At 39.6% G+C, this 72,089-nt stretch overlaps 2 protein-coding genes across 10 annotated transcripts in view; one reads left to right on the top strand and one right to left on the bottom strand.

The window, feature by feature from the left end:
- Positions 1-31,154: 31,154 nt before the first annotated feature.
- On the bottom strand, positions 31,155-50,576 carry ZNF286A (zinc finger protein 286A). 3 transcript variants are annotated; one of them, XM_026005546.2, is made up of 6 exons: positions 50,335-50,576; positions 49,294-49,382; positions 45,279-45,393; positions 44,013-44,105; positions 34,223-35,477; positions 31,155-33,309 (listed from the first exon to the last, which is right to left on the bottom strand). In XM_026005546.2, the coding sequence occupies exons 1-5, from the start codon at positions 50,369-50,371 to the stop codon at positions 34,246-34,248; spliced, it is 1,566 nt and encodes a 521-aa protein (XP_025861331.1). In that variant the 5' UTR covers positions 50,372-50,576; the 3' UTR covers positions 31,155-33,309; positions 34,223-34,245. The 3 variants fall into 3 exon arrangements, with proteins under 3 accessions (XP_025861331.1, XP_025861332.1, XP_072586512.1); XM_026005547.2 differs by having other exon boundaries at positions 31,155-35,477; XM_072730411.1 differs by lacking the exon at positions 45,279-45,393.
- Positions 50,577-67,008: 16,432 nt separating this feature from the next.
- The window catches only part of LOC112924919 (uncharacterized), an 11,952-nt gene continuing 6,871 nt past the window's right edge, over positions 67,009-72,089 (top strand). Inside the window, exons 1-4 of one of the 7 annotated variants that reach the window (XM_072730405.1) lie at positions 67,011-67,133; positions 68,088-68,327; positions 68,415-68,508; positions 70,421-70,512. In XM_072730405.1, coding sequence (XP_072586506.1) covers positions 70,477-70,512 — 36 coding nt within the window. In that variant the 5' untranslated portion in view covers positions 67,011-67,133; positions 68,088-68,327; positions 68,415-68,508; positions 70,421-70,476. Of the gene's footprint in view, positions 68,328-68,401; positions 68,509-70,420; positions 70,513-72,089 lie in introns of all 7 variants that reach the window. The other 6 variants (XM_026005539.2, XM_026005541.2, XM_026005545.2 and 3 more) reach the window with 6 other exon arrangements.

Here is a 72,089-nt window from a genome sequence, read left to right as displayed (position 1 = left end):
GCCTGGTGGCTCAGTGGTTGAGAATCTGCCTTTGGCTCAGGGCGTGATCCCAGATTTCCAGGATCGAGTCCCATATCAGGCTCCTTGCATGGGGCCTGCCTCTCTCTCTCTCCGTGTCTCCCATGAATAAATAAAATCTTAAAAAAAAATAAAGTGATTATTAGGGTGGTTGGGTTACAGGGAATGCTTTTTTTCTATCTTCCTTAGAATCTAGCAATATAATTATATTGATTTTAGAAGATAAAATTAATTTTTAAAAATTTTGCACATTTTCTTTCTATACATATGTTAGATTATCTACTAGTTTTTATTTTTCAAATTAATGTAATTCTTTAAGAGATTGATGAGCCAAAGGCTTTTATTTTAATTCTCAATTTTGAAGTTGAATACTTACTTCCACAGTTCACTCTGCTACATTTGTTGTACTAAAAAATTGATTTCCAAAACGTTTTTGGTATTCAGTGAAAACTTAAAGAATGATATTAGGAAAAAAATTCCATGTCAATTATGGTTAATCTCTTAACTCTAAAATTTCTGGTAAGCCATAAAACTGGATATATAATTAATTTCCCATCTTTGTTATAGTTGTTAAGTTTTGCTCTCCAGAATTTTTAAAAAAGATTTTATTTATGAGAGATACAGAGAGAGAAGCAGAGACATAGGCAGAGGGAGAGGCAGGCTCCCTATATGGGACTCGATCCCAGGACCCCAGGATCATGACCTGAGCCAAAGGCTGATGCTCAACCACTGAGCCACCCAGGTGCCCCATCTCCAGAATTTTTTTTGATGAATAGGAGTTGTAAATAATTCCTGAAGATTTACCTTTCCATGGTAATTAAATGTACAGAATATATGTTAGCATGTATTCTCTGGGAACTGACATCGTATGACATCTTGCATTCCTTACATTCATACTCTTTGCTATGTTTGCTGATGTATGGTAAGGCTTGAGCTACATCTGAAAGCTTTTTCACATTCATTTATAAGATTTTCCTCTAGTATGTACTCTATAATGTAAAGTCAGAATTACTCCTGAAGGTGTTCCCACATTCCTTTCATGCATATGGCTTCTCACTGGTATAAACTCTCCAACAAACGTAAGCTGTAATACACTGGTAAAACTTTCCTGATATTCCTTCTCTTCACTGTGTGTTCTCAAATGCATAGCAAGGTAAGAACCTCTTCTGAAGGCCTTTCCACATTCATCACATTTGTGGGGTTTCTCTTGTTTGAATTCTCTGATATTCTATAACATATATCATCTGGCTGGATGCACTTCCCATAGTCATTATATATAAGTGGTTTCTCCTGCATTTGTATTCTTTGATGGGCATTGAGGCCTGAATTATCAGCGAAGACTATCACATTTATTACATTTGTAAGGTTTCTCATTGGTATGAGATAATTTATGCAGACTGAGCTGAGGCATGTTAGTGAGAGATTTCCTACATTCATTATATTTATGGTTTTTCTTCATTATGGGTCTTCTAATGTACAATTACTCCTGAAAGATTTCCCACAATAGGTGCATTTACATGGTTTCAATCCAGTGTGAACTTTTGCATGTTCTGTGAGACTTACCATTTGAGTGAATGCTTTCTTACATTCAGTACATTGGTATGTATGGTTTCTCCCAGTACAAATTCTGTGGTGAAAAATTAGGTATGATTTTAGCCTGAATGATTCCTTGCATTCATTTTAGCCTTATGGTTTCTCTTCTGTATGAATTTGATTATGAATAATAAGAGATGAGGAATACAAGAAAGCGTTTCCACATCCACTGCATTTATATGGTTTTTCTCTAGTATGAATTCTTTGACGTACAGTAAGTCTTGATTTATTTCTAAAGGCTCTCCCACATTCATTACATTTATATGGCTTCTCCTTTGTATGGATTCTCTGATGTTCTATTAGGTTTTCTGTACAACAAAATGACTTACCATATTCATTACATTCATAGAGTTTCTCTCCAGTGTGCACTCTAACATGCAGAGCAAGGCTTGAGTTACTCCTGAAGACTTTCCCACATTGTTACATCTATTGGGTTTCTCTCCAGTATGAATTCTCTGATGTATTGTAAAATCTGGGATACTCCTGAATGCTTTCCCACATTCACTACATTTATAATGGCCTTTCTTCAGAATGGGTCCACATGCACAGTAAGGTATGAATTATTACTAAAAGTTTTTGCACAATCACTACTTTTGTAGGGCTTCTCTCCAGTGTGAATTCTTTGATCCTTGGTAAGTTCTGAGGTTTGACTGAAGGCTTTAACACATTCATGAGGTATATAAGGTTTCTCTCCATTATCAATTCTCAGATGTTGGGTAAGGTGTACACATCAGCTGAAGGCTTTTCCGCAGTGTACTGATAAGGGTTGTTTTCAGCATGAATTTGCTGATATGCAATTAAAGTTGAAGAAACAGTGAAGGTTTCCCCACATTCATTACATTTATAGGGTTTTCTTATATTGATTAAGGTATGCTGGTTGACTGACAACTTTCCCACTTTTATCACATTCATATGGTTTCTCTTTAGTATGCATTCTCTGGTGTTGAGTAAGTGATAACTTAAAACTAATTCCCCATGTATTATATTTTTAAGATTCCTCTTTACCATTAATTATCTTATCTATTTTAAGTCTAGGCCTGTTCCATATCTCTGCTACCTTTAGTAGTCTTGAAAATTGTCTTGCCCAAGTAGATTCCTGATTGAATAATTAGCTTAGAGTTTTCTTTACAACTTTGTCCACATAGATCGCTTTTGTGATGACTGTCTTCTGTAAGAATTCTCTGTTCTTAAGAGAGAATAGACTTCAACAAGAAGTAACTTTCTCCAGTGAGAGTATTTTTTTCCATGGGTGATTATTCTTCCATTTAAATTTTCTCAACTATTTTTTAAAATTTTATTTATTTATTTATTCATTAGAGACACAGAGAGAGACAGAGACAAAGGCAGAGGGAGAAGCAGGCTCCATACAGGGAGCCCAATGGGGGACTCGACCCCCGACCCCAAGATCACACCCTGGGCAGAAGGCAGATGCTCACCCGCTGAGCCACCCAGCATCCCTAAATTTTCTCAACTATTTTGTCTCAATAATCTGTTATATCTTTTCTGCGATTCTCTTAAAATAGAGTCCCATGGGTCATTTTTAATGAATCTTCCTATTATGGTCCCCTAGCAAGTTTCTTCTTCACAAGTATCTGTTGTAGGAACAAGTTGCTTAGTTTGGGGGTTGATCTTCCAGCCTGAAAGAGATGGAAAAAGCAGATTATTTCCAATGCAAAGGGGAAAGTTAACTGCTGTAGTGTAAACATGATCATGAAAATGAAAAGGATCAGCTTTCTACTACACAGTTATTATTAAAATGACTTCCAATCATCTGTTTAAAGCATAGAAACATCACAATGAATTTTTATTTTATTAGCTTTTCTCCCACATCCACCTACACATGGAATATAATATAGCCACAAAATATTTTTAAAAGACCTAAGTATTATACTTGATATTTTAAGGTTTAAAAAATAAGATGAAAGCAATATATGAAGGTATATAAAATATAATTCCGTTTCTTTAAAACAATGACCATTGTCCCCACATGCAGATATTTATGTACATATATATGTGTGTATTTGACTACAGGAAAAATTTGTCATCATGAAGGGCTACATATGAGTCATAAAGAAAATGACAGAAGAGAGAAAAACAAAAAAGATGGAAGAGCTACACATGGGTTAAAAAAAAAAAGATGGGAAAGACTAGCATTTCTCTCATCCCCTAACAGGAGAGATCATTAAAAGGATTCATTCGTTCACCAAATATTTGTTTATTGAGTGCCTACTATATGCCAGACAGTATCTAAGTGTTAGGGATAGGACAATGAACAAAATGAATAAAGATCTTGCTCTCATGAGCTTACATTTTAGAGAAGGGAGTTCAAAAGCAAATGTACAAACAAGAATATATCTAGTATGGCAGAAGGTGATAAGCACTATGGAGAAAAATAAAGAAGAAGAAGAGAATATGGAGTGGTGGGGAGGCTTAAGAGTTGGCAATTTTAAACGAAATCATCAGGGGAGGCCTGAGAAGGTAACCTTGAAGCAGAGACCCAGAGGAAGTGAGGGAGCCAACAAGAATATATTGGTGGGAAAGAGTGCTACAGGCAGAAGGAACAAAATGCCTGGAAATATGTGCCTGCTTGGCACTTAATATGAGTAGCAGTAGAGATAGAAAAAGTTTGAAGAAAAATGAGCATTCTGAGAAAGCAGTCTGAGGGAAGGGCTTGTGCAAAAGCAGTAAATGAAGGCAGTGAAGACAAAGCAGCAGCAGAAGAAGCTGAAAGTATAAGTTAATGACATATTATGGGAAAGAAATGGTTGAAAGAACAGGGGCTAGGGGTATAAACCAACTTACACCTTCCAAATGAGTATTTGGTGAAGCACCTCTTACTCCACAGTCTGGCATAGTTAAGTCTGGATGCTATGAAGGCCCCCATTTCTAGTAGGAGAAGAACTGACCAGTGGCTCGGGATGTAGAAACTTCAAGGCAAGTATGAGAAAATTTGGAGAGTGAGGCACTTGAGATAAAAGATACAGAGGATGCCTGGGCGGCTCAGGGGTTTAGCGCCGCCTGCGGCCCAGGGCATGATCCTAGAGACCTGGGACTGAGTCGGGCTCCCTCCATGGTGCCCGCCTCTCCCTCTGCCTGTGTCTCTGCCTCTCTCGCTCTCTCTGTGTCTCTCATGAATAAATAAATATAATCTTTTTTTTTTTTTAAAGATACAAGTGAATAGAGAAAACTAATACGTATTACAGTAGAAGGGCCTTTAAAATTAGGCAAGGACAATTCCTGGGCAAGGAAACAATATGATGTGATGTGTGCCAGACTGGAGTAAGGCAGCACCACAACCAGTGAGACCCATAAAGAGCTGATGCAATAAGGTAGGCAAGAAAAAAAAAAAAAAAAAAAAAAAGGAAAGCCTAATCCAAGAAACATGGTTAAGGAAAATACAAAGAGGTTAATGAACAGAGTAAATTCAGGCAAGAATGGAATGAGGTAAAAGCTGCCATTGGGGGGGGGGGGGCACCTCGTGGCTCAGTGGCTGAGCGTCTGCCTTTGCCTCAGGTCGTCATCCTGGGATCCTGGGATAGAGCCCCACATCTGGCTCCAGCCTGCAGCTGGCTCCTTGCTCAGTGGGGAGCCTGCTTCCTCCTGTTCCTCTGCCTGCTGCTTCCCCTGCTTGTGTTCTCTGTGTCAAAAAAAAGTAGATAAAATCTTTTAAAAAAAAAAGAGTGCCATGGTTTCCTCTAGCTTTGAGGAGTGAAACAAAAGTGTTACCTCTGACAAAAGGAGAAACTGAGGTTGGAGCCATGTGTCTCCTGCTTTCTTTCTCTGGGGAGGAAGGAGAACAAATGAAAGGAAGAGGATATGTTTAATAAAACCATGTTTAAATATTTTGAGTTTGAAGGAATAGTGAGAAATGAAATGGAGGTGCTTAATAGAGTGTCACTGTGGCAAAGAGAAAAGAACTGGACTCTGGTGTCCTCAACACAGAAAGGCCAATTAAAACTCACTGAATAGATGAGCTCAGTAAGTGTCTTTAGGAAGGCAGTGTGATGTGGCTGTTACAAGTATGAACTCTAGGTCCAAATTATCTGTGTTTAAATCTCATCTCTGGCTTTATCTGGCAAGTTAAATCTTTTGTGGCACATTTTTTTTTTTGTCAATAAAATGACATGCCGTAAGAGAGTTGTTATGAGAGTTAAAATAGTTAATAGTATATAAAATGCTATCTGGGGGAGCCTGGGTGGCTCAGTGGGTTAAGCATACTACTCTTGATTTCATCTTCAGTCATGATCTCAGTGTCATGAGATTGAATGCCTGTGGACCTTCTTAAGATTCTTTCCCTCCCTATCCCTTTGCCTCTCCCCTCCCTACCATGCACATGCTCTCTTTCTCTCTCTCTCTCAAAAAAAAAATGCTATCTGAATATTTATTAATACTATTATTAGGACAGAGTGAGTGGCCAGTGGGCTTGGGAGCCACATGTAAGAAAGGGCTGGGAAGAGGAAAAAATAGAAAGGAAAAACACTTAAAAGGAGGAAATGAGCAAGACTAGTAAAGTGTTTCAAGAATGCATATATAACGTAAATATCCAACAACTGGAGAACTAAATTATAGTATGTATGAAATTGTAATGACTTAAAAAAATAGAAAAATATTTAGTCACTCACGAAATTGTGTTATATAAAGTGAAAAAGACCTACAAATTTCAAAAATGAAAGGTGTGCTCCCATACTTTATATCACCTTTTATTAAATAGAAATGTATTCCTATATCTCTGTATATAAGATATGTATCATCCATGCTTTTGTGCATAGAAAAAAAGGTACAGAAATATATACACTATATTATCAAAGTAGTTATTGCTGAGCTGAGGATTTTTCAATGAGTTAAAAATTTATTTGTGGGGGGCAGCCCCCGTGGCGCAGCGGTTTAGTGCCACCTGCAACCTGGGGTGTGATCCTGGAGACCTGGGATCAGTCCCACGTCGGGCTCCCTGTATGGAGCCTGCTTCTCCCTCTGCCTGTGTCTCTGCCTCTCTCTCTGTGTGTCTCTCATGAATAAATAAATAAAATCTTTAAAAAAATTTATTGGGGATCCCTGGGTGGCTCAACAGTTTAGTGCCTGCCTTTGGCCCAGGGCGTCCCAGGATCAAGTCCCACGTCAGGCTCCCGGCATGGAGCCTGCTTCTCCCTCTGCCTGTGTCTCTGCCTCTCTCTCTATGTCTATCATAAATAAATAAGTAAGTAAGTAAATAAATAAATATTTTTTAAAAATTTATTTGTGGGGACACCTGGGTGGCTCAGTGGTTGAGCATATGCCTTTGGCCCAGGGAGTGATCGATCCTGGAATCCAGGATGGAGTCCCACTTTGGGCTCCCTGTATGGAGCCTGCTTCTCTCTCTGCCTATGTCTCTGCCTCACTCTGTGTCTCTCATGAATAAATAAAATCTTTAAAAAAATTATTTGCATTTGTATAATCAGATAAAAGTAATTAAAAAGAGAAGGGAAAATGAAACACAGTAGTCAAAGTTGGTAAAAACTTGAAGGAGTAAAGCTCAATGGCTTTTGGTTGAAAAGTCATGACTTAAGACAGAGGAGTTTTAGAACAGTTGCAAGGAAAAATTAAAATACACACCAGGACGATGAATAGGAGCTCAACATCCAGAAATGTAGATACAAATTATAAGCTTATGAAGCTTGACACTAAAAAGTTTTTTTTTTAATTTATTTTTATTTATTTATGATAGACATAGAGAGATAGAGAGAGAGAGAGAGAGAGAGAGAGAGGCAGAGACACAGGCAGAGACACAGGCAGAGGGAGAAGCAGGCTCCATGCCGGGAGCCCGACGCGGGACCCAATCCCGGGACTCCAGGATCGCGCCCTGGGCCAAAGGCAGGCGTGAAACCGCTGAGCCACCCAGGGATCCCCCAAAAGTTTTTATTTTTTAAAAAGATTTTTTTATGTGAGATAGAGCATGCACTAGCAGGCAGAGGACAGAGGGTTAGCAGAAAGTAGACTCTGCTAAGCAGGGAGTCTGACATGGGGCTCAATCCCAGGACTCTAGGATCATGACTTGAGCTAAAGGTAGATATTTAACTGATTGAGCCATTGTCTGATGTCAGTAAAATCAGACATTTAACTGATTTAGGCACCCCCAAAAGAAAAATTCAAAAAATAACTAGAAAAGTCACATCAAATAGAAAAAGATTTTTTAAAAACCCCACCAAATTTATATGCATGCATGAATACAGAAAGGAAAGTATACCCAGAATAGGATCAGACTGAGGTTTCTGCTAGGAATCAAAGACCCAGAAAAAGCAGCATGGGATGAAATGAGATACAGACAAGTAAAGAATATTGAAGATCAAAAGATGGATCCTTTCCCTGTGAAACAGCTATGACAAGAGTTAACTTAAATTTTTTTTCAAAAAATAAAAAAAATAATAAAAATAAAAAAAAATTTTCTCCAAAAGACGATTTTTTAAACACTAAGTGAGGGTGTCACTTGCAATGAACCTTAACATCCTGGTTCTCATCTTTTTACCTGGATAGAGGCTTCTTGAAATCCGTCTCACCACCATCCAAGGTTCTTTTCCTACCTCCAACTAGAAAATCATGTCTGGTTTGGAAACTGCAAGGCTTGTTCAGGAAAAAAGGAAATGGGACGTGACCATGTTGGTAACAAAAAGGCATTCCAGAATTCAGTGAGGTCATCAATCTTTTGGAAGGTGTGGCCAGTATAAGGAGTTCCATTTCATTACAAAAGTATCTGGGGAGTACTATGCTCCCTAGGATGCTGAAATACACTGTGTCACAGAATGAATATAGGTCAACTCCCCCTACTCCCCAAAAGGGCAGAATGGAAATATCTTACAAGAGATTTTAGTAGAGATAGTCCTAAGTCTTGAGATTATTCTCAGGTATGACTTTCAAGGTAAGCCATTGAAAATCTAAATTTTTCACTCTATGAAAAACAGAGTTTTTACTTGGAAATGGGGGATAGAATTAGTCCATAAAGGATCCATAAGAAATCACAAAGCCCTGGACCCTAAGCTCCATTTGGTCCAGGAGAAAGATGAAGAGTCACAGAAAAGAAACTATTCTTACCCAGAGAGACTAGGTTTCTGATTCCTAGGTATAGATTCCCTTGTGTAGGGTCCATTAACTTCTATCCTTCCCAATGGCCACATTCCTGAATGCCATTGATTTCCTAAACATCAAGTATATTATAACAATACAATACTATCCATTACATAGCTTATTAGGAAGAAAAATACATATAGTATCAATAGGGAGATTCATGCAAACAGAAAATCCTTCATTTGGAAGGGAGCATGCAGGTCATTTAGTCCCATTTCTAAGAAGATATTTGAATATCCTCAGCAAGTAGTCACCTAATCTCCACCTAAACTGCTCCAAGGAGTAAAACTTGTTATTTTTAAAGACAGCCTACATCATTCTCAGAAGCTTTTCATGATTAGCATAAATGTTTATAATCTAAATAAAAATCTCCCTTCAAGTAACATTTAGTCACTGGCTTATGATTTGAAATTGAAAAGTGTAAGTTTCTTCCTTCACTAGTTTAAAATTTTGTTAAATATATAAGACACAGAAGAATGTCTATAAAAAACCACTATAAATTGAACAGTGTATGCCTACCTAGCTTAAAAAAATAAAACATTATCAGTACATTGAAAATCACCCATGTGTCCTCCCTGGATTTTATCCTTCCAGAAGTAAAACCTGTCCTAAATGTTTTGTTAAATATTTCCTCGCTTTTTCGTTATAGTTTTATAGTTTAACCAAATGTATATGTATCTCTAAACAGTACACCAGTTAATTTTTCTTCTACTTTAATATTATATAAATCAATTGTATAGATCAAACTTAAATGACCATCAATTTAATATACACTACTATGTGCATAAGACGTTATATATAAATCTAATGGTAACCACAAATCAAAAAGTGGTGATACGCAAAAAAATAAAAAGAAAGGAATCTATTTCACAAATGAAAGCCAGCAAACCATGAGAGAAGGAACAGAGAACTGCAGAAAAAAACTAACAAGTAATAAAATGTACATATCTATCAGTAAATACTTTGAATGTAAATGAACTAAATGCTCCAATCAAAAGACACAGGATGACAGAGTGGATTAAAAAAAACAGACCTAGCTACATGCTACCTACAAGAGATTCTTTGCAGGCTTAATGCCACATGCAGATTGAAAGCAAAGGGATGGAAAAGGATTTATCGTGCAAATGAATGTGAAAAGAAAGCCACAGTAGCAATATTTATATTGGACAAAATAGACTTTAAAACAAAAACTTTCATAAAAGACAAACAGAAAAAAAAAAAAAAAAAAAGACAAACAGGGCAGCCTGGGTGGCTCACTGGTTTAGCACTGCCTTTGGCCCAGGGCATGATCCTGGAGACCTGGGATCGACCTCTATGTCAGATTCCCTGCATGGAGCTTGTTTCTCCCTCTGCCTGTGTCTTTTCCTCTCTCTCTCTCTCTGTGTGTGTGTGTCTTTCATGAATAAATAAATAATAAAATCTTAAAAAAAAACAAAAAAACAAAAAAACAAAATCAAAAGGAAACAACAGCTTTGAATGACAGAGCAGAATATATATTCTTTTCAAGTTTACATGGAACATTCTCCAGAATAGATCATGTTAGGTCACAAGACATGTCTCAACAAGTAAAAAAAGACTGAAGTCATACCATGAATGTTTTCCGACCATAATGCTGTGAAACTAGAAATAAACCACAAGAAAAAAATCTAGGAAGAACATAAACATATGGAGGTTAAATAACATGGTACTGCACAATAAAGGGCCAACCAAGAAATCAAAGAGTAAATAATAAAAAAATACACAGACACAAATGAAAATGAAAAGACAATGGTCCAAAATCTTTAAGATGCAGCAAAAACTGTGCTAAGACAGAAATTAATAGCAATACAGGCCTACATTAAGAAGCAAGAAGCAGGGGTGCCTGGGTGGCTCAATGGTTCAGAGCCTGCCTTTGGCTCAGGTCATGATCCCAGGATCGAGTCCTGCACCAGGTTCTGTACAGGGTGCCTGCTTCTCCCTCTGCTTATGTCTCTCTGTGTCTCTCATGAATAAATAAATAAAATCTTTTAAAAAATAAAAAAGAAGCAAGAAGCATCTCACATAAACAACCTAGCATTATAGATTAAAGGAATTAGAAACAGAAGAACAAACAAAACCCAAAACCAGTAGAAAGAAGGAAATAAATAAAGATTAGAACAGAAAGACATAAAATAGTAACTAAAAGAACAATAGAATGGATTTTTGAAACCAGGAGCTGGTTCTTTGAAAAGATCAACAAAATTGAAACATGTTTAGCCAGACTCATCAAAAAAGGGGGAGAGGTACTCAAACAAAATCAGAAATGAAAGATGAGAAATAACCAAAACAGAAATATAAATGGTTATAAGAGCATATTATGAAAAACTATATGCCAGCAAATTTGATACCCTAGAAGAGAGAAATTCCTAAAAACATATAACCTTCTAAAATGAATCAGGAATAGAAAATTTGAACTATCAGCAATGAAATTGAATCAGTAATTTTAAAACTCCCAACAACCAAAAGACCAGGACCAATGGCTTCACAGGTGAATTGTACCAAACATTTACAGATGAGTTAATACTCATTGTTCCCAAAGTATTTCAAAAAAGAGAAGAGGAAGGAAAACTTCCAAATCCATATTTTGAGGCCAGCATTACCCTGATACTAAAACCAGAAAAGACATTGCAAAAAGAACTTCATGCTGATATCTCTGATGCAAAAATCCTCAACAGAATATTAGTAAACTAAATCCAATAATACATTAAAAAAATCATTCACCATGATCAACTGGGATTTAAGGATGCAAAGGTGGTTCAGTATTCACAGATCAATCAGTGGAATGCATCACATCAGCAAGAGAAAGGATAAAAACCACATGATCATTTCGATAAATGCAGAAAAAGCATTTAACCAAGTACAAACAACCATTTATGATGAAATCCCTCAAAAAGTAGGTTTGGAGGGAACATACTTCAACATAACAAAGCCATGTATAAAATACCCACAGCTAACATCATCTCATTGGTGAAAAATAGAGCATTTCCCCTAAGATCAGGAATAAGACAAGGATGTCCACTCTCATCACTTTTATTCAATATGGTCCTAGAAGCCCTAGTCACAGAAATCAGACAAGAAGAAATAAAAGGTATCCAAATTGGTAAAGAAGAAGTAAAACTTTCACTATTTGTAGATGGCATACTATATATAGAAAACCCTAAAGATTCCACCAAAAAATTACTAGAACTGATAAATGAGTTTAGTAAAATTGTAGGATACAAAATCTATATACAGAAATCCATTGTACTTTTATGCACCAATAATGAAGTAGCAGAAAGAGAAATTAAGAAAATCCCATTTTCAATTATACCACACACACAAAAAAAATCTAGGGATAAACTTAACCAAGGAGGTTAAAGACCTGTACTCCGAAAACTATGAAACATTGATTGAGGAAATTAAAGATCACACAAACAGGGCAGCCAGGTGGCTCAGCGGTTTAGCACCGCCTTCCGTCCAGGGTGTGATCCCAGGGACCCAGAATCGAGTCCCATGTTGGGCTCCTTGCATGGAGCCTGCTTCTCCTTCTGCCTGTGTCTCTGCCTCTCTCAATCTGTGTCTTTCATGAATAAATAAATAAAATCTTAAAAAAAATAAAGATCACACAAAGAAATGGAAGGATATTTCATGCTCATGGAGAGGGAGAACAAATATTGTTAAAATGTCCATACTATCCCCATAGCAATCTACAGACTCATGCAATCCCTACCAAAATACCAACAGCATTTTTCACAGAACTATAACAAATCATCCTAAAATCTGTATGGAACCACAAAAGATCCTGAATGGCAATCTCAAAAAAGAACAAAACTGGAAGTGTCACAATCCCAGATTTCAAGATATACTACAAAACTGTAGTGATCAAAACAGTTGGCACAAAAATAGACATATAGAACAATGGAACAGAGTAGGAAGCCCAGGAATAAACCCACAAAAATATGGCCAATTCATCTTTGACAAAGGAGGCAAGAATATGCAATGGGAAAAAGAGCCTTCACCAAATAGTGTTGGGGAAACTGGATAGCTAGTGCAAAAGAATGAAACTGGACCTCTTTCTTTCACCATATACAAAAACAAACTAAAAAAGGATTAAAGACTTAAGTGTGAGACCTGAAATCAAAAATCCTATAAGACAGCATAGGCAATAATTTCTCTGACATCAGCCATAGTAACATTTTTAAAAATAGATCTCCTAAGGCAAGGGAAACAAAACCAAAACTAAACTGTTGAGACTACATCAAAATAAAAAGCTTTGGGATCCCTGGGTGGCACAGCGGTTTAGCGCCTGCCTTTGGCCCAGGGCTTGATCCTGGAGTCCTGGGATCGAGTCCCACGTCGGGCTCCCTGCATGGAGCCTGCTTCTCCCTCTGCCTGTGTCTCTGCCTCTCTCTGTGTGTCTCTCATGAATAAATAAATAAAATCTTTGAAAAAAAAAATAAAAAGCTTCTGCACAGCAAAGGAAATAATCAACAAAACCAAAAGACAATCTACTGAATGGGAGAAGATACTTGCAAATGATGTGTCTAATAAGGAGTTAGTATCCAAAATATATAAAGAACTGATAACAACACCCAAAAAAACCACTTAACCCTACTAAAAATGGGCAGAAGACATGAGCAGACATTTCTCCAAAAAAGACATTCAAATGGCCAATAGACACATGAAAAAATGCTCAACATCACTAATCATTAGAGAAATGCAAATCAAAACCACAATGAGGTATTACCTCAAACCTGTCAAAATGGCTAAAATCAAAATCATCACAAGAAACAACAAGGGTTGGTGAGGATGTGGAGAAAAAGGAACTCTCTTGCACTGCTGGTAGGAATGCAAACTCGTGTGGCCACTGCGGAAAACATTATGGAAGTTCCTCAAAAAATTAAAAACAATTACCATATGATCCAGTAATTCCACTACTAGGTATTTACTGAAAAAAATGAAAACACTAATTTGAAAAGATATATACAACCTTAGGTTTATTGTAGCATTACTTACAATAGCCAAATTATGGAGGCAACCCAAGTGTCCCATCAACAGATGAATGGATAAATATGTGGTACATATATACAATGGAATATTATTCAGCCATACAAGAATGAAATCTTGTTATTAGTAACAGGCTGTATCTAGAGACCATTATGCTAAGTGAAATAAGTCAGTTGGCGAAAGACGAATACCATATAATTCCACTCATCTGAGGAATTTAGGAAACAAAACAAAGAAAAAAAAGACAAAAACACCAGACTCTAAATTAGAGAGAACATACTGGTGGTTACCAGAGGAGAGGTGGGTGGGTCAAACAGGTGAAGGGAATTAGGAGGACCTTTATCTTGATGAGCACTTAGTAATGAATAGACTTGTTGAGTCACTATATTGTACACCTGAAACTAACATAGTACAGTATGTTAATTATACTGGAATTTAAAAAACTAAAAAATATAGCTACTTTATAGCTCTGCCTGAATAGGCCTAGATGTAGTGGCAGCCCAATAGCAATGACTACTCCTGGGACCCAGGAAAGCAGTAGGACATATATATAAAATTAGTGATTTATAATATCAATAACCATTCTCAAAATGAACTTTTAGAAAGATCCAATTTCTACAGGTACAAAGACTATACTAAAACATAGCAAAAATCTTAAGATATATAGGTAGAAAGCTACAATACTTTTTAAAAAGGACATTAAAACTTGAGCTCTCTTTCCTTTTCTCTGCCATCATGGTGAGTATGGTTGACTGTTCCTTGTCATGTTTTCTCACATGGCTTTTAGGATCAAGTGATTCCCAGCCAAGGAATAAAAGCAGGATCATCCCATTCCACAGTGGATTCAGATGAAAACTGGTGATAAAATCAGATACAATTCCAAGAAGAGGCACTAGAGAAGAACCAACTTGGGTCTAAAAGAATGGCACATAAGAAGGCACACATATTTATGTTGCATGAAGGTCATGTGCTCCTGTACTATCACTGTAAACATCCTTACTTAGACTTGTTTTTATCAGGGAAAAGATTTTTCTGTTACTAAGCTTCTACACCAGTAGGTTGGTTCAGTAAAAAATATGAGACCTTTTAATTGGAAAAAAAAAAAAAAGGACATTAAAACTTGAAAAATGGAAACCCATAACATGTTTCCAAATGTGCAGACTTAATGTATATCAATCATCTCCAAATTAATCTATAGATTAAAATAATATAAATCCAATATGATTCCAATTATAATGGCATATTTTCTAAAACTTGATAAGTTGATTATAAAGTTCTAGTGTCTATGGCCATACCACCCTGAACGCGCCCGATCTCGTATGATCTGGGAAGCTAAGCAGGGTTGGGCCTGGTTGGGCCTCGTATGATCTGGGAAGCTAAGCAGGGTTGGGCCAGGGTTAGTACTTGGATGGGGGTTACCTAAAGTTCTAGTAAAGCCAGTGTGCTAGAATAGTCAAACATTCAAAAAAGAAAAATAGGGGATCCCCGGGTGGCGCAGCGGTTTGGCGCCTGCCTTTGGCCCAGGGCGTGATCCTGGAGACCCGGGATCGAATCCCACGTCGGGCTCCGGGTGCATGGAGCCTGCTTCTCCCTCTGCCTGTGTCTCTGCCTCTCTCTCTCTCTCTCTGTATGACTATCATAAATAAAAAAAAAAAAAAAAAAAAGAAAAATATCAGAAACCTATGTACCTGGTACTGTTTCTTTATTCTTTATTCTGTTTGACTCATTTATTTATACATTTGTGCACTAGGATCATACTGTCCTGATTAATAGAGATTTAAAGCACTAGCAGGTATCTAGTAGAATATGTTTCTGGTATCTTATCAATTTGGTTTATAATAAGGGCAGCATTTTAGATAACTGAGGAAAACATAACTCTTTGAGAAAATATTGCACAGGCATTTGGCTACTCGCTTGGAAAAATAGATCTTTACCTCATTGATCCCCAAAAATAAATTCCACAATGTGATACTTTTTCTTATCAATATATGCCTGGCAAAAATGATAAAGCTTGACAGCACTTAATGTTGATATTTACACGTGCTGAAAATTGGTATATTTTCATTCTTAATCACTTTCAATGAGGATCTTCCAAAAGGAAATTTTGAAGAATCTATCAAAATCTTTAATGTGAAAAATCTTATGATCTATATCACATTAACACAAGTTTGCAAAATATTTGTGGAAGAATTTTTGCTGTAGCATGATGTGTAAAAGCAAGGAAGTCTGCCATCAAAAGGGGAATAGATGAATAAATTATGGTACAAACATGATGCAATATACAATCATTTAAAAGAAGGGTGATTTAAAAAAAAAGGGTGATCTAGTCACATTCACACAACATAGTTTATTGAATGACTATTTTAAGCCCACTGTTGAAGACCTACTGCTCAGAAAAAAAGATATCTTTCAAAATATTACTGCTCACTGACAATGCATCTGGTCACCCGAGAGTTCTGATGGAGATGTACAGTGAGATTTATGTTGTTCCAGGCCTGCTAACACAACATCCATTCTGCAGCCCATGGATCAAGGAGTAATTTCACCTTTTATAAGATTATAGCTGCTATAGATAGTTATTGCTCTGATGAATCTGGGCAAAGTAAATTGGAAACCTTCTGGAAAAGATTCACCATTTTAGATTCCATTAAGAACATTCATCATTTATGGGAAGAGGTCAAAATATCAACAAGAACAGGAGTTTGGAAGAAGTTGATTCCAACCCATATGGATGACTTTGAGGGACTCCAGACTTCAGTGGGGGAAGTAACTTAAGATGTGGTAGAAACAGCAAGAGAACTAGAATTAGAGGTAGAGCCTAAACATGTGAGTGAATTGTTGCAATCTCATGATAAAATTTTATTTTATTTTATTTTATTTTATTTTATTTTATTTTATTTTGAGAAAGAGAGTGAGCAAGAGTGAGCAAGAGGGGGGCAGAGGGAAAGAGAATCTTAAGCAGGCTCTACACTCAGTGTGGAAGCCAACTCAGGGCTCGATCTCACAACCCTGAGATCATGATAAAACTTTAACAGTTGAGAAGTGGCTTTGCTTCCTATGGATAAACAAAGAAAGTGGTTTCCTGAGGTGGAATCTATCCTGATGAAGATGCTGTGAAAATTGTTGAGAGGACACCAAAAGATTTAGAATATTACATGAACTTAGCTGGTAAAGCAGTGGCAGGGTGGAGACGATTGATTCCACTTTTTTTTTTTTTAAAGATTTTATTTATTTATTTATTTTATTTTATTTAAGATTTATTTATTTATGATAGACATAGAGAGAGAGAGAGAGAGAGAGAGAGAGGCAGAGACACAGGAGGAGGGAGAAGCAGGCTCCATGCCGGAGGCCCGACGTGGGACTTGATCCCAGGACTCCAGGATCGTGCCCTGGACCAAAGGCAGGCGCTAAACTGCTGAGCCACCCAGGGATCCCCCATTTATTTGATAGAGAGAGAGCACAAGGAGGGAGCAGCAGAGGGAGAGCATGAACCAGGCCCCTCACTGAGAAGGGAGCCTGTTGCAGAGCTTGATCCCAGGACTGAGCTGAAGGCAGATGGTGAGTGAGCCACCTAGGTGCCCCATTCCACTTCTGATAGAAGTTCTACAGTGGGTAAAATGCTATCAAATAGTATTATATGTCAAAATGAAATTGTGAAAGGAAGAGTCAACCCATATCGTCAACTTCATTGTTGTCTTATTTTAAGAAATTGCCTCAGCCACCCCAATCTTCAGCAATCTCCACCCTGACTTGTCAGCAGCCATCACCACTGAGGCAAGACCCTCCACCAGCAAAATGATAGGGACTTGCTGACAGCTCAGATGATGGCTATTTGCATTGCTTTTTTAGACATAATGCTATTGCACACTTAATAGACTATAGTGTAAGCATAAATTTATATGTATTCAAAAACCAAAAAATTCATTGGATTCACTTAATTGGAACATTCATTTTATTGAAGTTGTCTGAAACTTAGCATCCCATATCTCCAAGATATGCCTATAATGTCTTTAATTCTATGGTATATGATATTACCATTGCTACTCTTAATTTTTTTTGTCTGTTTGGTTGATAGTGGTATCTATAGCTACCATTTTATATTTTAGGGGAAGTAAGGAAAAGAGCTATTTTTAACTATTCTAACTCATAATAGGAAATAAAACCATAAATGTCTGAAAATACATTCAATAATGAAAATTAAAACAAGATATCATCACCTGGTAAAATTACAAAGTCTGGTAACCTCAGATTTATTCTTTTTTTTACTTTTTTAGAAAGGGAGTAGGTAGCTATTTATTTTGTGAATTGGTTATAGTCTACAAGAAATTTGGCAATATTTATTAAAACCAAACATAAGTATATCTATTTATTTATTTATTTATTTATTTATTTATTTATTTATTTTTTAGTATATCCTTTTAATTTGCATTTCTACCTCTGTAGAAACATTATCCTGTGTTCACTGTACTAGGCTAGGCTAGTTTGTTTGTACTAGGCTAAAAATGGAAACATACTAAATATATGTCAATAGGAGAAGGAATAAATAAAAGTATGGTGTAGTCATATAGTGAAACACCATACTGTACCTAAAGAAATGTTAAAATTAAATGTGTCAACATGGGTGATTCTCAAAAATATATTAAAAATAAAAAACAAGTTAAGAGACTCCTGTCTGGCTCAGTCAGTGACACAAGCGACTCTTGATCTTGGAGCCTACTTAAAAAAATTTTTTTAATTTGTTTTTTGAAAATAAAAAAGTTGCAAATTAGACACAGTATAATACTGTTTTATAAAAATATATCTATATGCAATATGCAATATTATGTGTTTTTTGGAGTAAGTATATGTAAAAGTATTTTTTATACTTTGTTATAGAAAATTTTAATGATATACAAGAGTTGAGTGAATAATCAAATGAACCTCCATGTACCAATAACAATAACATCAATAACATTTTGCCAATTTTGTTTTATTTATCCTTTTCCCATTATTTTTTTTTTTAATTTTTTTAAAATTTATTTATGATAGTCACAGAGAGAGAGAGAGAGGCAGAGACACAGGCAGAGGGAGAAGCAGGCTCCATGCACCGGGAGCCCGATGTGGGACTCGATCCCGGGTCTCCAGGATCGCGCCCTGGGCCAAAGGCAGGCGCCAAACCGCTGCGCCACCCAGGGATCCCCCTTTTCCCATTATTTTTATAAGACATTGTATCACTTGTAAATACTTGAGAATGAATCTTTAAATTATAAAGATGTAAAAACTTCAATGTAATTACCATGCCATTATCACATCTAACAAAATCAACAATTCCTAATATAATTCTCTTAATTAGTATTTTAATATCTCTTCCGGATTATCTCAAAGCTATCTTTTACAGTTGGTTATTTAAATCCAAAGCAGGTTCACACAGAGTTTCATTTTTTTATGTCTCTTAAGCCTCATTTATTATGCAATCATCTCTTCTTTTTTTCCCTCCTCGACAATCATTTGTTGGAGAGAGTGTCATTTTACTGTAGAATATCCCACATTATGGGACACCTGGGTGACTCAACAGTTGAGCGTGGGCCTTCAGCTCAGGGTGTGATCTCAGGATCCGGGATGGAGTCCCGCATTGGGCTCCCTGCAGGGAGCCTGCTTCTCCCTCTGCCTGTGTCTCTGCCTCTCTGCCTCTCATGATTAAATAAATAAATCTTAAAAAAAAAAAAAAAAAAAAAAAAAAGAATATCTCACATTCTGATATGGCTGATTTTGCTTTTTCCTACTGTTTACATTGTGCTGTTATCCTCCAGGATTTCCTGTAAACTGGTAATTGAATCTAGAGAGGCCTAATTATATTTAGGATCAAGTTTTTAGACAGAATTCTTCTTAGATGATGCTGTGTATTTCCTACTGCATATCATAAGGCTAATTTCTAGTTGTCTTTTCTCGGTGCTAAGATTTATCAGTAGGTTCAGGCTGTAAAACTATTTTGGAAAATTCTAAAAATATATACTCTAGTGACAACAGTAGTTCCACAGAGGAAGATAAGGAAATTATTTTAAGGGTGGTTATCAAAGAAGTCTTTAGATTTACCTGTGAAGCCTGTGGTTTTGTTTCAATTGAAAACTGATTTATATTTTATTTTTATCTTGTATAAAATACAATGATTAAAGAAAAGTGGGCAAAAAAATACAAAATTTCACAACAGGAAATGCAATGCTCAATAAACATGAAAAGGTAGTATCAGCAATCATCAGTGAAATAAAAATCAATTTCATTAACCAATTTCATTCATTAATTTAAGAAAGTGATATAATAAAAAGTTCTAACAATACCAGATGTGACAGGATGTGGGGAAGTGAGGGGGTACCTGGGTGCTCAGTGGTTGAACATCTGCCTTTGGTTCAGATTGTGATCCCCAGCAGGATCCTGGGATCAAGTCCCGCATGGAGCTGCCCACAGGGAGCCTGCTACTCCCTCTGCCTATGTCTCTGCCTTTCTCTGTGTCTCTCATGAATAAAATCTTAAAAAAAGAAAAGAAAAAATATTGCTGGTGAGTCTAGACAAATAATAAAGAAAAAGAAAACATATAAGGGTATAACAACTGTAAAGACAATTTGGTGGTAAATATGTTTAAAGATTTATGCTTTTGACTCAGTGATTCAGTCAGTGACTTGAATGTGTGTGCTGATGCCCGGTAAAGGGATTTGGGCAACTAACTTCCTTCAGTTTTGGGGTTTTGGTTAACTTATTTTAAACAGGGCAAATCATTCTGTTTCTCTTTCTCCCTCTAACAGGAAGAGTCCTCTGCCAATCACCAGCTAAATGACCAGCTACTTCCTGCTCCTGTGTCAGACTCTTTTCCCAGGATATTTTAGGGTGTTGTAACTTTATAAGTCTTGATCTCACAAAGCAAGATGACCAAGATCACGTGATGCATAAACCTGAATTGCTATCTAAAATACATTGTGTCATCTTCATGGCCACAGCCCAATGCAGCAACACCCAATATATGCAATCATAAATATGCCCAGGAACAGAGATTTAAAGGCGATTGTCTGGGGACATGTTGGTGGCTCACCGGTTGAGCCTCTGCCTTCCACTGAGGTCGTGATCCGGAGGACCTGGAATCGAGTCCCACATCGGACTCCTCAGAGGGAGCCTGCTTCTCCTTCTGCCTATGTCTCTCTCTCATGAATAAAAACTTAAAAAAAAAAAAAAAAACCTAAACTAAAAGGGATTATCTGAAGCCTGACTCTGCATTAAAATGAGCTTATAGAAAAGTGACTCGAGGGGCAGCCCGGGGCGGGGCTCAGCGGTTTAGCGCCGCTTCAGCTCATAGTGTGATCCTGGAGACCAGGGATCCAGTCCCACGTCGGGCTCCCTGCATGGAGCCTGCTTCTCCCTCTGCCTGTGTCTCTGCCTCTCTCTCTTTGTGTCTCTCATGAATAAATAAAATGAAGGAAGGAAGGAAGGAAGGAAGGAAGGAAGGAAGGAAGGAAATGAAAGAAAGAAAGAATGAAAGAAAGAAAGAAGAAAGGTGACTTGATTCGCGCCAGAGAGAATACCACCTGTTAGGTAGCACATGTCTGGACATGGGACACTCGAAGGGCAACCACTCGCACCACCCTCTGCACTTTTAGAGGACCCCACGAGATTCCCCTATCAGCCTCCTCCTCCTTCTGGGTCTAGGGGGGCCCCGGGTACCTGGGGGTGAACGTCCATACACACAGGGGCCGACCCGCAAGGCCTTCTGGGGACTAGGCTCCCACCCCGGCCTTGAAGTCGCCGAGCTCCCGGTGCTCCCGACCGTAGTCACCTATACTTCCGCTCTAGTGCCTCGGCTCCGCTCGTCAGTGGGGCAAGAGGCTTGTCCAGCCCCAGGAGAGGCAGGGTGGCGGGAAACGGCAACCCGGCTCCCAGGGAACCAACGGGATCCACAGAACTTGGCGCCACGTTCGTCACAATGGCGGTGGCGAGGGTGGCTGAGGGTGCCCAGTGCGCGTGCGCAGTACCGCACTCCCGCCTGAGCGCGAGGCTTCGTTCTACTTCCGGTGTCGGTGAGGCCCTTGTGGCCCTCTGGGCTCCCAGGCCGCGTGTGGCGTGGGATGTCCCTGAAGGTGGCAGGCGCCGAGGAAACCAACACAGACTTCAAGAGCCTTTGTAACGTACGTAAAGCCTTTGATTCCTGGCAGTGGTGGCACATGGTGGCCAGACCTTAGCTCGTCCTTCCTGCAGATTCTGGAGTGAAAGCCCTGTCTGCATCCCATGCTCTAAAATGGGACTTCCTTTCTTGGCTGTTGGGCCACGTATTCCTGCTGGCGCTGCCGCAGTTCTGTTCTCAATACTTAGAAAAGTATTTTCCAGCCCCTTGGTTAAGTTGGGGACATTCAGGTTCTTTGAAGCTGCTCCCCTTAAGCAGGAGAAGACTGTTTTCCAGCCTGGGGGCTGCAGGTTCTCCATCTGCCTCCCTCGTAGCTCGTGTCCTCTTTTGGATCCACTCCTCCTGGTGTTCTCTTTTGCTCTGTTCCTTGCATATCATCAGTAGTCATTAACATGTAGACAACTGCTGTATTGCTATCTATAGTTCAAACTAGAGTTCTAGACCCATCATAATGATTTTTTAAAAGATTTTATTTATTCATGAGAGACACAGAGAGAGGCAGAGACACAGGCAGAGGGAGAAGCAGGCTCCCTGTGGGGCAAGCCCGGTGCAGTACTGGATCCCAGAAGTGATCCTGGGATCACGCCCTGAGCAGAAGGCAGACGCTCATCCACTGCCACCCAGGCTTCCCTACACATCATAATGATTAACATGTGTAGAATTTATTATGCACTGCACAGTTATAAATAGTTTGCACACACTAATTCATTGAATTTTCACAATGACCTATCAAGTATTTATGTTATTATCCCATTTTTCAGATGAAGTAGTACAGAGAGATTACCTAACCTGCCCAGGGCCCATCTAAACACCTCAAACTGAACCTGTCCCAAATTGAACTTACTGTCTTCTTTTGTCACACACGCTACCCCATTTTATTCATTTCAGGCAATGCTACTGGCCTCTGTGGGGTTGGAGGAAACTTTTTTTTTCTTTTAAGATTTTATTTTTTTATTCATGATAGAGAGAGGGAGAGACAGACACAGGCAGAGGGAGAAGCAGGCTCCATGCAGGGAGCCGGACGTGGGGACTCGATCCCAGGTTTCCAGGATCATGCCCTGGGCTTGAAGGCAGCACTAAACTGCTGAGCCACCCGGGCTGCCCCAGGAAACTTGTTTTTATATGGATGTACCTACTAGATGATTGTGAATAATATGCTGCATTCTGAGATAGCCTACAGTTGCTTCTAGGCTAGGGTTCTGGAGTCCCAGAAAAGTTTTCCACATTTATTAAATTTTTATCCATTTTCTTCACTGTTTTCTTTATAAATCAACTATTTTCTTACTTTATACATAGAAAAAAATCTATGTCATCTGTGCAGTTTCTGTATTAGGGTTCTCCAGAGAAGCAGAGCCAACAGGATGTGAAATAGCTCCAGTGAGAATGCAGAGAAATGGGCACCTAGATGGCTCAGTCAGTAGAGCATGTGACTCTTGATCTCCAGGTTGTGAGTTTGAGCCCCATGATGGGTGTAGAAATTATTTAAAAATCTATTTTAAAAAAAGGAATAGAGAGAGAGAAGGAAGTCCATTCATTGATTATTTAAAAAATTGGCTCATACAACTATGGAAGCTGAAAAGTCCCAAGATCTATAATTGGCAAGCTAGAGTCCCAGTCTGGGTCTGAATGCTTAAGAACCAGGAGAGCCAATGGTTTAAGTTCCCATCTGAAAATTGGCAGGCTTGAGACCTGGGAGAGCTGATATTTCTGTCCAAGTTTGAAGGCCAGAAAAGACCAATGTTCCGGCTCAACAGTCAGGCAGGAGTTCCCAACTACTCAGCCTTTTTATTCAGTTCACATCTTCAATGGATAGAATGGAGCCCATCTACTTTAGAGAGGGCAGTCTCCTTTACTCACTCTAGATTCAAGTCTCCTTTACTCACTCTGCAGATTCAAGTATTCATCTCATCCAGAAATATCCTCTCAGACACACCCAGAATAATGTTTGACCAAAAGTCTGGACACCCCATGGCCCAGAAAGTTGACACATAAAATTAACTGTCACATTTTCTCTATAGTGCAAATGTTCTTATATAAAATAAAATGTTAGTTATGGTCTGTGGTTCTTTAACATTAATTAAAATAAAACTATCTTTCTGGAGTAATTTTTCATATGGATGATTAAATCAGAATTCTTTGTGATCTTCATTTCATGTGCGTTTATATGTGGACTCTTTCCTGAAAGCTCTGTAGTAAAATAAACTTTGATCTGAAGCTGCTTTTCCTGTTTGAATTATTTTGTAAAAAAAAAGTCAACTTGACATCAGACGATACCCCTTGTTATCTAGCTACCTTTTTGACAAGTCTTCATGTTCCTAGGACTTTTCCACAGTGAACTTTTGACAGCATTATATAAATCTTCCATTATACCCCTAGGTTTTTTTTCTGCTTTAGAAAATTCCTCAGATCATATCTCTTGGGCAGGTGATGGGGGATGAATCTATTCTCTGATGTGTGGGAGAAGACAGAAACTCTGCTTTGTTTTTATGTGACTTCATATAACTCAAGAAAATGTCTCCTATCCACCAAAAAGGAGAACAGTCCTATGAGACCTGCACAGGTAAGCTTCTGACTTGTGATTAATGTTGGTGAAATGAAGCTGAAATCTATCTGTGTATCTATATCTGTAAATGAGACACACTGACCTTTATCTTACTGTATGTTTTTCAAATATTTCTCTACAATTGGAAGGGATTAATAAATTAGGTTATAAACACTTAAGGTAAAGGAGTTCTGATTAATTTAAAGAGAGTAGTAGGAGTTTTAAAAATTAATATAAGGAAACTCTAGGACTCTAATAAGAGACTAACTTCTAATTCCCTGAATGTAGCCTTTTTGGGAAAACAAAAATAAAACTTCTCATAGAAACACTAGTATAGAGAGATTTTTACATAAGAACCCAAGTGCCCATAATCAGGGTGGTTCTGTAAACAAATAAGACTGGCTTGTTGATTTTGGTTTAAAAAGAGCCAGATGTTTCTTCCTAAGTTTTATTAATTTAGAATATACTGTAGGCATGCATTCTCTATTTTGTAAGATTTAGCATGTTTCTGATCACCAATCCCATATATATGGGATTTTTCCATATATATCCAAGAAATTCTCAGACACCAGGTGGGTGTTCTCTTATTTAACTTAATTCTGATGCAATTACCTGGAGATAGCCTCAGATTCCAGAGGCTAAGGGCTCAGTCCTATTAGACTGCCCCCCGCTCCAGTTGCCAGTCATAAATCCAGGTTGTCACCTGTGCTTCAGACTAACTCACCATAGATTGGAGGTTCCATGGACCCACCCTTGGGTTCAACTAATTTGCTAGAGCAGCTCACAGAACTCAGAAACATTTCACTTATTAGGTCACCAGTTTATTATAGAAGGATATAACTCAAGTACTGCCAAATGGAAGAGATGTAGAGGGCAAGGGGTAGGGAAGGAGCATAGAGCCTCCCTTCTTCCCCTGCAGGCACACCACTTTCCCCAAAACTCCACATTGTCACCAACCTGGGTTTGAGTTTTTATGGAGGCTTTGCTAACATAGGCTTGATTGCTTAGATTTTTGGCCATTGATGACTGATTCAATGGCCAGTTGTCTCTAGCCATTGTCCCCTTCCCCCAAGGTCAGGGAGGTGGGGCTGACAGTTTCAAGTCCCTAACCACACGGATATTTCTCCTAGCATCTAGCCCCCATCCTTAGGTAATGTCCAAAAGTCATCTCATTAACACCACAGAAGATCACCAGTCTTATCACTTAGGAAATGTCAAGGGTTTTAGGAACTCTGCCAGAAATGAGGACAAAGTTTAAATATATATATTTCTTATCATAAATCATAATGTAATACTTGGGTTTGCCTTCTCATAGAGGGCTTAGTTGATCTAAACTTCTAGTTTTCCTTATCTGCTCAGTTACATTACTTCCACATGTTTAAGATTATGAAAAATTCAACATTGGTGTTCAATTCCATATACTTTGAACATCAAATTGGAACTTTAATTTAAAAGTCCACTTAAAGGTTATCTGACACTTTGGGGGAATATAACTTTGTTTAACTTACTATTTAATATTCAGTAGGGCCAAACTCTGGAGCCTTTTTTTTTTTTTTTTTTTGTTAAAAACAAAAAAACTGTGATAAATCGCAAATGATTTATGTTTGGTAGAAAAGATAGCTCCAAAGTTTGTGGTTTTATCGCCCTGTAGGACATTAGCCAGGTTTGTATCTAGTTTAGCAAGCTTATCCCAACATGTTTTCCCTCATTGACTATATATACACAATCTCTGGTAACCATCTTTGAATCAGCCTTATTAACCTGGTAGTTCCCATTAATGAGGTCAATAAATTTTTGATCCCTTCCTTCCATATCCATACTTTCCAGAATTAACTCCAGATTAACTTACAAGACCCTTCAAGATCTGAGATCATTACATCCTCAGTTATCAGTGTTGCTTTTATTCTCTAAGCTCTAGGCATAATTAGCTAAACCATACATAGTTCCTGAAATACATCACCCTCCACCTCAGACATGGCTTTCTCTGTCTACAGTATCACCCCTTCCCACCTATCTTCTTCACCATGTAATTCCCTTTTCTTGGGACACAGCTATGATGACATCTTCCTGGTGTTTTGGATGCTAACCTCTCTGACCAAGAAAGGCTGGGTTGGGTGTCCTTTTACTTCTATGGTCTCTTATTCACCTGTATAACAGCTCTTATCACACCGTATTGTGATTGCTTATTGACTTGGCTAAGTCTCTTAAGAGCAGAGTCTGCATCTGACTCAATTTTATCCCTTGGTACCTAGCACATACCTAACACATAGTGCCCAGCACATAGTGTAGTCACTCAGAAGTACTTGCTGAATAATCATGGGTGTAGATATTGAGAGGAATTGCAAAAAATAGGAGGCCAAAAGGCTCAATGAGTATGGAGAAGTGAGCAGGGAGTCAGGAGGTGATGGTGCAAAGAGGGGGAAGAAGTGGTATAGTCAGAGGCTTGGAGAAGGTGTTTATATATGAGGGGTGATGAGGAAGGCCTAAAAAATGCAGGGTTGCCATACCACCTTCTAGTTCTACAACGTGTGGAGAGCAGGAGAGCAAGTTTCCTTTTCTGCAAAGAGCTGCAAAGGAGATGATTATTCCTGGTCCTCACTTGAGGTTGGATAGGGACACATGACATGCTTGGGGGAATAAAATTGTGAGTGGAAATGAAGTGCATCAGTGCAAGACCCTTTACATTCCTCCTCTCCTTCTAGCATGGCAAAAGCAGTGTTTGAGATGGTGGCCACTTCATCAGATTATGATGAGGAGAAGGTTCTTGCCAGCCCAAAATAAATAGGTCACACAGGCAATCAAGAATTGATATTGTAGGGAGAAGGCCAAAACAGATAACGATATAGTCATGGTTTGCTAAACTCACAATCCAATTACATGATGGAGAAAATATAGGAGAGCTTTCTCTTATCTCAATTCAGGTGGACCATATCACATACAACCTTCCTCTTCTTAGCACTCCTACTACTTTAGGATATCTGGGAGTAGCTGTAGTCAGGCTCCCCCACCATCAAGTAAACCTCAGGATATTTCCCTCTCCAGGGTGCCTGGGTGGCTTAGGGGCTGAGCGTCTGCCTTTGCCTCAGGTTGTGATCCTGGGGTCCTGGGATCGAGTTCCACATCAGGCTCCAGGGAGCCTGCTTCTCCTTCTGCCTATGTCTCTGTGTCTCTAAATAAAATCTTAAAAAAAATGATTTCCCTCTCCATCAATTATGACCATCACATATGACTGAATGGGACTCATGCTAAGTTGTTACACATACATGGCTCTAAATGTAAAAGGAGATATAATTAAAGACTTAGAAACCAGGGTGCTAAAATCCACTTAAATCTGCCCTTTTCCATGTGGGCATTAAAAATCTATCTTGGTGTTTATGTCCACATGCACATGAGGTCCTTTGAAGTAAGATCCCTGGAAATTAAAAGCTAAGTTTGTCAACCCTTCTGAGTTGCCATTAATCTGAGGGAAACCTCAATTCCTGAAGAAGGACAAACAAGTCGGGTAATCCATGTTTAAACTACTTATTTTCTTGATCTTCCTCCTTGCAGGGCTATAGAAGGCAGAAAGCCCTCATCATTATTATTATTTTTAAATATTTTATGTATGTATGTATTTATTTATTTATTTATTTATTTATTTATTTATTTATTTATTTATTCATGAGAGACACACACAGAGAGAGACAGAAACACAGGCAGAGGAAGAAGCAGGCTCCATGCAGGGAGTCTGATGTGGGACCGGATCCTGGGACTCCAGGATCACGCCCTGGGCCTAAGGCAGACACTAAACCGCTGAGCCACCCAGAGATCCTCAGCCCTCATTCTGTACTCTATTAGTAAGTTAAATCTCTGTTCTGCACTGAGGAGGCCTAGATCCTGAGATAGCTGGGGGTTTTTTTGTTTGTTTTTTCTGCTCAGTACACTTTGCCTTCTCCCCCTCTGGTAACAATTCTTGTGGGAAACCCCTAGCCATAGTGATTAGTTCGATGGGTATGTGATCCAAGCCATTCAATCAGAATCTACCCTGCAACTTTTAATGGAACCGCAGACAATAAATAGTCTTTTGAATCAATTAGCTGTCAGGGTAACTCAAGTCAAAAGCTGCAGTGGCCATCTCTGCCATTCTGCCTGTCTAGGAATAAAACCAATCTGGAGAAAAAGAGCTAAGATAGCCAGAACCAGATCTGATGACACCTTTGAACACCTGAATGCAGTCATATCTGAAGCCATGTCTAACTCTTAAACTCTCTAAAATTATGGTAGCCCTTTGGTTTAAGCTTGCTTTTTTTTTTTAAAGATTTTAAAAAATTTATTCATTTATGAAAGAGAGAGAGAGAGAGAGACGCAGGCAGAGAAACAGGCAGAGGGAGAAGCAGGCTCTATGCCAGGAGCCTGATGTGGGACTCGATCTCGGGTCTCCAGGATCACGCCCTGGGCCAAAGGCAGGTGCCAAACCGCTGAGCCACCCTGGGATCCCCTAAGCTTGCTTTAAATGGGTTTGTTTTCACAAATTAAAGTCCTTGATAATCCAGGAAGTTTAAATCACTACAATATAAGATGCGTGGGTCGTAAGAGTGGGAATTGAGTCAACTTTACATAAAATAGCCATGTTTTTGCTATGGCAAAAGGAACACTTAAGATGGGGCTGCTCTGTATCACCTTGGGAATATAACTATTAAGCAAAGACTCCCTGCCAACCCGTGATGGCACAAGTTACCACTCAGAATTGGCATTCTGATGAGAGGTACATGCTTATTATATATAATTATTATCTTAATAATATGACTCTGCAACATGTTTATAGCTTACAAAGCATTTTCACATATGCAACCCTCACTGAAATCCTATGAAGTCAATGTTGTGTTTTCTTAGATTTAGGCCTTTTTCTAACAGTGTGTCACTCATCTTTGGAAAACAATTCTTTTGGGGAGACAGATTGGGAGCAGTAGACTGTATAGACTTATTCATGCTAAAGTTTGCTATTCAATTGCAGTTGACATGTTTGTTTTCCCCTCTCAGCATCTTTGGATTTCTTTTAAGGGAGCAGCCCTTCCTCATTGCAATGTGAGTTGTTTGAGTGGGATGGGCTTCACCTGCCCCTACTCAGGGTTTTACAGGGACTCAGGCATGGTCAATGACAGGATCCCAATTCAAAGCAGTGAAAGGTTCAGTGATTGATCAGCATGATTTCAAGCAAAGCTGAGAAATAGCCTTGAGGATTTTGCTGGACTACTTAGAAATATTCTCCTTGGGATTGTAAATGCTTAGAACCACACTAACTTGGAAATGCTATACGAATATAGCCCATATAGAAAAAAATAGAACAGAAATGGAGATAAACAGCCCTTGATCAAGCAATGCTGGGGTCTCTGGTTTCACTCCTTTGATTCCTCAGACAAGTGAACTTTTTTGACACTATGGTAATGTTTATGGGTGAATGGGGCAGGGAGTAGGGAAGAGAGTGAATTATGCACGTTTTATGTATAGTCAACTCAATCTAAGGGCAGATTTTCTGGTTTATGGACTAACAAGTTAAAAAATAACAAGTTACATTGTAAAAAAATATAAAGAACAATTCAATGACAACATCTGATTTTTTTTTTTGAGGGCATCAATTAGAACTACAAGGTAATCCACAGATAACATATTATATATATTACCATAATGGCACACCCTTCCGCATTGCCAAAAAAAGCTAGGGTGAGGGACAGCTTGTGGTTCTGGATTCCAAGACTGCCCCATTGGGACTTAAAAAGAATTAGGTAAGGAAAGAGAGAAAGTGTGGATAAAGAGCTTCCAACTTGAGTCTTGTTGTGATAAAAAGTGAAAACTCATCTAGGAAAATAAAGTTGTTAGAAACTTTTAACGGACAATTGAACTAGTCAATTGTTTACCAATTTGAATACTGTTTCGTGTTCTTATACAGCATACTATTTTAATACTTTGGGTGATGTAACATTTTCCTCCCAAAAGCCAGATGTAATTTAAAATTTACACTAAATCAGCCGACCTGATCTTATCTAGTTGCAATTGTACTTTTTAGTTACCCCTGCTAAATAAGTGGTGCTTTTTTCCCCCATTACCCCCTCTTAAATGAGTGATGCCTTCATTTGACCTGAAGACTCAACACCATTTGGTAGAAACAACCTTCTTCTACTCTTTAACTTTCTTTTTTTTTTTAATTTTTAATTTTTATTTTTTTTATGATAGTCACAGAGAGAGAGAGAGAGAGAGAGAGAGAGAGAGAGAGAGAGAGGCAGAGACACAGGCAGAGGGAGAAGCAGGCTCCATGCACCGGGAGCCTGACGTGGGATTCGATCCCGGGTCTCCAGGATCGCGCCCTAGGCCAAAGGCAGGCGCCAAACAGCTGCGCCACCCAGGGATCCCCCTACTCTTTAACTTTCTTACAGAGACATGGGCTGTGGAGGAAATTCCCAAACCCATGTCTTCAGAAGTTGTGAAGCCCAGATGAACAACTAGAAATGTGATTGGTTCTCTGAATGATATGGAAATAGTTTATAGTTGGTTTATCTTTGCCTCTTAAGATATACTTGAATTTGGAGAACCTGGGTGGCTCAGTGGTTGAGCATCTGCCTTTGGCTCAGGTTGTGATCCTGGGGTCCTGGCATCAAGTCCCATATCAGGCTCCCCTCTGCCTAAGTATCTGCCTCTGTCTCTCATAAATAAATGAATAAAATCTTTAAAAAATGTTTAAATTAGGAAACTTTAGAAGTCGTTTACAAAATTTCTGACAATAAATATATAAACAACATCTTTATTGACAGTGGACCAATAAGAGCAGTCAAATTTAGTTTGTAGGTAACCAAAAACATTTGAAAAGCAGAACATTAAAACTTCCAAGATTCATGTTGGAGTACAGCCATACTGAACATCAAACACAAACAAAACAAATAATGAAATGTAAAGGGCCAGAGTTCCCAGTGAAACTAACTTAGACCAAGTCTCATAACACTACTTAAACTGCAATTAGATTAGTAACTTGAGTCTCTGAAACTATCAGATAGTTCCTGGTTAAGTGGTACTAAGAAGGGAGAAAAACAGATTCCCCAAGGTCTCAAGGAGGCTGTGTATGGAGCAGCACCAGAGAGAAGCAAGAGCAGAAGCCCCTTTTCTATGATGCGCTAGACAGTTGGATGCTGACAGTTCTTGAACGGTAAACAAAAGCTGTAGAAGATACATTCATTCTTAAGTAATTTCTATTTGATTGATACTTAGCCACTTATTGCAGACTGAGTTTGTATCTTCCCAAATTTATCTTGAAATCGAATCCCCAGAGTGATGGTATTAGGAGGCAGGGCCTTTAGAGGCTGAATGGGTCATGAGAGCAGAATTCTCAGGAATAGGGTTAGTTGCCCTTATAAAAGAGGCCCTAGAGCCCCCTTACCCTTTCACTATGCAAAGACATAAGATGGCAGCAGTCCCTGAACCAGGGAGCAGGCCCTCAGCAGACACTGAATCTGCTGAGGCCTTGATCTTGGACTCGTTGGTCTCCAGAACTGTGAAAATGTTGTTTATAAGCCACTCAGTCACTCACTCTGAGTTATTTTGTCGTAGCACCCCAAATGGATTGATATTTCATTAAAGTACACATATATGCATATATATATACATATACATATACATATACATATACATATACATATAGAGGCTATCTATATAACTTACTGTGTGTGAGGTCTTTCATATGCATTGTCTTATTTAATCCTCACAACCTTATGAGAAAGGGATGATTTATTCCCATCTTATAGATAAAGACCCTGAGACTTAGAGACGGCAAGTAGTTAGATCACATAAATGCTAAGTGGGGTTGGCAAAATTCAAACTAGGCTTTGAAAAGGCCAAGTGGATCTTATTTTGCAAGTCAAATTTTGGCGCCCAAATGATGAATTTATTTTCACTCAAGTGTTTGGCATATAGAGAAACATCAAGCATTCTAGGCTTTTGGGGACATACAATCTTTGCTGCATCTACTGGACACGGCCATTGTACCACAAACAGATGTAAATGAATGAGTTTGGTCAAGACCTAACTAAACATTATTTAGAGAAACAGTCAGAAGCCTGGACTTGGTTGTGGGTGGTGGCCAGTCTGTCAGTTCCTATCTTTGAGCATGAATATGGAGTATTAAAGTGATGAGAACGAGTGCCTTTCCCTTGTTCCTGTCAGCCTGACCTCTTAGACCCTGAGCCTACCTACCCACCTTCACCTTCAACATGTTTTTTGTTCCTTCCAAAACCTCTTCCCAGTCCTTTCAGCCCCATTTCCTATCATTTTCTTTTAATCCATTTATTCTTAATGATCTTGCCCTCTACTGCCACTTCTTTAAACTCTATTCCTCTACTTCTCCTCAATAATACAACTAAAGTTTACACAAGGAATTATGAGAAATAACAGGGAAAATGGAGAGAAGGCAAGAGTATGGACTGATTGCTGAATGTTCATAAAGGATAGAATTTAGGAGAAAAATTAGAGCTCTATAACTATTTTCCTTCTAACTTTTCTACACTCTTCATAAAATAGAATAACAATAAAAATGACATTTGTATAGTGTTTTGTTAAATATTTATTTGAACGTTTGCTTTCATGTTTCCAATACCACCACTGATTTTTTGGTCACCCATGTAACTTATGTCAACTTATCATTGAGGTTTCATGCCTTTTCTACCTTCTTTAGGGCTCTGGGAAAGACCAACAAACATATAGAGAGAACAATAACAACAGAAAATGTGGTTAGACATGAAAGCCAGAGAAATGGCATGGCAACCTCTTCTTCATGGAGGGAAGCTGCTTATCCTCCAGTGAGTCACTGTCCTGTGAACTATTCTCCATATTTGACATGAAGGTTTGTCCTTGTGTCTCACAGTTGCTTCAGTTCTCCTTCTTGACTGGGACCCTAAATATAACAACACATTGAACTTATCAACTTTTCAGACCCTCAACATCCTAGGGACTTTCTCTCAAATTGACAAAGCATAGTTTACAGAAAGCAGGATAATGTAAAGAAATGAAATCTCCCTAATACTTTGATTATGGAAAAAACCAAAGATTCCTTCAATGCCAAGGATAAGAAAAGAGGCATTTAATTGAAAACTACAGTTAAGACTTTGACCCACTCTCAACTTCAGGGCAATTCCAAGGAAGCAGAAAATGAAACTCTACATAGCAGAGGGCTAACAATTATCTAAACTTATGACCAACATAATCCATGGGAACATAACTTAGAACCTGCAATACATTCTATTTATGTTAATCAAATTAGACAGGAGCCTTTGGGGAAGCAGGGAACCCAAAGCATATTTCAACTCTTAACCTTTACATTTTATAGCTAATGTAAAAGAAAAAAAAACCTCTGGAAAAATGACACTTCCTGTCCATCTGGAGCTCTACTTTGGATCCAAAGAGGAACAACTCTGTCTTCCTGATGATAAAGATAGGCGTCCTCTGCCTAACTTCACAAATAAGATTTTTCTTACAGAATGAAAAGTTGTAACAGGGCTTTCATGTGACAGAGAGAGGAATAAAATTTCACAAATATAATACTGCTGCCCATTCCCAAGGATTTGTTGAATTTCCATGAAAGGGAACTTGGTAGTGATGGTGGGTGAGGGATGGGGAGCAAAATTTGAGATCCCTCACCAGCTTTCATAATAATCAAATCAGTGGATATAAGGAGCATTCTGTCTATGGCTCAAAACTATGTGCTATGCAAATAAAAGTAGACACATACAGAATTGGTCCTTGAGCAGCATTTTACGGGTATTCCATAAAAAATTCAGGTATTTAACACAGTGATAAAGTCAACTTACATTTCTTCACATTCAGTAATTTTTCAGAGTTGCTCTTCAGTATGAATTCTTTGATGTCTGATGAGGGATGAACTGCACTTAAAGCTTTTCCCACATTCATCACATCTATACGGCTTCTCTCCAGTATGAGTTCTCTGGTGTTGAATAAGAGCTGATGAATGAATGAAGGCTTTTCCACATTCATTACATTTGTATGGTTTCTTTCCAATATGAATTCTTTGATGTTTAGCAAAATTTGAGCTCCGGCTGAAGGTTTTCCCACATTCATTACACTCATAGGGTTTCTCTCCAGTATGAATTCTCTGATGCTGAACAAGATGTGTGCTCTGACTAAAGGTTTTTCCACATTCACTACATTCATATGGCTTTTCTCCAGTATGAACTCTCTGATGTTTAGTAAGGGATGAACAATGGCTGAAGGCCTTCCCGCATTCCTGACATTTATAGGGTTTCTCTCCAGTATGAGTTCTTTGATGTTTAATGAGAGCTGACGAATGAATGAAAGCTTTATCACATTCATTACATTCATAAGGCTTCACTCCAGTATGAATCAACTGATGCTGCACAAGATGTGTACTTCGATTAAAACCTTTTCCACATTCATTGCATTCATAAGGTCTCTCTCCAATGTGAATTCGCTGATGTATTGCAAGGGATGAGCTTTCTGTGAAGGCTTTCTTGCATTCACTGCACTCAAAGAGAATTCTAGTGTGAGTTCTCTGATGTTTAGTTAAATTAGCTCTGTGGCTAAAAGATTTCCCACATTCACTGCAGCTATAGGGCTTCTCTCCAGTATGGACTCTCTGGTGTCGAATAAGCACTGAATGGTAAGTGAAGAGTTCACCACAATCATTACATTTATGAGGTTTTTTCTCTTTACAGGTTCTTTGCTTTTTCATTAAGTTTGATTTCTGTTTCAACCTTTTTTCAAGTGTATGAAAGGCATAGGGTCCTTTGGGAGATCTGTCTTGAGTGAGAAGAACAGATTTCTGACTGAAGTTTTTCCAATATATATCACGCTCATGATCTCTTTCTTCAGGGAGTGAATTTACATGGGTGAACATTTCCCTCAAGTGTCTTTCCTGATTCCCTTGCTGACTCTCTAACCAATTTTCACATTCAAGAGTTGTTTCCAAGTTGGAGTCATAGACACTATTTCTTGTCAGTCTGTCTATTATTGCAGTCTGGCATGATTCTTCTTTAGAAGTATCTGGCACTGATGTTGAATCTTTGCCCTCAGGTTTAGATTCCAGGTCTGAAAGAAATTGGACATGCAAATTTCCTTCGCTTTCAGCGGTCAACAAATGACTGTTCTGTAATAGCTACTGAAGATATAAAGCATGCTTTTATGGATTAAGTGGATTTGACTTTGTAAGATGATTTTCAAAGGGAAGCAAATGGAAGGAAAAAAATGTACAATATATGTGGAAAAAATGAGTGGACCTCATTCAGGATAGTCAAGAGAGGAAAGAAGACCAGATGTAATACACAAGGAGAGATGCAGATGAAGCAATAGATCACTGGATGAGCAGGAAATGAACACTAGATCAGAAGAGGGTAGAAACAAATTGAATACTTACTGCTGTATTAAATATTTGGTTATCACTTTAGTGTAGAGGACAGTTATGATTTCTAGGTTTCCAGTCATCCAGTCCTACTCATGTCCAAGTATGCATTCCACTTCCAGTTTAATCTTCCCTAACAATGTTTTTATAATACATCTCTAATAAAAAATCTTCTATGATCTCCCGAGGATACAATGGCAAATATATGAAATTATATAACACTGAGATAGCTAAAGTCTGGTAGTTATAGGTAACTGATTAAATATACAATGATGTAGACATAAAATGGAGTCTTATGCAACTTTAAAAAAAAATCAGAAAGATCTCTATATAAGTATGAAGTTATAAAAAAAAAAAGGTATGAAGTTATCTCCATGATACATTAAATAATTTTTAAAAAACCAGCAAGCTGCGAGTGTGTATAGTTTGATACTATTTATGTAGAAAAAATGGGGAGGGGGAGATACAAATATATGTACATATTTGGTTATATTTTCAAAAATCAAGCATGGACTAATGAAATATTAATTTAAAAATGTATTAATAAAAATAGGGGAAGTATCAGAATAGAGAAGGCAGGGATGGAAGCTAGACCTCTCAAATATATCTAATATATTAAATTTTTGTATCTAATATGTAACTACTTTATGAAGCTAAAATAATTTAAAGAGTATGGTGGGTCAAAGGAATGGACAAATCGGGGATCCCTGGGTAGCTCAGCGGTTTTGCGCCTGCCTTTGGACCAGGGCGCGATCCTGGAGTCCCAGGATCGAGTCCCGCGTCAGGCTCCCAGCATGGAGCCTGCTTCTCCCTCTGCCTGTGTCTCTGCCTCTCTCTCTCTCTCTCTCTCTCTATCATAAATAAATAAATAAAAATAAATCTTTAAAAAAAAATGGACAGATCAATGAAACAGAAAAGCAACTTCAGAAATTAAATAGAGCATACACAATTAAAATAATACAAAGGTGATATTTCAGTCAACAAAAGATAATTTGTTTTCCAACAAATGGTGCTATGACAATTGATTACACATTTAGAAGAAAATTAAGTTAGATCTGTCCCTCATTCTATACAGCCAAATGAATTCAATTCCTTCACGAAGCTACTCTTTAATTCATTTATTCAACAGCTATCCAATGAATATCTACCATATGCTAGGATCTGTGCTAGGCACTGGGGAAAAACACAGGCACGAGTGGAGAGAGAATTCAGTCTAATATTCACAAATGGATATAAAAATGCACCTGTAGTAATTAAGTATTGAGAAATAAAAGGCAAATTACACTGTGAAAAAATATAAGATGAAAATCTAGGGAGATGAGGGGTGACTTCTCTGAGGAAGTAAAATCACTGAGCTGAAATGAAAGTAGGGTTGGAGTTCGGGTGAGTGTTGCAGCTAATCGGTACAAAAGCATGGAGGTGAGCATTTCACACAGAGGGAATGATATGAACAAAAAAGCCCCAAGGTGAGAAGGTCATACAAGGTAAGCATAGTGGTTGAGAGCATGGACTATGGAATCAGAATGCATGAATATAATCCCAGCTCTGCCACTTATCAGCTGTGTGACCTGGGACAAGTTATTTAACCTCTATTTCACTTTCACTACATGTGAAGATGGGCAAAAACAGTACCTACTTCATAAGGAATAATGACAACACCTACCTTAATAAGCTTTAAAGGAGTATAAACCACTAAAAAATTTGACACAGCACAAGTGCTAATAATTTGATGTACAACTGGCAGAGGCAGAAATCTCAAAGTGCAGTCCAAAACCCCTGGGAAGCCAGAAGTTCAAAACTATTTTCAATTTAATGTTTAAAAGTTATTTACCTCTTTCATTGTTTTATCATTTACACTGTTACAAAAGTAATCACGTAAAACTGCTTATGACTTAGCACAAAGCAGGACAATAACAACAAACTTACTAGCAGTGGTAGTCCTCCCTGCCATGTACTCTCAGTTAAGGGGGGGGGGGGGGGGAGCCAGTTTCATTGAAAAATGTTTCTATTAATTTCAAGCCTTGACTTTTTAAAATTCTAAATTAATGAAATAGGAAATATTTATAAACCAATTCTGTTCATAATCAAAGAATGATGGTTGTCTTGAAGAAAACCACTTATGAAATCCTTTGAGCTTGGGACTCCTGGATGGCTCAGTGGTTGAGCGTCTGCCTTTGGCTCAGGGCCTGATCCTGGGATCCGGGTTCGAGTCCCATATCGGGCTCTCTGTGAGGAGCCTGCTTCTCCCTCTGCCTATGTCTCTGCCTCTTTCTGTGTGTGTCTCATGAATAAATAAATAAATAAATATTAAAAAAAATAATTTGAGCTGAATTAGCTGCTTTTTCCATGGACTACAATTTTTACTTAGAAGAATGACAGATAAAATATGTTATACAAGTTGAGTGTCTGAAAAATATCTTCTCAAAAAATGAACAAAGTGAGCCTGTCACTTCAAGGAAAATAATCAACAGTATCCAATAAAATTTCAGTTTTGGGGCAGAAATTAGGATTTTGGAAAACCTGTATTTGCCCTTAAGAGCTTGAGCTTCTTCATCCTTAAAGATTTTCCAAATAAGATGGGTGATGATTTTAAAAGTTGTGACTTAAAAAATACTGCATATAATAATGTGTCAATACTTACAAGATCTGCACAACTTGGTGAACCAGTATTTTCCAAAAGATCAGTAGATTTTAACAAGAGTATGAAAAATTCATGGATCTGGTTTCAGATACCACATTATATCGATTTTTAAGAAACTAATAACACTTAACCAAGAGTACCTGGGTGGCTCAATTGGTTAAGTGTCTAACTCTAGATTTTGGCTAAGGTTATGATCTCAGAGTCCTAGGATTTAACCCCGAATTGGGCTGTGTACTCGGTGGGGAGTCTATTTGAGGATTCTCTCCCTCTGCTCCTCCCCTTGCTCACAGGCATGCATGTTCTCTCTCTAAAATAAATAAATAAATCTTAAAAAAACAAAAACTAACATTTGCCTAGTTTTGGTTAGTATCACAGCAACCAAACTTCCCTGAAAAAGCTATAAAATACTTTTCCCTTTTCCAACTATATATTGGCATAAGGCTGGATTCCCTTCATACAAGTCAGCAAAAACATACCATAGCAACCAACATACCATAACAAATTGTATTCAGAAGCAGGAGTGAGAGAATATAGATTTGCAAAAATGTAAATGTACATTCTTGTCAATAAGTTTTTTTTTTTGCAGAAAATAGGTTTTCATATAAATTATATTTGTACTAACATGTAATGGGTTTTAATTATTTTTAAATGAATTATTTAATAGCTTAAATTTTTTTCAGTTTTTGTCTCTAATACAGCAAGTATTAGTAAATATAACCCAAACAAATAAAATATAAGTATATAAACAAAAAAGCTCTTTAGCGTCCTCAGTAATTTTAAACTTGGGCCTCTGATACCAAAGTACAAAAACAGAGGGAGAATAGGTATGAGATTAGGTTGGAATGAGTAAAAGCCAGATTTTATAAGACTGTGTAGGCCTCAAGGATTTTGGTTATTATCCTAAGAGCAATGGGAAGACACTGGAATGTCTTAAGCAAAAGGATGACACTATCAGATTTGTATTTTGAAAACATCACTCTCACTGTGATATAAATACGTGTAAATCTGGGGGACAAAGGTAGAATAGAGATTATTACAGTAGTCCAGGCAAACAAAAGAGGGATGGAGGGATGCTATCAATGAAATAATATCTACAATATGATTAAATAAATGCAAAGTTGAATTGGATAAAGGAGAGAGAGGAAGTGTAAAAACTTCTTATATTTCTGGCTTGTCAATTTGATAAGACAGTGAGTGTCATCAAGACAATGATTGCAGAGGATCTGTGGGTGGCTCAGTGGTTTGATGCCTGTCTTTGACCCAGGGCATAGTCTTGGAGTCCCGGGATCAGGTCCCACGTTGGGCTCCCTGCATGGGGCCTGCTTCTCCCTCTGCCTGTGTCTCTGCCTCTCTCTGTGTCTCTCATGAATAAACAAATAAAATATTAAAAAAAAAAAAAAAAGACAATGATTGGAAAAGGATCCCACTGGGAGGATAGAGAATTTGGGCATATATCAGGTCATTGTTTTTTGTTTTAAAGATTGATTGATTGATTGATTATTTATTTATGAGAGACATAAAGAGAGGCAGAGATGTAGACAGAGGTAGAAGCAGGCTCCTTTCAAGGAGCCTGATGCGGGAGCCGAGTCGATCCCCAGGCTAGGATCATGCCCTGAAGGCAGATGCTCAACCAACTGAGCCACCCAGGCATCCCTTCATTTTTAGAGAGAGAGAGAGAGAACACATGTGAGTTGGAGGGAGGCAGAGAGGGAGAATCCTAAGCAGGTTCCACACTGGGTAGGAATTCACAGCTGTGAAATCATGACCTGAACAGGAATCAAGAGTTATAGAGTTAATTAACAGCCACCCAGAAACCCCCAGGCAATCAGTTTTAAACATGTTGTATTGAGGTATCTTTAACACAAGCACATGGAGACATCAAATAGTTACACACATGTTTACAACAGGAGGCTGAAGGAGATATCTCAGCTGGAAATAAAAATTTGGGATCCATCTAGGTAGAGATGGCCATTTGGTTGTGGGAGAAAGCAGAGACTGCAAACAGGTGACCAGTGGGGCAAATCTGACCCTCAGGCTTGTTTTGTTTGGCCCACACTGTTTATACATATTTTTGAGATTAGTGACATTTAAAAATGGGGAGATTTCACAAAGAAATTCAAATTTTGGGTTTCTCTTGAAAAAAGCTAGAAGCATACTGAATGACAACCAATTGGACCAAAGATTAGGCAACTACAGCTTGCTATTTTTTTATTTAAGATTTTATTTATTTATTCATGAGAAACACACAGAGAGGCAAAGACACAGGCAGAGGGAAAAGCAGGCTCCATGCAGGAAGCCTGATGTGGGACTTGATCTTGGAACTCTGGGATCATGCCCTGAGCCAAAGGCAGACATTTAACCACCGAGCCACCCAGGTGTCCCCAGCTTGCTATTTTTTTAAATAAAGTTTTATTGGAACACAACCATACCCATTCATTTATGATCCGTCTATGATTGTTTTCAACCATACCCATTCATTTATGATCCGTCTATGATTGTTTTCCACACTACCATGGCAGACTGAGTAGTTGCAACAGAGGCCATATGTCTTACAAAGCCTAAGTTATTTACTGTCTAGCTCTTTACATAAAAAACTGTACCAGCTCTAGAGCTAGAGCTAACGGAGTAATGGCTACTCCTTTCATTAAAGGCATGTGTTCTTCTAGTTTATCAGTCTATCCTGCTTACCCTGGTTGCTTCGCTCAAGTATCTTACCTGCTTTTCCATGTAGACACTCAAGTTTACGATTCCAAGTATATATAGGGATGAGAGATTAAAACCAAGCCTTAAACGATTCATATATTCAATTGTTCAGAAAAGAAAGCTAAGAAGATACAACCAGAGAAGCAGCCATTCCAAATGGATTAAGGATTTTAAAAAAATGAAAGGACAAATATAAAGAAGAGAACTAAAGCAAATATTTCTTTAATCTTGGAGGGAGAGCTTCCTAAGCACTAATCAAAAATCAAAAAATGTAGAAGATTGTAATGCATTAAATTTGTACATTAATAAGCACAGCAAAACTGAAGAGCAAAAACTAGAAAAAAATGTCTGACAAGGAATCAAAGCCTTGTGTATGAAGAGTTCTAGATCATTCAGAAAATGGCAGTATCTCCCACAAAAAAGGGTAGAAGGGTGGTGAATAGTCAAACTGACAAAAACTGAGAAGCCTACAAGGGGAAACAGATATATCTATAATCACAGGAGGGATTTTAAAACACAGTATTCCAAAGAACAAGAAGACTGTAAAAAGCAGAATATTAAAGCAAGATTTCCTTTTAGAGATATACATACTATAAAGTATAATACTTAAAACAATGTGTTATTGCAGCATAGACAAAGCAGAAAGCCTAAAAACAGACCAAAGTATATATAGGACCAGGGTTTACCAGAGATAGTGTTACAAATCAAAGTCTATAAACATAGACTTTTCAGTGCAGCACAGGGAGAGGGAGATGCAGGCTGCCTGCTGAGCAGGGAGCAGGACTCAGGCTTGATCTCTGGGATCATGACCCAAGCCAAAGGCAGATGTTTAGTCGACTGAGCCACCCACGTGTCCCTACAATGTGAAATTGAAAACAAAACAAAACAAAACTGGATTACAAAATAAAAAGTATAACCTAATACTATACATACGTTACTGTTCTTTGACATGCGTATATGTATGTGTGTATACACACACATTACAATGATTTACCCCAACCCAAGCAGAGGGAGGAGAGAATCTCAAGCATACTCTGCACTGACCGCAGAGCCCAACATGGGGCTTGATCCCACGACCCTAAGATCATGACCTGAACGGAAATCAAGAGTCACACTTAATCAACTGAGCCACCTGGGTGCCCCAACATTTTTTATTTCTTAAAAAGATACACACCTGTAAGAATGGCTTCAATGGAGCAATCAGACAATATTAAGTGCTGGTGAGGATGCAGAGCAACTCCCATAATCACATACTCTGCTAGTGGGAGTATAATTGTAACTCAGGACAATGACTTTGGAAGCCTGGCAATATCTACCAAAAGTAAACATGCACCTACCCCAGGATCCAACAATTCTACCTGCATATTATCCAACAGAAATGCATATCCAGGCACACCTTGCTTTTATTCTGTTCTTTACTATGCTTTGCAGATACTGTGTTTTTTGTTTTACAAATTGAAAGTTTGTAGCAAACCTGCATCAAGCAAGTTTACCTACTCCATTTTCCTAAGGATTTGCTCCCTTTATGTCTGTGTCACATACTTGCAATATTTTAAACTTTTTCATTATCATTGTATTTATTATGGTGACCTGTGATCAGTCGTTATGACTTGCTGAAAGCTCAGATGACAGTTAACATTTTTTTTTAGAGAGAGTGTGCACAAGAGACAGTGGTGGTGGGCAGAGGGAGAGAGAGAATCTTAAGCAGGCTCCAAGCTCAGCTGACATGGAGCTCGATCTCATGACTCTGTGATCATGACCTGAGCCGAAATCAAGAGTCAGACACTTAACTGACTGAGCCACCCAGGCACCCCGACAGCATTTTTTTAACAATATGTTTTAATTAAGGTAGGTACGTTGGTTTTGTTTAGACATAATGGTTATTATATACTTGATAGGCTACAGCATAGTATAAAAATAACTTTTCTGTACAACAGGAAACCAAAAAATTCATTTGACTTCCTTTTTTGCAGTACTTACTTCACTCTGGTGGTCTGAAACCAAACCCACACTATCTCCAAGGTATGCCTGTATGTTTGCCAGAAAACATATGAAAGAATATACATAGCAGGACTATTCATATAGCCCCAAACTGGAAACTGCCCAGATACCGAACTCAAGAGATGGATAAGGTGGTATACTGACATAATGAAACACTGTACAACAAAGAGAATGAACAACTACATGCAATGACATGTAATGAAACAGTAATGTTTAGTGAAGAAAGCCAGACATTAGAACATACAGTATGGTTCTGTCTATATGAAGTTCAAGAACAGTCAAAACTAATCTATGGTGATAGAAGTTAGGATAAGGTTACCCTTGGAAGGAATGAAGTGACAAGAGTACTGCTAGGCTGGTAAGGTTGCTTCCTGATCTGGGCACTAGTTACATGAATGTGTTCATTTGTGAAAATTCACAGAATTGTACAATTATGGGACGTCTGGGTGGCTCCATGGTTGAGTGTCTGCCTTCTGCTCAGGTCATGATCCTGGGGTCCTGGGATTGAGTCCCACATTGGGCTCCCCGCAGGAAGCCTGCTTCTCCCTCTACCTATGTCTCTGCCTCTCTGTGTCTCTCATGAATAAATAAACTGCACAGTTATGATATTTTTATTTTATATTGCAAAACAAAGGAAAGAAACACAGGCAAAAGAAACAAAATATTAGCACATGTTTAATTTTGACAGTGATACATACGTGTTACTTTTTTTTCTCAAATTTTATGTTATTCAAAATGCTGTATCATGTAAACTAAGACCTTTAAACAAATAAAAGCACAAAAGCATTTCTAACATTCTGTGTTAAGCACTGAAAAGTACCATCTTTTCACTGTCCTGTGGGGGCTATTATTTCTGAACACTCCCACGCATCTGACTCACCTGAATAGCTGCTTTTGGGGGTTTTCCTCTCAAGCATCAACGGTTCTTTTCCATTCTCCAAATTGTAGTTGTCCGGTTTGGAGACTGGAAGCCCTGCTCATTTAAAAAAAGAAAGAACAATAACAAAAAGAAAGGACTTAACTATTTGTGATGGGCACAATGATCTTTCTACAGCAGAGACCCAAATCTGTGTTCTACAAAGATAGGATATTATAGGAAGATCAAGAATAAGGGAGGATGGGTCTCTGAATGAAGCTTAAAATACCTGCAAGCAAGAGCCTGGGTCTGGTTAAGGAGCTTACATGCATTGGTAAAGGCAAATGTTTTTGTCTGTCAGAAAGGAAGAGAATATACCAGGGCACCTGGCTGGCTGGGTCCACGGAGCATGTGACTCAACCTCAGGGTCATGAGTTCGAGTCTCACACTGAGTGTAGAGCTTACTTTAAAAGAGAGAGAGAGAGAATTTCTCTTTATTTCTCTATCAGGGAAGTTCCAGGGAGACACTGCAGGTGAGTCCTTAGCATAGGAAGAAACAGAAAAAGTGGGACCTCAGTGGCAACACCAAAAAATTATAACTGTGGTGACTAGTTTTTGTCTTCTAATGGTTTTACCCTTTCTTCCTTCTTTAGGTACCAGAACCCACTTTCTTAGGGAATTGATTACATAAGCACAAAATTAATTCAAGGCAAATGATGGTAACAAATTAAGGATACTCATATAATTTATAAATGTTCATGTGTAAATATCACTGGGAGAAGTTAACATTGTTCCTTCCACTGCCCTATGAAACCATACATGCGAGCACACACGCACACACCCCTGACACAAAGGTGAGCACAAAATCCACATGGCCAGAAAGCACTCTAACTGGAAGAATTGTGTAACCTTAGAGCTGCCAATGGCCATCTCTGCCACATGGGGAGATCCTAAGAATAAGGCAAATACAGGGCAAAGCCAAGCCACATGATTAAAAAATAAATACAGGAAATTTCTGTCAATACACATGATTGCCTAAATCAAAATTTTTATCCTCTGTCAGTGTGAATTAGGTTTCTATCATTTGAATCCAAAGAATTTTGATATAAAACAAGCATAGACATTTTACCAAGAACCTAGGGCAGAAACAGATTTTCTCTGGGCCCAAAGGGATCAATATTTTATGATTTCTGAATGCAAATGTGAAGGTTTTTAAGCTGTTTCACTTCCAATAAAGTAATGATGTCCCCGTAAGTAGATTCCAGAGTCATAAGGAGAACCCATCCTTACAAAGCGAAACCAGGTTCCTATAGTTCTCCAGCATCACCTCCCTTTGTGCAGGATCCAGCTTCCCCCACTCCTCTGGGGTAAAGTCCATGGCCACATCCTTGAATGTCACTGGTGCCTAAGACACAAACATACTTTTGTTCACCATCTCTCAACAGACTCAATTTCACCCCCCTAGTTTCTGCTGCCCCTAGAGTAGATGCATAAGACATATACCTCGGATGGGAAATGACTGATAAATGATAAGCATTCAATGTATTCGGATTTGGAATACTCTACGAAGTCACTGGGTGCCAATTATGTGCCAGGCATACTGTCCTGAATTCAGCATGAGAACTGAAAAAAGTAAGACTATAGTGTTTCTCCATTGAGACTATCATTTTTCAGGGGAATAAAGAGTTAAAACACGAACCAAAGAGTCAATAATGCAGTTTGGCACAGTAAACAATGTGGGCAGAGGAAAAAGACATGTTTGTATAATTCTCCCTGTGAGTTGATTTAACCAATCAGAAGATGAATTGAAATACAGAACTTGCAAATGAAGAAGTCATGGAATGAAAAGACTGGCAGGAAGTACCAAATCCAGTTAAACATGGAGTTCAAAGTAAAAAGCATTAAACTGGACAGGAGCAAATTAATTGAAGGTACAGATACAACTTTTAAACATTCATGTGTAAACATAGTATTAAGTTTATATAACACAAAATATATAAAAGCTGTAATAAATTATAATAAGTAAGATAAATGTTAACTTTTGGAGGATCTAAAATGGAGAGTACGTGAAAAATCTTTTTACTATTTACAACATTTCTTTAAATCTAAATAATTTCAAAATAAAATGCCCAAAGTGGAAATAATCTGAGATTTATGTAACAAGAATCAAAAAGTAAGAATTATCCTTAGAAAATAAATTATAAAAATCATAAAGTAGTCACTAATTAGAAAAGATATTATGAGGAAAAAAATGACCTCGATCCTACAATCTGCAAAAATGACACTCAATAGGAATTAATTTCCAAACCACTAAAAGAAAAAAATGAACAAAAATGTAAACTATTGCACAAAAGCCAGAAAACAAAAGAAGATATAAAGAAAGCATAATAAACAGAACTATAAAAATCACATGGCAAGAAAAACTTGAAACATACAAGTAATTACTGTGAATTAAATAATTTATCTTATAAAAAGGTGTTTTGGTTGAGTTTTTTTTTGTTGGTTTTTTTTTTTTTTTGCCACATCCTATTTACAGAAAGGACACTTAAACAAAAATCCCAAAGTTGGGGGTGAGAGGGAAGTGGAAAGAGATATACAACAAACTGTTATCCTCAGTAGGGAGAGGTGGAGGACTGAATTTGGGGAGGTAAGTAATATTATCTTTCTCTTTATGTATGTCTGTGCTATTCACCTAGTTATAGGGAGCAAGTTTTATTTATTTATTTTTTAAGGTTTTATTCATTTATTCATGAGAGACACACACAGAGAGAGGGGGGCAGAGACACAGGCAGAGGGAGAAGCAGGCTTCATGCAAGGAGCAAAATGCAGGGCTTAAACCCCAGGACTCCGAGATCATGCCCTGAGCCAAAGGCAGACGCTCAACTGCTGACCCACCCAGGTGTCCCCTGTTTTAAAACTTTAATATCCTAAAAAATCTAATAAGATAAAGCTAAATGAAAAAAGAAAAAAAGCCCAGGCAAATTCCTATAAGAAAGATAGTTGTTACCATCAAACAAAATCTAATGCACAAATTGCATTACCAAAGACAGTTTTTAAATTTCTATAAAAGGTTTAATCTACCCCAAAGCTATGACAGTCTTTTTTTTTTTTTTTAGATTATATTTATTTATTCACGAGAGACAGAGAGAGAGAGAGAGAGAGGGAGAGACATAGGCAGAGGGAGAAGCAGGGTCCTCACAGGGAGCCCGGATGTGGGACTCAATCCCCAGACTGGGGATCACACCCTGAGCAGAAGGCAGATGCTCAATCGCTGAGCCATCCAGGCGCCCCAACAGTCTTAAATCCATTTTCAAAATGCTGAAATGTAGAAAGTGTTCACCCTTCCTCCAGTATTTATACCTTGATTTTCCTCTGGCTGCTACACTTGGCTACTGTTAATAGAGTTCAGGTAGTACTAATGCCATTCCTGACTTATGGGTGGGATGTGTGTTTGTAGGAGTGTGTGCAGGTAAATTCCCTAGATTGAACCAATTAATCAGAGAATTACCACTATATTTGGCCAATAGTGGTACCAGAATGTGCCTAATGGCCGTCAAAGAGTTAATTCCAGGACTTGGGCTGGAATGACTAGGAGAGAAGATGTCTTTTTTCCTGGTCTTCAACATGGGAAGATGTATGCCAAAATTTATTAAGAACATGCATGAGGGCAAAAAGCCTGCTTGAGAGCAAAATCTAATGAGAGAAAAAAAAAAAGTCCATGAAATGGAGAGAATAGGTTCTAACATAGCTGTCTGGGTTCTATTTCTAGGGACACCTGGATTTTTCACTTACATTAGTCAATAACTCTTTCTGCTTAAGCCAGTGTGAATTTTCATGAGCTGCAACTTAAAACTTCTTGACTAAGACAGTCTCTAATACTCATGTAAGGTAGTTGAGAAACCAATGAAAATAAGCAAGTATATAAGGATCCTGAGAAGGAGTGCCTGGCTGGCTTAGTAAGAAGAGCACGCAAGATTCTTGATGTTGGGGTCGTGAGTTTGAGCCCCATGTTGGGTGTGGAGATTGCTTAAATAAATAAAAAACTTTAAAAAAGGATCCTGAGAAGTCACTTTTCAAACAGTACCAATGTGCTATGTCTACTTTTTACGCTCTGCATTACAGCAGCAAAAAGAAAGGCTAATTGAGGTATGCCACACACATTATGGAGAGTTCTCTTCTACCCAACTTTTTTTTTTTAATAATTCTTTTTTTTTTAAGATTTTGTTTATTTACTCACGAGAGACACAGAGCATGCGAGAGAGAGGCAGAGACACAGGCGGAGAAGCAGGCTCCATGCAGGGAGCCCGATGTGGAACTTGATCCTGGGTCTCCAAAGATCAAGACCTGAGCTGAAGGTGGAGCTAAACCGCTGAGCCACCTGGGCTGCCCCCAATTTGTTTTAATAAAAATTTTCAAATACACAAAAAGTTGAGAGACTAACACACTATTCACCCATATAGAACAACCACCACTCAAATTCAACAATTCTTGATATATTCTCTTGGGGAGAGGAGGATTGGAAAATAAGCTGCAGACTTAATCTTCACCTCTAAAATACTTCAGCATTCATCATCTTGGAGGGCTGGATTCTTACTCTTTAAATTAAACCTTCCATAGGCTTTCCCTTTCTAGCACTTTTTGAACTATTTGAGTGCTTTTCATTAATTCACTCCAGCATTTAATGCGCTTTCTTAAATTTCTATTTTAACAGTCATATGTCTGTTGTCTCCCCTAGACAAACATCTATTTTAATAGGTATGTACCACATTTTCTTTTAAAACAGTCTCCTATGTTATTCAAGTACAGAAATAAGCATAGAAGTTCAAAGAAGGGCAATGCTTTCTACATATGCCCCAACTACTGAATGACAATAAATCCTAGGCGCAGAAGGTACTATGGGTAAGTAGAAGACATTTTCTACTGAGTCCATCAGATAACCAAGTAGTCTCTTAGAACTGGAACCCAGCTCTCTAAATGGGCTCTAGTGGACAAAGAAACTCGACATCAAAAGCAACGGAGTGTGGGGTGCCTGGGTGGTTCAGTGGTTGAATATCAAAGGGAGTCAAAGGGAGCTTTGACTCAGGTTGTGATCCCGGGATCCTGGGATTGAGTCCTTCACCAGGTTCCAAAAAGGGAGCCTGCTTCTCCCTCTGCCTGTGTCTCTGCTTCTCTGTGTCTCTCATGTATAAATAAATAAAATCTTTAAAAACAAACAAGGCAAAAACAAACAAACAAACAAAGGAGTGCATCTGTACCCCGAGAAATAAGGGGGTATTTTCAATAATCCGTAGAGACTCACACTTACCTGGGATCTAGCCGTGAGGCGCAGAGATGCCACTTCTCCCTCTTCTGTGCTCTGTTCTTGGGAAAAGGGAGAATCCTGGGAAGACAGAGCTAAGAGCAAAAAAGCAGTAATGATGGGGCCTAGATCCATCTTGTGACTAATATTAACAAGTCTCAAATTGCCCCCACCTACAAACATTAATGAAAGGGAGTCCTCAAACAACCCAGGATCCAGGATCGTGGAGAATGTCCAGAAGTATTGCTACTCAGGCCTCATATTCACTCAGTTGCTATAATTATAACACATTCTGGGAGATGGCACTCTCTGATAGAAATCAAACCAAGTTTTCTCCCTAAGAAATACTGAACTCTCCCTGCGCTTAATGTACACATCAAAAAAACAGGCTCAAGAGTTTTCAAAAATCACCCTCCAAGCTATTTAAAAGAAGACTGCTCTATCCCATCTCCAAATAATTATCATTGAGTCTGCGGTGCAATCTAGAAATCTAACAGGCGCCCAGGAAGGTAATTCTGACGTAGGAGGTCACAGACCAAACTTCAACAAAGACTGCTCTAGTAGAACTGGAAGTCAGCCACCGATTTCTGGGCCTATTTCCTCCTATATAACACAAGAAAGTATTTGTTTGTTGAAATCATATGGTTATTGCGCCAAGTGGCGTAAAAGGTGCGGAATTTTTTTTTTTTCTTGCCAACCAAAAACCTAAATTCTCAGACTCACGATTGGAGGCTAGGATGGTATAATCATCTGGGAAGAAGAACGTGTGAGAAAAAGTAATCAAGGCTACGCTCACGCCTTAGAAGCTAACATTCCACTCGCATCTGAGGGGTGGCTTTGAAGGGTCTATTGTGCGCCCAGCTGGAGAGGCAAGGGGGGTGGATCCCACACCAAGCCCTTCAGGCTCTCTCTCTCAAAGAGCCCTTCGGTCCCCCAGACAAAGGAGACGGACAGCACTCTCCGCCAAGAGCCACCTCCTGTGAGGCAACTGATTTCCCTCCAAGAGAAAAGAATTTCGCACAAGTTCAACACTTGAGCAACTCTTACCTGTCTTCTCGGGCATGTCGGCCACGTCGGTCTCCATGATCACCACCTGCTCCCGGTTCTGAATATTCTGATCTCCCCCCTCCCCAGTTCAGACTTGTCGGAGCGGAATGGTGAGAAGCTCCCGCGGCCTCGTCGTCCTCCGTCCTGCCTTCCCTCCGGGGGCTCTGCTGGGAGGCTTCAATCAGGTGCGGTCGGGTTCCTTCTTCACTCTCGAGCCTGGCTCGGTGCTACGAGGCTGGAACCTGAAAACCCGGGGACAGCATCCCTGAGGCTCGGTGCCAGGTGCCTGTCCCTGCCGCTTGCAGCTGTCCCTGGGGGCACCGAGCGGCTGCAAGGGACCAGCCAGGCACCCGGCGCGCAGACAAACCCCGCTGCGCTCCGGGCTCTCCCCCGAAGCCCCGCGCCGGCCCCGCGCCCCGCCCGTCGCGCCGCCGCCGGCACCGCGCTCGCACCCGCGTCCCGAGGAGGCGGCAGCCGCGAGACAGATTCGGGCCGGGGCGCAAAGAGATGGTGCTCGTGGTCCGCCCTCGAGGCCCCTTCCACAGACGCGCACTCCAGCCCCGACTCGGCACGACCTGATGCCCCAGGGGGCCACCACCTAGTCTGAGCGGAGAAGAGCGCCATGGGAACGTCCAACTCACCTCCCATCCCGGGCCTGACAAAGGCTACGAACTTCTTGGGCCAGCTCGGAGTCGCGCATGCGTAAGAAGGAGAGGGGCAAGGCTGGCAGGCCTCCGCCAGGCCCGGAACTACGAATCCCAGAAGCCCCTGGGCGTGCCAGACTCCGTTTCTCCGCAGGTGGGAGCACACGTGGCGCGGTTGGGAGAATCGAAGGAGCTGTGGGCTCCTTCCCTCTCGCGAGAGTATCGGGCCGCATCGCCGGTGTCGGATTCACCCAAGGGAGAGCGCGAACCCCAGAGGCGCGGAGTCGGGTCGGTGCTGGTACCCGCGCTTTGTCTACTCGTGGGACTGCAGCTCCGTGCTTAGCGTTGCTGAGGAGTTCGACCCTAATGACTCAACTATAAGATCTATTAGAGTATATGGCTTTTCCCATCTTTCTGTCCTCCCCAAACTCATCCTTTGCCTTCAAACAACCTGAAAGGTGTATTTTTGGGAGCAGCGGGATGTGTACCCAAACCGATGCTCGTGCATCCATCCATACACCGCTTTCTAATACTGAAAATTAACCCGTGTGAGATAGATGAGTTGAAAAGACTCAGCCAGTTTCAGCAGATTGGAGCAGCAGATTCTTTGCAGCCATAAAAATTAATCTAAATTTATCAAAAGAAGTTGTTGGCTCAACGGAGCATAGTTAGTCTCTAATTATGGTCTTGCACGAACCCACCCGCCCCAAACTCTAAAACATCCAAACTGCCCTAACTCTTCTCAGTGAATGATTTTCACTGGCCGCAAACTCATTTGCAAAAGCCAGAACCTGAATATCCTCAACTTTTCTTTTTCACTATTTATCTCCAAGTCCTATTTGTTATATCTTTATTTTTTTTTTAAGATTTTATTTATTTATTCATGAGAGACAGAGAGAGAGAGGCAGAAGACACGGGCAGAGGGAGAAGCAGGCTCCATGTACCGGGAGCCTGATGTGGGATTCGATCCTGGGTCTCCAGGATCGCGCCCTGGGCCAAAGGCAGGCGCCAAACCGCTGCGCCACCCAGGGATCCCCCCCTGTTATATTTTTAAACAACTGTCCAATTGGTCCATCTTTGTACCCACTGGCATTACCTTATTTTCTGGCCACAACCATTTCACTAGGGTTACCCTCGCGGTCCCCTAAGTGATTTCCCTAACTCAAGTTTTCTTTCCCACCCATCTGTTCTCCACACTTTCTGGCCAGTGATCATTCTAGAGCAGGAATATAATGTTACTTTATTGCTTAAAACTTTTGAAATGACTTTCAAAAACTTTGGGGGAAGATGATTTTTAGTCCCCATAAGAAGGCCCCCCTTCTCTGGCTCCCATTATCTTGATGTAGCTCCCATTATTCACAGTCTTGTGGAATCCCCTCTTGAGTGTAAGACCTATGGCTCGTTGTTAAACAATTGAACACAAAGGTGACATGATAGCATGATTCTAATTGTTGGTAGGAGACATTACTGGCTCTGATAAAGCAAGGGTTGATGTTGGGGGACCACATGACACGGAACTTTAGGTAGTCTTCAGCCAATAGCCAGCAAGAACCTAAACCCTGTCAACAACCCCCTGGTGCTTGGAAGTGGATCCTTGCTGGTAAGGATCTTCACATGAGAACCCAGTCCTGGCTGACACCTTAATAGCTAGCTATAGAGGACCCAGCTAAGTTGTGCTCAGACCTCCCTTGCAGATATTGTGTGATAATAAGTGTATGCTGTTTTGAGCCGTTAAGTATATAGTAATATTGCCATGCAAAGAAAAGATTACTAATACAGCATGCTAACATAAATGGCTAGCTCCTTCCTCAGAACCCAACCTGAATATCCCTTGGAGGTGGCAAGTCTGTTGGATTGAGAAACTATTGAAAAAAATGATTGGAAATCCTCTAGAAGATAGATGACTACACTTGGTCCTGTGTGTGTGTGTGTGTGTGTGTGTGTGTAGGTGGGGAGGGAATGGCAGCACAAATGGAAGACAGATGCTACAAGAAGACTGCAGGGAGAAACTATAGGGAGTGTGGGTGCTTTTTTGTGTTTTCTTGTATTCTTTTCCATCTACTCCCACATTTGCCCACTCCTTCATCATTGTACAGGATAGCCCTAGAGCTGGGCTGGGAGAAGAGTGGATATTAATAGAGGCAAGCATATCTACCTCAAAGGGTTTTATTTAGTTTTCTCCCATCCTGACACGTACACACACACACACACACACACGCACACGCACACGCACACTGAGCCAGGTGATAACTATAAAAAAAAAAAAGAGGTAGAGATAGAGAGGTTCTCTGAGGGATAAGATCATCTGGTAGGAAGAGAATAGTAAGTGGGGAGTGGTCTTTGCCCAAATTTTAATGCCATAGATTCTCTGCTTTTAAAATAACTCAAATCCCCCTAAGTACCACTTGCTGTTTCCACAAACAAATGTATGATCTATAGCTTGAGCCCTTCCTGGTGAGTTGAAGAAGAATAGGAAACATTCCAGGGCTTGGTTCCCTTCACTTCCTGTATTACCAGCTCATAACCTGAGCCTAGAGAGTATGGGCTTGCAGGGAAAAAAAATATCTGAAGAATTCTATTGCTATAAAGAGAAAATAAACTCAACAGCCTATAACAGATAAAGCAGAATTAGAGGACTGTTTAGGATAAAATATATGGATTCTTTTAAAAGCTAGCCTAGAAGAGATAAAAGAGGACAGAAATATTTAGCAAGAACTTTTCATAAAACAAAACCATGTGTGAAAAATAAATGATTGAAATGAAATATTCAATATTTTATTGAGTAGCAGAATGTGTGAAACCAGACTGAATTTTAAAGCTGGAGTCTACTCTTCCATAAGATATCAGAAAGGGATAAAAGCTGAAAAATATGAAAGAAATGTTAAGCAACATGGAGACTGACTAGTTGTTTATAAAATGAGAGTCCTAGAAGGAAAGAAAGAATAAACAGATAAAATATTTTAAGGAATAATAACCAAGAATTATGGAGAAATGGAAGCTAAAAAACTTAAATCGAAAGTGCTCCTAGAAAGTCAAATGGGAAAAATATGAAAAGATAGCACATATTAGGGCAGCCTGGGTGGCTCAGTGGTTCAGTGCTGCCTTCAGTCCAGGGTGTGATCCTGGAGACCTGGGATGGAGTCCCACGTTGGGCTCCCTGCGTGGAGCCTGCTTCTCCCTCTGCCTGTGTCTGTGCCCCCCTCTCTCTCTCTGTCTCTCATGAACAAATAAATAAAATCTTAAAAAACAAAGATACCACATATTATAATAAAATCTAACCACATAAATGTTCATTTGCAACCGTGGAAGTTCCCTAGGTGAACTTTGAAACTGGCCCTTATACATGGAAGGCAAGGAGAGACTTAAAGAAAAAGACAGACTATTCTAGGTTGGTAGGCAGCAGTTTTAATAAGGGAACTTACATACCAAGTTCTCTCCCTGTCTCTCTTTTTAAAGATTTTATTTATTTATTTGACAGAGAGATAGAGAGAGCCAGAAAGCACAAGGAGGGGTGGGAAGTGTTGAATGACAAAGGGAGAGGGAGAAGCCAACTACCCCCTGAGCCGGGAGCCTGATGTGAGTCTCAGTCCCAGGACCCTGAGATCATGACCTGAGCTGAAGGCAGACACCCAACTGACTGAGCCATCCAGATGCCCCTACCAGGTTCTCTTAAGTGGCTATAAGACAAGTTGATCTCTGCACCCAGCCACCAAGATCTTTAAAGTTTCTCTAGAGGCTTTAACTGAGTACAGTGACATATTCAGTCCACATAGTCTCAATAACACATTACTGTCTCAAAGCTGCATCTCCCAAATTACCCCAACTTTGGAAATGCTGGGCAGCACATACATTTCTAAGGGTAGGAGAGAGGGTAAGGGGCTTCCCATTGCGTGGGTCTAGCTTACAGGTCAACTGGCAGTCAGTCACTCTTTTTTTTTTTTAAAGATTTTATTTATTTATTCATAGGTGATACAGAGAGAGAGGGAGAGACACAGGCAGATGGAGAAGCAGAATCCATGCAGGGAGCCTGATGTGGGATTTGATCCTGGGACCCTGGGATCACACCCTGGGCAGAAGGCAGGCACCAAACTGCTGAGCCACCCTGGCAGTTAGTCACTCTTGATGATCTCTTTCACAATAAATAACAAAGAAGAAATTTAAAAACCTTCCAGAGACAAAACAGATCACCACAAAGCAAAGTTCAATGCTAAATCTCCAGTGTCAAAAACAGTGCCTGGCATTTTGTGGCCCTTTAATAAGTAATAATTCTCACTGTAGCATTCCAGCTGTTTTCTCTTTAAATCTCAGGCCAAATTCGTAGATTTTCAGGATGATTTGAAGGTTGTCTAGGTAATTTGGTGGGGACAGGTGACTTGGGGACCCTACTCTTTTGCCATCTTGCCCCCGCCTCTTTCATAAGTAATAATTGAATGAATAAATCTGATTGTTCAATAGTAGTAATGACTACAGAAGAAAATATGATCTTTTCAAATAATAAAAGATAAAACTTTGAATCTAGAATTTTATATTTCAAGTATCATGTAGGGATGCCTGGGTGGCTCAGTGGTTGAGTGTCTGCCTTTAATTCAGGACCTGAACCTGGGGTCCTGAGTTTGAGTCCTGCATCAGGCTCCTTGCAGGGAGCCTGCTTCTCCCTCTGCCTGTGACTCCATGTCTCTTGTCTCTTAGGAATAAATAAATAAATAAATAAATAATAAAAAAATCTTTTTTAAAAAAATTAAGTATCATGTAAAAAAGTCAAAACAAGGATACTCTTATGCATGCAAGACCTTGGAAATTTTCTTGGAGGAACTATTTCAGCAAGAAGGAAAAAAATTCAGGAAGATGCTTTAGGATATAAAGAAAGTAAGGGCAAAAATAGTAAAAAGTTTGTTATCATCTTCAAGGAGCACAGGCAGTGAAACAGGTTGACACCAACTACATGTACAAAACAATTCCACTAAAGTTTTAATTCCATTGGGGATGAGGTTCAGAAGTAGAAATGTACAAATGAGGTAACTAAGTTATTTGTCTTGATTAGAGGAAGGATATAGATATTCACAAACTTGATAAATGGATGGGAGGGGTAATGAAACTTAGGTAGGAGTTTTAATAAGTTAGGTACAAGTACCATGAAAATAAGAGTATATGTATAACATTCAAACCAGAACAAAAGAACTGATTATTCAATGGAAACCCAGGCAAGAAGAAAACAAGAAATAACAATAAAGTATGGTCAAGGGAAAACACAAAATAAGACCTGTTACATAATTTGTTACAAAAAATGTAAATGAGTCAAACCTATCCTTCAAAAGGAAGAGAATTTTTGTTTGAATTAAAAAAAAAAACAACTGGGGCACCTGGGTGTCTCAGTTGGTTAAGCATTTGCCTTTGGCTCAGATCGTGATTCCAGGGTCCTGCTCTCAGAGAGCCTGCTGCTCCCTCTCCCTCAGCCCTCCCCTGCCATGTTCTTTCTGAAATAAATAAAATCTTAAAAAAAAAAACCTAACACAAACCTCAAGATGTAGCAGTATGTTCTTAACAAAATATACAAAAAACTAAGCAACAAAGAAAAATTAAAAACAAAATGATGGCAAGGGACATACCAGGCAAAAATGAACTAAAAGAATACCCAGATAAAATATTAATAGAATTAGATTTAAGATAAAAACATTCTAATGGACAAAATAGGGATCTATATACACTTGTAAAACTCATGAAGAGAAGTATAATCCATTGTATTTGCCTATATTTCTGCTTTATCCGTTGTTCTTTCTATTATAATGCTCTATGAGTCCTTGGCATATAATTTTATTTTTTTGGTTAGAATTTCTCTTAGCCATTCTTTTTTTTTAAAGATTTTATTTATTCATGAGAGACACACACACAGAGAGAGGCAGAGACACAGGCAGAGGGAGAAGCAGGCTTCATGCAGGGAGCCTGACTGGATCTTGGGACTTCAGGATCATGCCCTGGGCCAAAGGCAGGCACTAAACCGCTGAGCCACCCAGGGATCCCTCTCTTAGCCATTCTTTAAGGGTAGGTCTGCTAAGAGACAAATTCTTTTAGTTACCACTCATCTGAGAATGTCTGGATTGCCTCTCCGTTCCTGAAAGATATCTTCTTTGGATATTCTATTCATGGTTGGCAATTCTTCCCCTTCAAATTGACAGCACTTGGGGATCCCTGGGTGGCTCAGGGGTTTAGCGCCTGCCTTTGGCCCAGGACGGGATCCTGGAGTCCCGGGATCGAGTCCCACGCTAGGCTCCCAGCATGGAGCCTGCTTCTCCCTTCTCCTGTGTGTGTCTCTGCCTCTCTTTCTCTCTGTGTCTATCATAAATAAATAAATAAATAAATAAATAAATAAATAAATAAATAAATAAATAAATCTTTTTAAAAAATTGACAGCACTTGAAAATGTGCTATTTTCTTCTGGCCTTCATGATTTCAAATGAGAAACCTGCTGTCATTCAAATTGGTGTGCCTCTACAAGTAATATGACATTTCTCTGCTGTTTTCAAGATTTTTCCTTTGCCTTTAGTGTGCGCAATTTTAATTATGATGTGTCTTGTTTGGGATTTCCTTAGGTTTATTTATTTGGGATTTCAAATCTGTAAATTTATGTCTTTCACCGACTTTTAGAATTTGTCTGCCATGACTTCTTTGAATACTCTTTAACTCCACTCTCTTTTTCCTCTCCTTTGGGACTCTGATGTTAGGAATGCTGGATGTTTTGTCATTGTCCCAACAGGTTCCTGAGGCTCTGTTCTTTTTTTTTTTTTTCTGTCTATTTTTCTCTTTTTCAGATTGAGTAAATTCTATAGATCTGTACTCAAGTTCACTGATTCTATTATCTGTCGTCACCACTCTACCATTGAGTCTACCCAGTGAGTTTTTTGCTTCAATATTTATATTTTTTAGTTTTATTTTTTTTAAAGATTTTATTTATTTATTCACGAGTGACACAAAGAGAGAGAGAGGCAGAGAATCAGGCAGAGGGAGAAGCAGGCTCCATGCAGGGAGCCTGATATGGGACTTGATCCCGGGACCCCAGGATCATGCCCTGGGCTGAAGGCGGGCGCTAAACCGCTGAGCCACCCAGGGATCCCTGTTTTATAATGTTTGTTTCTTTACAACTTCTTTTTCTTTGCTAAGATTTCCCATTTTTAAATTTGAGAGATTTGTAAATTCTTACTAAAATATTTTTTCAAATGATAGATGCTTTAAATCCTTGTCAGATGATTCAAACATCTGATTCTTCTCAGTGTTGGCATTGTCAGCTGCCTTTTCTCCTTCAGGTTGTGATTTTCCTGGTTCTTAGAATGACAGGTAATTTTGGATTGATTCCTGGATATTTTGTCTGTTATGTTAGGAGATTGCAGGTTCTATTTATACCTTCTATTTTAGACCACTGTCACCCTGTTTAGGTGTAGCATACAGGTCTTGGCCTACTTTTTAGGTTGTGATTTCAATGAGAATTTAGTTTTCAGAGACCTTGTGGTACTATTTTGGTCTCCTTGGTTTATCTGGTACTGCTGGGGTTCCCACTAGTCCCTGCAGATCCTGCTTGAGTGGGTGGGAAGAGCCTCCCTCAGGCTGGGCTAAGGTGGGGGAATGTCTCCAGCCCATGGGAAAGAAAAGTGCTTCTTGGGTGGGGCCCTCTATATGGTGCCATTCACATGCTAGTTCTACCCAACCACCTGGTGTCTCTAGATGTGAATGTGGATATGTTCTGCAGTGGGGAGGTGGAGATTCCCAGGTATGGCTGGGACAGAGAGCACTTCCTGGGCTAGCTGATTATTGTGGTCATCACCCCCAGATTGTGCCATCTAGAGCTTGGTTTCTCTTTGTGTGTGAGAGGGGTCTCAGGCTTGGGGGTGGGGATAAAGAAGCTTCTCAATCAGGATAATTGTAGTGGTGGGATCCCCTTTGTCAGCCATTTCTTGTTAGTGACATTTCCCTCCTATCTTAGCTCTGAGTGGGGAGGGAAGTTTCAGGTTTAAGGGACAAAGAAGCTCCCTGGCTGAGTGACATTTCCCTCCTATCTTAGCTCTGAGTGGGGAGGGAAGTTTCAGGTTTAAGGGACAAAGAAGCTCCCTGGCTGGGCGATTGTGGAAGATCTCCCCCACTTGTCAGATGTTGCCCATCTACCTGGTGTTCTGGATAGGGGATGACAGTCAGGCTCATAGGGAGGGAGAATACTTTCCATGGCTTCTTATAGTCAGTGGGGCTTCCAGTTAAGTCTTCCATCCAGTGCTACCAGGTTCCCCTGGTTTTATAGGTAGGGCCTGTATTCATTCTCTATGTTGGGGTGGGGGGGGAGTGAGCCTATCTGGGACACCTCCTGATGCTAGGTTTGGATTGAGAGTTGCCCTGCCACCATGCTAGTCCTGGGGTCTGTCTCTCTACTCAGTCCACTTTCCTCTTTCCACCTGTCAGAGTTCTTGTCTGTTAGTTCTAGCATTTATAATGAACTTGGTAGGAAGGATCAGGGAGAAATAAGTTTACATATCCTCTTCTCTAGACCCTTGATATACTTATAAAAGAAATGAAAGATAAAGTAGATAGAATGACTGATAGATCCAATAATTGTAGTAGGAAAGTTTTACATAACCCCTGAGAAATTGATACATCAAGTAGACAAGAGAAAAGAGGACTATAGAAGTTTTTCTCTTTTTTTGAAGATTTTATTTATTTATTCATGAGAGACAGAGAGAGAGAGAGAGAGAAGCAGAGACACAGGCAGAGGGAGAAGCAGGCTCCATGCAGGGAGCCCAATGTGGGACTCGATCCCAGGACTCCAGGATCATGCCCCAGGCCAAAGGCAGGCGCTAAACCGCTGAGCCACCCAGGGATCCCCTATAGAAGTTTTAATAACAGGATTAAGAAGTCCAAGATAATAGATTTACATGCAACTTGACATGCAACAAAGAGATATGCATTCTTTTCTAGCATACAGGCAGTATTCAGAAAGAATTGACTCTAGGCTCAAATACAGACGATGCCTCAATGAGTTTAAAATTATATCACACATCTATGTCACTACATATATTATAGATCATTTAAATATAATGTAAGCTACATATGTAATTGAAAATGTTCTAGTAAAGATTTTTAAGTTTTTTAAGAGGTGAAATGCATTAAGTGAATATATTTATTTAACCCAATACATCCAATATATTTAATTTTTAATCAATAACAGATTCATTAATAAGACACTTTATATTTTTATGCTGAGTCATTAAAATCTATGTGTATTGTACACTGAGAGACCTCTCAACTCAGATTAGGTATATTTCAAGTCCTCTGTATCCTTAAGGAAATACACATAATTTTAAACACATTTTAGAAAAATTGGAAACAAGTGGGCTAAGGAGTCCATTCAAGGAGCTAAAGAAAATAACAGATTAAGCAAAAGAAATAAGAAATATAGAAATAATAAAGAATTAAAGTCAATGAAGTAGTGTACCCCAAAACAATTATCAAAACGAAAGATGTTTCAATGAATAGATTAATAAGTTACACAAACCTCCAGTTAGAGTGATGAATCTAAAAAAGAAAGTAGACAATGAAATAAGCAGAAAAAAATAGAGATATAATAGAGATTATTAAACAGGGCTGATTACTTAAAACATAGATAAAGTAGATAAATTTAGGAAAATATAAAATGAAAAAAAATCAGCACAAAATTAAATTGAAAACTCTACCATAAAAGAAATTTATTTTTTTTAAATTTATTTTATTTATGATAGTCACACACAGAGAGAGAGGCAGAGACACAGGCAGAGGGAGAAGCAGGCTCCATGCACCGGGAGCCCGACGTGGGATTCGATCCCAGGTCTCCAGGATCGCGCCCTGGGCCAAAGGCAGGCGCCAAACCGCCGCGCCACCCAGGGATCCCCATAAAAGAAATTTAAATAAGAGACCACATTCCAAATTCTACCAAACTTTCAAAAAACAAATCTTCTCTATCTTATATATTTTAAAAACAGGGAGTGCCTGGGTGGCTCATTGGTTAAGCCAGGTCATGATCATGATCAGGTCATGATCCCAAGGTCCTGGGATCGTGGGTTCCACGTTGGTCTCCCTGCTCAGTGGGGATGCTTCTCCCTCTCCCTCTGCTGCTCCCCCCTGCTTGTCCTCTCTTTTTCTCTCTGTCAAATAAATAAAACTTTTTTTTAAAGATACTCTAAAAACAGGAAAATAAAAAGAGATGAGGCTGCCACATTTGTTTTACTAACTCTGTGTAACCTTAGTTGTTCTTCTTTTTTTTTTTTTTGTAACCTTAGTTCTTAAAATAGATAAGGATGCTACGTGGAATAAGCAAAGTATAATCTAATTCCACTTTTAGATACAGGTGCAAAAATCCTAAATAGAATATTAGCTGAATTTAAATGATACCATGATCATATAGATTTTAACATCAGAAAATCTAGCTATGAAATTTGCTACATTAGTGGACTCTAAAGGATAAAAATAAAATGATTAAATCAACAGAAACAGAAATGTCAGTCGGTAAAGTTCAATATCTATTAATGATTAGGTTAAAAATTCAGATAAGCTTTCTTAACTTGATAAAAATCTATATTCTGAAAGTCTAGAGCAAATGTGAGTTTAACAGAGGTGTTTAGGAGTATTCCCTTGCAGACTGTGAATGAGACAAGAATGTTATCACTGTTGATGTTGAATATAGTAAAAGAGGAAATACAATACTGTCCAATATAGGAGTAGGGGAAAAAAGAGGAGGGGGCTGTTTGGGATGTTGGAAGAGACAAAATTTGAATGGCAATTACTTATATACATAGAAGTTAAGATTACAGACCCTAGAACCACACTTACTAGGTTTTAAATTTAAAATCTAGTCTCTGCTGCATATTTAAATATAAATAATAATATATATTATATATTATATATAAATATATTATATATTATTATATAATAAATAAATATATTTATTTATTATATAATATATATTTATTTATATAAATTTATTTATTCATATAAATAATAAAATATTTTCATATTTACATATCCCCAGGCACATTCCTTAGCATCTTTTTATCAGTTCTCCTTTTGTATAATGAGGACAATACCTCCTTCATTGGTGGTTGTGAAGATGAAATGAGCTATATAGGTGAAGATTAAATGAGTTCATATTAAATGAACTCACATGTATTTTATTTATTTGCTGATGATATAATAGAATATGAATATCTACAGAGAAAACTTAAAAGAATCAACAAATCAGGGGCACCTGGGTGGCTCAGTGGTTGAGCGTTTGCCTTTGGCTCAGGTCGTGATCCCAGGGTCCTGTGATGGAGTCCTGCATCGGGCTACCCGCAGGGAGACTGCTTCTCTCTCTGCCTGTCTCTGCCTCTCTCTCTGTGTCTCTTATGAATAAATAAATAAGATCTTAAAAAAAATCAACAAATTATTAAAGCCATAAAAAATAAAGTTCAGCCAAGTTTCTAGATTCAGTGGGTTTATTAATGATTAATATCAATAATATTACTCTACACCAACTGTAATAAAAAGTGATATACCATTCTTAATATGTCTTAAGCTGGTAGTAGATACATGGGCATGTTTTACTATCATTTTAAGCATTATGTATCCTTTTTGCATGTGCAATATTTATATTTTAAGTTTTAAAAAAGGATTCAGGGCATCCGGGTGGCTCAGGGGTTTAGCGCCTGACTTCAGCCCAGGGTGTGATCCTGGAGACCAGGGATTGAGTCGCACGTCAGGCTCCCTGCATGGAGCCTGCTTCTCCCTCTGCCTGTGTCTCTGCCTCTCTCTCAATCTGTGTCTCTCATAAATAAATAAATAAAATATTTAAAAAAATAAATAAAAAAAGGATTCATTTTACTAACAAAAATTTGTAGAAGTTAGGGGTTCTGTCATTTATTTATTTTAAAATTATTACTATTTTTTTAATTTTTAAAATTTATTTATGATAGTCACACAGGGAGAGAGAGAGAGAGAGAGAGAGGCAGAGACACAGGCAGAGGGAGAAGCAGGCTCCACACACCGGGAGCCCGACGTGGGATTCGATCCCGGGTCTCCAGGATCGCCCCTGGGCCAAAGACAGGCGCCAAACCGCTGCACCACCCAGGGATCCCTAAAATTATTATTATTTTTAAAGATATTTATTTATTTATTTATTTATTTATTTATTTATTTATTTAAATACACACAGAGAGAGGCAGAGACACAGGCAGAAGGAGAAGCAGGCTCCCTAGGGAGCCTGATGCGGGACTCGATCCCAGGACCCCGGGATCACGACTTGAACCGAAGGCATAGGCTCAACCACTGAGCCATCCAGGCACCCCTATTTATTTATTCATTAATATATTTATCTATATAAATTTATTTATTTGAGAGAGAGAGCATGAGTGGGGGGAGCCACAGAGGGAGAGGGAGAAGCAGACTCCCCACAGAGCAGGGAGCCCGAAGCAGGGCTTGATCCCAGGATCCCGGATCATGACCTGAGCCACCAGCTGAGACACCCAGGTGCCCCAGGTGTTCTGTCATTTAAATAAATCTTTGCTCTACAAAATTCACTTTCTAACACATTATACATTTATTTGGGGGGAGCTAATTAATGACTATGCAGAATAAAGGGATCATGATTCAAATTTATGCATCTATAATACACCTATGTGTGCATGTAATACAAATATTAAAATCTACCAAAAAGTTAGATCTTCCCAGTATGAAGATACAATATACCATGTTAAAATTGATAATCTCAAATTGCTGCTCTTGCCTTCTGTTCATGCTCTCCTCCTTACAAGGTCACCTCAGGCATTTCTGGAAGTATGCAATGAGGCTCTAGTAGCTACACAGGCATAAGCTAGACTTTGGAGTCCACTTTGTTCTTCTGTTCCTGCTCTGGTTCCCCTGGAAAACATTCATGGGCTGCTCAAATGTTGAAGGAGCCTCATTATGGCCAGTACTAAAAAAAAAAAAGGAATCCATCTAGAAGAAATAAATGAAGCATAATAGCTTATGGTTTATTTCCTGTATAGGAAAGGAAGAAATTATGAATGGCTGCCTTCCATGTACCCAGGACACCATGCTTGTTGTTTTATATACATTAACTTGTTTACTCTAAAAATATTCCCTTTTTCTATTTGGCTATAACAGAATACAATGGTCACTAATGGACAATAGAAATTAATTTCTCACAGTTCTGGAGGCTGGAAGTTCATGATCAGGATGCCAGTGTGGTCGAGTTCTTGCAGACTGTGGACTTCTTGCTGTGTCCTCACATGGTAGAAGGACAAATGATGTAAGATTCCAGTCATAAGCTCAACAAAAGACCTAGGAGTTGGCCTAATAAAGAATGCACAGGACAATACAAACATTTATAAATGTTCATTTAAAATACAACATTGGTCAAAACAGAAGAGCTTACATTTGGAGTAGAGAGAGGAAGACAGTAAACAGATAAACATATGTCAAGTAGAGATAAATATCATTAAGAAATTTTAAAGGTGGATAAGGAGGATCATGAATGGTATAATAGGGCTCCCCTATTTTGTGAGAGAAGACACTGGTGTTAAAGATGACATTCAAACAGGATTTGAAAAAGGTGAGTGAGAGCTATGTGGATATTTGGGGATAGAGTTTGGCATGTTGATGAACAGCCAGGAGGCTGGAGTGGATTAAGGATGGGTGTGGAGGGTAAAGTAGTGGTAAGGGGTAAGGAAGAATGATATGAGGTTGGAGATTGGATCACTAGAGCAATAATTTTCAAACTTCTTTGATCTTACCCACAGAAAACACACACACACACAAACACACACACACACCCTACATCATAACCAAATATGCACACTCACAGAACAGAAAGAAAAGTGCATTGAAACAAGACATAGTATTATTACATGTAATGCCCTCTAGGACACCTGCGTGACTCACGGTTGAGCATCTGCCTTTGGCTCAAGCCATGATCCTGGGGTCCTGGGATCGAGTCCTGTGTGGGACTCCCTGTGGGGAGTCTATTTCTCCCTCTACCTATGCCCCTGCATATCCCTCTGTGTCTCTCATGAATAAATAAAATCTTTTTAAAAAAGTAATGCACTCTAGTTTTTTCTTCATTTCTGTTCTATTTCACTCTCTTAAAATGGTGGTTGTGTGGTACTACACTGATTACAAGAACCCTTAATGAACTTCAGATTTTATTCTGAAATGAGAAGCCAACCAAAAATTCTGAGCATAGGAGATAGATGATCTAATCTGCCATATTTTGTAACTTAAATTGTATTTTTAAAATTTACTTTATGGAAACTTCAAACATACAAAAGTTGAGGCAATAGCATAATGAACCCTCCTTTATCTATGACCCAGTGTCAATAACTATCAACAATTTGCTGTTTCTGTTGCATCTATCACTTTATTTATTTATTTAAAAGATTTACTTATTTATTCATGAGAGACACAGATAGAGAGAGTCAGAGACACAGGCAGAGGGAGAAGCAGGCTCCATGCAGGAAGTCCAATGCAGAACTTGATCCCGGGACTCCAGGATCATGCCCTGGGCCGAAGGCAGGTGCCAAATCGCTGAGCCACCCAGGTATCCCCACCTTACACATTTAAAATAAACCATTAGGGAGCTTTGGGATTTGGGGAGTGGGTAGTGTGGCGATGGGGGAATCTAGCTGGTAGAGTGTTCCATGGGATTTCCCTACTGAATCCAAAACTGTAGAGGCCTCAGCATTCCTTCTGAAATCCCAGCACAAGCATCTCAAGGTTGAGGTTTTACTTTCTTCACAGTAGCATTTTTTATAGATGTCCAGTATTCTGGGTAGAAAAGTACTTGGAAAGGCAGGATCCACGGCACAGGTATGAAGACTAGATAGGTTGGATTTATATAGAGGCTCTCTTCCTGGGGTCTGGGGTGGGTAGTAGAGGTGGTGGTAAGCCTGGGGGTTTGTCCTAGAAGTTGGAGTATGCACCCTCTGAACACCTCATGCTTTTGGAAACAATAAAGCAGACACCAATAGGGGCACCAGGGTGGCTCAGTGTTGAGTGTCAGCCTTGGGCTCAGGTTGTGATCCCAGGGTCCTGGAATCGAGTCCCTCATTGGGTTCCCTGCAGGGAGCCTGCTTCTCCCTCTGCCTATGTCTCTGCCTCTGTGTGTGTGTCTCTCATGAATAAATAAGTAAACTCTTGAAAAAAAAAAACCCAAGAAAAAGACACCAACAACTCAACTGTCTTAGGTCTTGTCGCAGTAGAAGCAAGTAGAACCAAGTAGAAGTGCATTATGGATGCGCCCATCACAGAGAGTTGGCTGTAGAAGGTACCCCCAAAATGCTAAATTAACTGAATCTAGATACATATAAAATTAATCACCAAGGGATCTGGAGGACTGTCACGCATATGTAAGTGTCTAGCAAACAGGAAATAATAGGAACAATGCAGCACTTTTCTGGGCTGAGACCTGTAAACATCATGGTAGTAAGAACAGTGATACAGTAGGTATGTTCGTCGCTCGGCAGGGTTCCTTGCACCTCTCCGCGTATCTCGGGGGACAAGAACCCGAAAGGCCACAGGACCGGTGCTCTGGGCTGAGGGTGCATGAACGTGGGAGCCAATGAAGCCCTACCCCAGAATGCGAGAGCACAGGGCATCCGCCAGGATTCCTGCAAAGACGCGGAACCTCAAGCGTGGGGCTGCTGTGCTGGGTTTCTGAAGCAGCGCTGCGGCTCCGCTTATTCTGTAGTGACCAAAGGGACTAGCCCACGGGGGGAGCCCTCTGCTCCCCAGACTGACGATACTCCCACCTGACCCCAAACACCAGGCAGTCCCTGAGGCTTCAGTAAACGCCCGCAATGGTTCCTGTCCACCGTCGCTGGGCTGCCAACGCCAACCTCTCTTCTTAGGGCCACGCGAGGGCTTGTCGCTGAGCGCAGGGCAAGCGGGAGAGTCTGGGAGGTTAGCGCCGAGCTTCAACGCATCCTTGCCGGGCTTTTCCGAACCCAGGCACCGGGCCGACTGGACTACATTTCCCAGGAGCCTCGGTGCGCACTTCCGCTTCCGGCTCCTTTGTGTGGACGCCCTCCGCTCGCTGCGAACCCGCACTTGCGGTCTTCCAGTGCAGTGACCAGCTCAGTGTGTGGACCGGGGAGGAGCAGACATTGGACAGGGGTGTGTGTCCAGCAGAGGGTTGCCAGGCTTGGGGGTCTCGCCGCATCCCATGGGGGTTCTCCCTGGGCCCGCTGACCTGACCGTAATCCCTTCGGCTGGAGCTGGGTTGCTGTCAGGGCTTGGACACCTTGCCCTTGCCCTCAGCTCTGGGGTTTGTGTGTAAGTGATGATGGTGTGTACGTGTGTTTAAGTCTGAGCCATGTCCAGGTCCTTTGCTCGGAAATGGGCTGAGAGCTCGCACAGCCTGGAGCGCTTGGCTGGAAGGTGAGGCAGGTAGGGCCCAAGGCCCTCAGTGCTCCCAGGTCAGAGAACATCGCGTGCCTCCCCTTGTGTCCTTGCAACCCACTGCATGGTGGAACCATTGCATAGACTCCAACAGTGTTGATGCGGGAGGGCGTGGATGTAAGAGATCCATTTGTCTACCATTTGCCTACTTATCCAGAAAGCCGTTATTGCTGGGTGATGCATCCATAGGCGAGTTACTGAACTTGGCCTCTCCTGTTCCTTATCTGTGAAGTGAAGTTTATTGTTCCTAACTTAAGTGGTGATTGTGTGGATTAAATGGAAATTTGATGTCAAACAGTTGACACAGTGTGGGGCACTAGGTAAGGGCTCAATCAATAGTAGCAGTTGGGAATAGTAGGTATCCACCTCCTCTTTGGTACATAAAAAGCAACTGACACCCAGGGAGGAAAGTTACTTGTTCCGGGTCATCTAGCCATCTGGTACATAGAAATAAGAATCCAGATACCTTCATTCCCAGCGGAGCACTTGCCACCATCGCCTGCTCTTGCATATCCTTCAAGTATGGTGACAATATCTTACCTGTTATCTGTGATTATCTGTGTTCCTGGGTGTCTGTTTCTGCAGGGCCTGGGGGAAAGGTTATATTGAGACTCCCCTGTGAATAGGGCTGCCTGAACCAAGAGTGAATGCTGACCTTGTTGACTTTAGTTTTAGCTCCAAATATACTGCTTTAGACTCCCTGATTACTGTTATGAATGTGGTCTCAGACAATGAAAGAAAGAATACAATGAAAAAGAAGAATTCAACCCAGAATGTCTTGCTAGAGTTTCTGGGAGAATGCTGGTAATCCCCAGGAAGAGACATGGAGGATTTGGGTGAAGTTGTTTTACCCAAATGGTGCAAAGTCTGTGGTTATGGAGGATCAGGGCCACAAACTCCAGAACAGAGGTAAGAAACACACATGAGAGAGAGGTTTCTGCTGTTAGCTGGGCACCTACAGTGTGCACACAGTCTCATTTTAGTTTTTCTTTACAGCAGCCTTGTATGTGTGGGCAGCTCTGAGACCTTGGGCAAACCATCAATTTCCTCATTTGTTAACAAGTGATTTATGGAAAGCATCTGGTACATTGTGAGTACTCAATAAATAGTAGTAATTTTACTAATATCATTCCCTTTTTACTAGAAGCTCCAAAAAGTAAGACATCTTATCACCCTTCCATACTCTATTTTACCAGATTCCTCTCCAAAGGATGGGAGAGGGGGAAAAGTCAGACTCCTTGGATAGAGAAAAGGAAATGGGCATGGAGAAGCAGATGATTTGATCTGGCATTCTATTCTAGCACATGGGAGAAGCCAAGTGCAGATCTGGGTGCACCTGCACTGTCCACTGCCCAATTCTGGTAGGATTGAGAACTGCCCCCGACATCCTTCTAGTCTCTCTTAAGAAGTATTCTCTCTTGAGATACAGAAGGATGGGCCAGATTAGGGGCTTCCATGGTCTAGCTGTAGTCTCTTTGGTTTTCCCAGACATCCTGCTCTTGGCCCCTCTGATTTTCCAAGGTCCTGAAACTTATATGAGTTCCTGTCTCTACCCCACCCTTCATGGGGTCAGAGTTCAGTGCAAGGAGGGGACAGGCATCTTGTGGGAAAGTAGGGGCTTGGGGTATGTATGGTCGACCATATACATTGATAATACCTTTTGTTTTCATAAAACAAAGGATAGAAAATCCTATAAAATTTTGGTTAGTGGTGCTATGCAGAAAATAGAGTGAGAATTAACTGATACATTATCTTTACTGAATGCTTACTCTATCAGGTACTGATTTGGGCCCTTTATATACACTACTGAACAATGCTTCAAGGTGGGTACCATTGTTATTCTCATTTCTCCAATGAGGAAGCTGAAGCACAGAAGAAACTTCTCCTAAAGCCATGTAGAGCTAGGATTTAAGAGCAGGCAGGCAGCCCCGGGGCAGGTGTTCTAATGAGAAAGCATTGTAGGAGGCACAGATTTGGTTTTTAAATCATGAAACTCTGTACTGTTACAGTAATGGCTTGAAATTCCTACTTCTTCCCAAGACAAATCCACAAGGGGCTTTAAAAAAAAAAAGATTTACTTATTTATTAGAGAATGAGAGACAGCACAGGGAGGGTAAAGGAGAGAGAGAGAGAATCTCCAGCAGACTCCTTGCTGAGCAGGGAGCTTGCCTAGGGGTGGGGGGAGGCTCAATCTCATGATTCCCAAGATCATGACCTGAACCTAAATCAAAGAGTTAAATGATTGAACCACCCAGGCACCCCCTAAAATGGGGTTTAAGTCTTGCTTTTTGGTGGTTGGGGAGAGTGAGAGTTAAAGAAATAATGAACTATAGAATATTAGGAAAACAATTATATATAGAATAAAATAAACGGCATATAATCTTACCACCTAGAGATAAGCTCAAAGAAGTGCACAAAGTTAATATTATCAGTTTTTTTCCCCAGGAGGCAAAAAATCAAAATGGGAAAGGAAATTGAGAGAGAGGATTGGTCGATGGGCATGGAGTCAGACAAAGGAGTTAGGGGGATCATGAATTCATTTTCAGCGCTTTGGGCGTACTGCCACTAGGGTACTTAGGATACAGGGGAGCATGAGATGACAGGCTACAATTTAATGGATCACATGTGCAGTGGAGCGAACCTAGAATGGATGCAGACTTAGTGGGGGCCTGGAGTACTCAGGATCTGGTGGCTGATGCTTCCTGTGCCCTAAACTGCTAGGATGGGTACTATTGCCCTTTGCCTCTGTGGCAACTTTTTCTCGTTCTATGGAGTTGGAAAGTTTCTCCATTAGTGAATAAAGGAGTTGAGGCAGGAAGTCTGGAAGCTTCCAGCCAACCCTAACGGTATCTGAGGTTATGTTGGAAGCCTCATTACATAGGTGTCTGACCATATGACAGCCAGGGGCAGAAGCTCTTTTTGTCCTAAGTGGCTATTTCTAACATAATAGGTCTGAGACACATATCAATAAACTGGATTCCTTTATTACTCTTGCCTTCTAGTTCTGCCATCTAGGGAGTCTGCCCTTTTCCAAAAGGATAGATATCTTGAGGAGAACATGGCTGCTCTTTTCCAGACAGCAAAGTTGTCCCAGGTGAGTTGGGGATTTACCTCTTGCCCCTAAAATCTCATTTTAATTCCTGAAGCGAATAAATTTATGTCTCATTGCATGAAGCTTATCAGTCCTATTAGAAAACAGCTGTTTCAAAAGATAGGATCAAGAGGTTGGGATGAACCACCACCAACCTGGCGACTAGTGTTCCTTATTGTGTGGAAGTAGTAGTGAAGATGGAGGCTCGGCAGTCTGTCCATCAGTTGGCAATAGAGGACAGAGGGAGGGGGAGGACTGTGAGCATGGTTGGCAGAGAGTCAGGCTTCCCTTTGTCCACTTGAGGCATTAGGCTTAGATCAGCAAAGGCACATGAAATATCTTTTGTATTCATCTGCTTAGAATGTTCTCCATGGGGAGAAAAGACCCATACACAAATCTGGGTGGCACAAATCAGCACATTTACTGATGGCCTACTTAATAAAGTGCTTTAGGGAAAATGTTGTATGATTTCAGAAGAGGGTGAGCAAGAGTGTCTGGCTGAGAGAGATTTGAGAAGGCTGTCTTCATTCAGCCAGCATTTTTTTTTTCAGCCAGCATTTTTAAGCCCTTTTAAGGAGCCCCAAGCTAATAGAAGCAGTGAGACTTGAAGTGGGCCCTGAAGGATGAGTAGAAATTTTTTAAAAAAGATTTCATTTACTTATTTGAGAGAGAGAGAGCAGGGTGAGGGGCAGAGGAAGAGGGAGAGAAAATCCTGAGCAGGAGCCGAACATGGGGCTCAATCTCAGGACCCTGAGATCGTGACCTGAGCCAAAATCAAGAGCTGGTGGCTTAACTGACTGAGCCACCCAGGCACCTCAGATAAGTAGATTTTAGAGAAGAAGGATTTGGGAACTCAGTGACTTAAATGGCTTAGAATTGAGGAAAGATACTGCTTCCACTGAGACAAGAAAAAGGGAAGTACAAAGTACAATTGAAATCATGGATATATTGTCCTGTAAAAACTTAAGAAGCTTCTGATCTGTCTGCAGTGTACCAATAATCACACACAAAATTCTTCCCTAGATAAAAATCTCAAGTTTGGTATATTTCTTAGTTTCTTATTTACCATGTCTCTTTCTTAATGAAGATAACCTTAAGGTTTGCCAAATAATAAACTTGGTTTGGAATGCCGTATCCTTAACTTGATCTTTTTTTGTAGGGCTAAGTCACTTCGTTTAGTTGAGAAGTTTTAATGGGCCTTTATTGTTCAAAGCCTTTTTAAGACTTACTTTCTATTGTGTGAGATCTAGAAACTGTGCTTTTCCGACCATGTGAAACCCCAGATTTCTGGACTGTGTATTCCCTTTTATTTTAGCTTGAAAATTGGTAAATTCCTTCTTGAGCTCAACTCTTTTTCTTTGCCAAATAGAGCCAGAAGCATCCTGCATAAGCCAGCATTCTGGCTCTTTCTACCTTATTCCCCCAGAGCTGCAGGCTGAGTGAATTTTTGGTCTTCCTTCCCAGTTACTAATCACTTTGCCAGTGTCAATCAAGAGTCTACATCATTCCAGCCTTAACTACCCATGTCTTTGAAGCTTGCTGCCTGAATATCAAGCCAATGCCCCTGTATATTTTAGGTG

The sequence above is a fragment of the Vulpes vulpes genome, chromosome 12 (assembly GCF_048418805.1).
Source record: "Vulpes vulpes isolate BD-2025 chromosome 12, VulVul3, whole genome shotgun sequence".
In the NCBI taxonomy this organism is placed as follows: domain Eukaryota; kingdom Metazoa; phylum Chordata; class Mammalia; order Carnivora; family Canidae; genus Vulpes; species Vulpes vulpes.
Note: the sequence above shows the minus strand (reverse complement) of the source record. Positions and strands in the feature narration are given on the sequence as shown.

Excerpts from the sequence above, each read along its gene's own strand:
- ZNF286A (XM_026005547.2), bottom strand. The coding sequence starts at position 50,371 with ATGGAGACCGACGTGGCCGACATGCCCGAGAAGACAG. Across the intron at positions 49,383-50,334 it reads CGACATGCCCGAGAAGACAG|CTCTGTCTTCCCAGGATTCT; the intron begins GTAAGAGTTGCT and ends TTTTGCTCTTAG. Across the intron at positions 44,106-45,278 it reads TAGGAACCTGGTTTCGCTTT|GGCTTCCAGTCTCCAAACCG; the intron begins GTAAGGATGGGT and ends TTAAATGAGCAG.